This window comes from Aythya marila (genome assembly GCF_965140915.1).
Source record: "Aythya marila genome assembly, chromosome: 28".
Classification (NCBI taxonomy): domain Eukaryota; kingdom Metazoa; phylum Chordata; class Aves; order Anseriformes; family Anatidae; genus Aythya; species Aythya marila.
Window position 1 is genome coordinate 900,862 of NC_139069.1, and position 70,871 is coordinate 971,732.

At 50.1% G+C, this 70,871-nt stretch overlaps 3 protein-coding genes and 1 pseudogene across 4 annotated transcripts; 2 read left to right on the forward strand and 2 right to left on the reverse strand.

The window, feature by feature from the left end:
* The first annotated feature begins 22,992 nt into the window (after positions 1 to 22,992).
* Positions 22,993 to 36,395, forward strand: LOC309888182 (olfactory receptor 14A16-like; annotated as a pseudogene). Its single transcript has 2 exons — positions 22,993 to 23,318; positions 35,759 to 36,395. The product of its transcript is annotated as an olfactory receptor 14A16-like (transcript).
* On the reverse strand, positions 30,605 to 31,564 carry LOC309888134 (olfactory receptor 14C36-like; the record flags this gene model as incomplete). Its single annotated transcript, XM_082780376.1, has 1 exon — positions 30,605 to 31,564. The coding sequence occupies one exon, from the start codon at positions 31,562 to 31,564 to the stop codon at positions 30,605 to 30,607; it is 960 nt and encodes a 319-aa protein (XP_082636502.1).
* Positions 36,396 to 43,435: 7,040 nt separating the features above from the next.
* LOC309888183 (olfactory receptor 14C36-like) lies at positions 43,436 to 44,362 on the forward strand (the record flags this gene model as incomplete). Its single annotated transcript, XM_082780420.1, has 1 exon — positions 43,436 to 44,362. One exon carries the CDS (start codon positions 43,436 to 43,438, stop codon positions 44,360 to 44,362), a length of 927 nt encoding a protein of 308 aa, XP_082636546.1.
* A 7,324-nt stretch (positions 44,363 to 51,686) lies between these two features.
* LOC309888184 (olfactory receptor 14C36-like) lies at positions 51,687 to 55,737 on the reverse strand (the record flags this gene model as incomplete). Its single annotated transcript, XM_082780421.1, has 2 exons — positions 51,687 to 51,821; positions 54,844 to 55,737. 2 exons carry the CDS (start codon positions 55,735 to 55,737, stop codon positions 51,687 to 51,689), a joined length of 1,029 nt encoding a protein of 342 aa, XP_082636547.1.
* Between the last annotated feature and the right edge of the window lie 15,134 nt (positions 55,738 to 70,871).

The following is a 70,871-nucleotide window of genomic DNA, read 5'->3' on the forward strand; positions in this document are numbered from 1 at the left end:
CTGAGCTGGTCCCAGTGTGAGGGCTGTGGTGGCCGTGCCCAGAGCCCTGCAGCAGCCTGCGGTGGGCATTGCCCTGGGGCCAGCCCAGCCTGGGCTGCTGCGTTGGGCTGGGCTGGGCTGGGGAGAGGGCAGGGAGCTGGGGAGAGGTGGGCAGGGGTTGGGCTGGGTTGGGCTGGGCAGTGCCCAGCAGAGGGCAACAGCAGCATCAGGGAGCGGTGGCAGCATGCAGGGGAGGGCTCCCAGCAGGGCTTGGTGCTGCAGAGCCAGGGCTGCGCCAAGGGAGCCCAGAGCTGCAGGGGCAGGGGAGAGGAGGCCGAGGGCCAGGGTGGCTGCTGCAGGGGCAGGGAGCTCAGCATGGCCCTTGCAGCCCCCTGCCCTGGGCCTGCCTCTGCCCATGGGCTTGGCCCCGGCCTTGGCTCTGCTGGCAGGAGGGCTCTTGCCATGCGCTTCCTGGCCTCCCCTCGCCTGCGCACAGCTGCTGCCCACTCCAGCTGCTGCCACAAACGTGTCCTCACAAGCAGCACCACCCCTTGGGCTGCTTCTGCTGGCCTCCCCCACCCAACTGCCTTGACTCCTTGTCTCTGCTGGGCCCCGTCTTCCCCACCCAAATATGTCCCTCGGCTGTCAGTGCCCTCTCCTCTGCCATGGTGGGACATGCTTTCCAGTGGGCCGTCTACCAGACACCGTAATGAATACTATGAGCAGGACTAGAGGGGTCTTGCTTCCAGACAGGGGGAAGCAGGGAGGAAAAGGACAGTCGGGTTTACTGGACTGGGTATATTAGATGGCCTGGCACATCAGTCCCACCAATGTATCAGGCTCTACTGGACACAGGTACACTGGGTGCCCTAATGCCATCAAGCTAGAAAGAGGTAGAACCCACCTATATTTTTCAAGTGACAGGGGAATCCCAGCAGTTAACTGTACTGGAGGCTGAAGTGAGTCTAACTGGGCAGGAATGGCACAAGCACCCTAATGGGACTGGCCCAGAGATATCATCTTGTGTATCCTCAGCATAGACTGCTTCGGGAGAGGGTACTGCAAAGTTCCAAGAGGGCACCACCAGTGGGGTTTTGGGATATCTGCCTTGTGAAAAGAGATGCCCAGTCAATAGCTACTCTGTTGACTGGGCAGCTCTTTTCACATTACTCAGTTTAGTTTTGCGTGGCTGGAAGGGGACAATTTCCCCAAGATCATGGGTACAACTACAGCCACTTGAAGAAATATTTTGTTTAGTTTTCATTCTGAGTTTTCCACAGAAAACCCAAGAGACACCACGGATGTCCAGTTTTCTAGTAAGATTCAGGCTGAATTTCTCAGGTTCCAATGGTCGTTTTGATATTTTATTTTATTTTATTTTATTTTATTTTATTTTATTTTATTTTATTTTATTTTATTTTATTTTATTTTATTTTATTTTATTTTATTTTATTTTATTTTATTTTATTTTATTTTATTTTATTTTTTATTATTATTATTTTATTTTATTTTATTTTATTTTTTTTTCCCAAGGAACCCCTGACTTGTATGAGAAAGGGTTTCACGTGCTGGGTTGGGCTGCAGTTATGGGGACAAAGACCACTGCTGGCAGCAGAGGTGTCAGACCTCCAGATTCTGCTTTTCCTCTTGATAAAAGTCTCCAAAGAAATCCCCCTGGATCAATAGCAATAGGAGAATGATGCTCAAAACTGAAATGCAGCAAAATTCAGCCTTTAAAAACAAAAGACATTTTCACTAGGTGTTTTTTGAAATCTTCCTTAACTACGTTTTGCAGGCTCTGCAATTAGCTGCACAAGGCATGAAGGCTTGAAGAAAACTGTGGAAGAGATGTTAGGAGTTTCTGCATTTTAATAAGTTCCATGGTGTATTTTGGTGCTCAGTCTATGAAGCTCAGGTACTGAGAGGAGAGTGATGTAACCACTTTACTTGCTCAAGTCAGAAGGAAAAGCTGAAGTGACTTGGAGTATTAATGAGCACCACTGAGAGCTGTTACTAACAAAGCCTCCCCAGAGACTTGTTAGGGCAGACAATTGGAGGCCATGGTTACAGACAGGCAAAGCACTGTGCTGAGAGAAGTCTTGGTTGGTTTTAGTGAAGCAAAAGAGCCAAGGCCTGACCCCTGGAACTGGGAAAGGAGATCCTGCACCCCCAAGTCCAGCTCAAGGCTGTTCCTGGGGTCTGTGGGCTGTGGTGGGCAGTGTGATGCCATGAGAACAACACTGGTGTGACACCTCCGTGGTGCTGCACGGGGTTGCAAGGAATCAATGAGGCCTCATCACAATAAATATAACATACATGTATCTCCTCATAAGCTCTAGCCGAGGGGACAGAAATTTCAAGGCTGTTGGGCCTGCCATTTCTACTAGCACGCTCTGCCTTCTCCTCTGCAGGCTTTCCTATGCTGGGCCACAGTCTGACCTATTTCCTTGAAGTCTGCAGACACCCATCTCAGTTCACCAACTTGCTCTCACAGTTTGCTTTCACCCATTTCTCGTCAGCCCTCACCAGCTTTTCTTTGAAAAACAAAGCAAGGGTCTGATCAGAGGGTGACCTCTGGCAAGACAGCACGACCCTTTGAGAGACACATTTCTTCCTTCTTGTGGCCAGTGCCAACCTTCCACTGCACTTTGTTGCATTTTTTTCTCTCCTGCTCTTTCCTACGACCAAAGAAAGCTCCATCATGTTGGAAACCACTCCTGAAGTAGGCATCCCAACCCAGCAGGCTCCTTGCGGCCTCTCAGCCAACCAGACACAAGTCACCTCAGCAGCAGCTTCCAAGCCAGGGGCCTGCTGCTGGCCTTGCAGCTTCTTGGCTACACACAGCCAAGCCTTGTGCCTCCTGCTGCCCAGTCATGGACTCAAGCAGAAGGGACAGGACAACCCATATGGGGGCCTTCACACACAGACACACACACACACACACACACACACACAATTTCTAGGTTGGAAGAGACCTCTAGATCATCGAGTCCAACCTCTGACCTCTTTCTGTCTGGGTCCTCCTGGCTCTGGAGGCAGAGGGGCTCCCCCAGTCAGCATGCCAAGCACGTGCCTTCTGCTGGCCTAGCAGGGCCACTGCCAGATGTCAGCCCAAAAGTGCATCTCCCAGGGAGAACTCAAGGGTTACCTGCCACCTACTTCAAGCAGAAGTGACCTCCCAGTCCCTTTCTGTGACACATTCCTGGTGCTGCCTTATCAACTTTAAGGGACGAACAGATAAATGGGATGCCGTTGTGGGAATCTATTACAGACCACCTGGCCAGGACAACAATGCCAATGAATTATTCTTTGCAGAACTAAGAGATGCCTCGAGATCAACTCCTCTTGTCCTTATGGGAGATTTCAACTTGCCCGACGTCAACTGGGATCACCACACAGCTGACACGAGCAAGTCCAGAAAGTTCATAAAGCACCTAGATGATCTCTTCTTGGTGCAGGCGCTAAGGGAGCCAACTAGGAAAGGTGTTCTCCTTGGTCTGTTGCTGGAGAACAGGGAGGGTGTTGTGGGCGATGTGGCAATTGGTGCCCGTCTTAGTCATAGTGATCATGAAGTGGGTCAGTTTAGAATTTATGGCAACAGAAGGAAAACTGCCACCAGTACTTCAGCCCTGGATATGGGCAAAGCAGACTTCAGGCTGCTCAGGGAACTAGTCAGCAAGGTCCCCTGGGTAGCTGCTTTTGAAGGCATTGCCGTCCATCAGTGTTTCAGGTCAATCTTTAAGCACTGCCTCCTAAAAGCACAAGATCAGGCTATTCCAAAATATCGAATGGCAGGCAGGCAGGGCAGAAGACCGGCCTGGCTGACAAGGGATCTTCTACTGGAGCTTAGACAGAAAAATAACGTGTACAGCTGCTGGAAGGAGGGTCAGGTGACGAGGAAGGAGTACAGGGATGCTGTTCATGTTTGTAGGGAGAAAATTTGTTGGTCCAAAGCCTAACTAGAGTTGAAGCTGGCCACATCTGTGGGAGACAATAAAAGGTGTTTTTTTGGATATGTGAACAGAAAAAGGAGGACCGAAGTAAACATAGGTCCACTACTTGATGGGGAATGTCTCCTCACAGACAATGATATAGCCAAAGCAGAGACGTTTAATGCCTTCTTCACTATCCTGGTTTCAGTTAGGACAGAGTTAATTTTCCTCCTAGTAGCTGGTAGAATGCTGTTTTGGCTTAGGATGAGAAGAGTGCTGATAAAATGCTGATGTTTTAATTGTTGCAGAGCAGTGCTTACACCAAGACAGGGAGAAGGCAAGGCTGACCTGCCACCTCCAGACACAAGTGACCTCACAGTCCCTTTCTGTGACACGTTCCTGCTGCTGCCCTATCAACAACAGAGACAGTCACTGCCGCAGTCACTTTCCTCCTGCTAGGCCATGAGATCCTGAGGTAGAGCTGACCTCTCTCTTGCCCCCTAGGTACCTGTTTTTCTCTTTCTGGCGTAGACACTAAGCAAAGTTTTTGTGAGAGTGTGTGTTGTCCTGCTAGTGGTGTCAGGTCTGTGGTTAAGATATGGACAAGCTGTACAGTTTAGGGTTTTTAGGTCTGCCAATGAGTCTAGGGTTAAATAAAGCATTTTCATGTTAGTGTTAAGGGAAGGCATTAGGGTTAGGAAGAGAAAAAAAAAAAAAAAAAAAAAGTTTCCTTTCAGTGTATTGTAGTAGCATTTAGGTTTAGGCATTAAAATTACTGGCTCATGTAAGGGCTATATGTGACTAGTTTAAGTCAGTGTTACCACAGCATCCACATTACATAAACCCTCTTATGTCTATGAAATCATAAGTTTCTGCTGGCCAAGCTCTTCTTCCCACCCCAAAATATCATATCTCTCTTGTCCAGGCTGCTCTTGACCTCCCCATGTCTTTTTGGGATCAGCTTTCTGATGACATTCACAATCGCAGAGTATCTTTCTCACCTCTGTTGGCTACTCTATTTTTGAGAGTAGTGGCATGGTAGTTAGAAGAGAAAAGGACACAAAGATCCTTAGGAGCATCCTGCACAATGTGCACATCAGCTCTGCACAAAAATGCATTTCCTACAAGTTTTGTTTCCAGAATGGCTTTTGTGGAATCAGGGTTAATTTTTTTCTCTCATGCACGGTTCTGTTTTGGATATGCAGAGAGAGAATAAGGAAAGTTAAGGCACGGATGGAACTGATCTTCTCAAGGCATGCAAGGAATAATAGGAAGGGATTCTAAAGATACATTGCTCAGAAAAGAATGGCCAAGGAGAGTGTACCCTCTCTGATGGATAAGAAGGGTACACTGGTAATGACAGACATGGAGAAGGCTGGGGGACTCAACATCTTTCCCTCAACCTTCTCTGTCAGTCAGGCTTCCCAAGTCTTTCATTTCCCTGAACGTGTAGATGGAGGCTGGGGGTGGAAAGTCCCACCTGGTGGGAGTGAAGAGCAGGTCCAAGACCACCTGATGACACTAAACAGGTACATGTCTATGGGGCCTGATGACTTGCATCCCAGGGTCCTGAGGGAACTGGCTGATGTAGTTGCCAAGCCTCTCTCCGTCATATTTGGTGACTAATCATTCTACAGAAGAGAAGTCTCCAGGGTGACCTCTTTGTGGCCTTTCAGTACTTAAAGGGGACTTCTTAAAAGATGGAGAGTGACTGTTTGCTCAGTTGTATGACAGGACAAAGGGGAATGCTTTTAAAGTAAAAGACTGGAGATTTAGACTAGAGGTTAGGAGGAAATTCTTCACTCAGAGGGAGCTGACGAACTGGAACTGTTTGCTGAGAGACCTTAGAGGTGCACCATCCTTGGAGCTGATCAAGGGCAGGTTAGATGAGGCCCTGGGCAACCTGATCTCATGGGGGGCGTCCCTGCTTATGGCCAGAGGGTTGGAACTAGATGACCTTTAAGGTCCCTTCCAACAGGAGCCATTCTCTGATTCTATGGTCTCACTAGCTATACCTCAAGCATGACTCCCATGCCATCAGCCTTCCTGTGGTCTATCACCTGACCAGAACAGAAGGTGCCTCACCATCATCTTCAATGCCTTGTGCATGCTTCTGGCCTTTACGGTCCCTATCTGTGCCACATTCCTACTGCTGGTCCGTCAGCTCCACAGATAGAAGTGGCCACCCAGACTCATTCACAGCCATGTGCCTCCTGCAGGCCCAGCACATCCTGAGGCACACCTGATCCCATCCCAGCATTCCCAGCTAGCTCCTCCTTGTGGCCTCGGATCTGATCACATACCTGTCACCTCACATGCCTCTTCCAATGCCATGGACTGCTGCAGGACCTCACGATCCCTGCCCTACCCCAAGCATAAAAGCCACACAAGGTAGGGGTAGGAGTGGGGTTGAAGCTGAGACGTGCTGTGTGCATGGTGGAGGGCTATGAGGGTTAGATGATCAGGTTAATGTTTAGGAATTAGAGGTCACATTCCAGGGTTAAAGGAATGGCAAGGGCTTCAAGGAATTGTTTGGTGTTGTGCCTAAGGATCCTGCTCAGGGTTTAGAATAAGGGCAAGTTTTGAGGACTTCAGTTTAGGTCTGATTTGGGGCCTAAGGTTAAAGCTGGCACTTTTCTCTTTAGTTAGGCTTAATCATCCTTCTGCTTGCCCCTCTACTAGAAGATGGGTTTGACATCTGCCTTCTCCAACTCCCGAGGAAAGTCTTTGATCCATCTGTCCTTTCCAAGGTATTTGAGATAGGTCTTATGACAATGTCAACACCTCCACTAGCACCTCTCTCATCCTTCCCACACCACCACTAAGGAACCTGAGGATTGACCAGGGGATGATGAATGTTCGGAAAGAACTTGGTTAAGATCTGTGAGGTGAGCATCTGCATGATTAGGAATTGGAAGATTGGATACATATGCAAATTATGAAAGCAAAACCAAGAGTATCACCGTGGCACTGCAGGACAGCTCCAGCAATGGGGCAAAACCACACAAGGGTTGCTTGACACTGGGGCCACAGAACTGTAGCTGGGAGGAGGAGAAAGAATTCCTGTACATGAGAGAAATTCCCCTGGTTCAGGTACATCTGCCTTCTGGAGTCAGACCTTCCACTTCTCGAGCCTTGAAGAGAACAGGGATGGCATACAGCCCAGGGCTGACTGTAGGGCATGGCCCCCAGCAGGAAGCACTGCAGTCATGCAGGAGGTGCAGCTGACAGTGCTGCCACCTCTGTGAGTAAAGGGCATGCTGTCCCCAGCCAGGAAGATGGCCAGCATCTGGTGCAGGGTGCTGGAGCTGTACAAGGTGTGCAAGGAGGAGAAATCTCCCTCAGGAAGAAGGCCATGGGCATCTGCAGGTGTTTGTTGGGAGGCACCAGCATAGTGATGAGGGTGTTCCACATCCCAGTCACCGTGCTGGTCAAGTAAGAGGAGAAGAAGAGATTTGTATATGGGTAGAGGATCTCCCAGATAGGAAATTGATGAGCTGGTTCATCCACTGGAGAGCCAAGGTGTAAATGTGGAGCTTAGGAGCGTGGTATAGTGATGGACTTGACAGCACTAAGGTAAAGTTGCCTGACCTGGGTGACACGTCCCAGAGTAGTGTCAGGCACAATGCAATTCTTTTTGCCTTCTGCATCTATAGCACAGGAAGTAGGACTCTGCCCTACTCTGTTGACTGGGCAGGTCTTTTCACATTACTCAATTTAGGTTTCCGTGGCTGGAAGGGGCAATTTCCCAAAAGAGGCCACGCTCATGGGTACAGGTAGAGAAACTTGATGATACATTTTCTTTAGTTTTCATCCTGAGTTTGCCACAGAAGACCCAAGAGAACCATGGCTGTCCAGGTGTCTACTGCAATTCAAGCTGAATTTCTCAGATTCCAAAAGTCATTTCAACATTTATTTTATTTTATTTTATTTTATTTTATTTTATTTTATTTTATTTTATTTTATTTTATTTTATTTTATTTTATTTTATTTTATTTTATTTTATTATTTTATTTTATTTTATTTTATTTTATTTTATTTTATTTTATTTTATTTTATTTTATTTTATTTTATTTTATTTTATTTTATTTCATTTTACTCTATTTTACTTTATTTTATTTTATTTCATTTTACTCTATTTTACTTTATTTTATTTTATTTCATTTTACTCTATTTTACTTTATTTTATTTTATTTATTACTTTAATTGTTTCCCAAGGAACCCCTGACTTGTCTTAGAAAGGGTTTCACGTGCTGGGCTGGGCTGCACTTACAGGGACAAAGACCACTGCTGGCAGTGGAGGTGTCAGACCTCCAGACTCTGCTTTTCCTCCTGATGGAGTTCTCCAAAGAAGTCACCCTGGATGAATAGCAATAGGAGAATGATGCTCCAAACTGAAATGAAACAACATTCAGCCTTTGAAACAAGAAAATATTTTTATTCTGTGCTTTGTGAAATCTTTTCCCTTAACTACGTCATGCAAACTCTGCAATTTGCTGCACAAGGCGTGAAAGCTTGAAGAAAACTATGGAGGAGATGTTAGGAGTTTCTGCATTTTAATGAGTTCCATGGTGAATTGTGGTGCTCAGTCTATGAAGCTCAGGTACTGAGAGGAGAATGATGCAACTGCTAGAGAAAGTAAAGTCAGAAGGACAAGTTGAAGTGACTTGGATTATTAATGGGCACCACTGAGAGCTGTTACTAACAAAGCCTCTCCAAGGCCTTTTTAGGGCAGATAATTGGAGGCCATGGTTACAGACAGGCAAAGCACTGTGCTGAGAAAAGTCTTGGTTGGCTTTAGTGAAGCAAAAGAGCCAAGGCCTGACCCCTGGAACTGGGAAAGGAGATCCTGCATCCCCAAGTCCAGCTCAAGGCTCTTGCTGGGGTCTGTGGGCTGTGGTGGGCAGTGTGATGACATGACAAGAACACTGGTATGACATCTTCGAGGAGCTTCACGATGTTGCAAGGAATCTATGGGGCCTCATCAGAATGAATATAACATATCTCCTCCTAAGCTCTAGCCAAGGGGACAGAAACCTCAGGGCTATTGGGCCTCCCATTTTTACCAGCACCCTCTGCCTTCTCCTCTGCAGACTCTATCACATTCTGACTTATTTCCTTGAAGTCTGCAGACACCCATCTCTGTCCTCAACCTTCCTCTCATCCTTTGTTTCACCTATGTCTTGTCAACCCTCATCAGCTGTTCCTTGAAACACAAAGCCAGGGTCTGATCAGAGGGTGACCTCTGGCACCACAGTGCGACACTTTGAGAGACATTTCTTTTTCTATCGTGCTAATGTGTAACTTCCAAGGTATACTCCACAGAAGTTTTTTCTCTCCTGCTCTTTCCTACTACCACAGAAAGCTCCATCAGGGTGGAAACCACTCCTGAAGTAGGCATCCCAACCCAGCAGGCTCCTTGCGGCCTCTCAGCCAAGCAGACACAAGTCACCTCAGCAGCACCTTCCAAGCCAGGGACCTGCTGCTGGCCTTGCAGCTTCTTGGCTAGACACAGCCAAGCCTTGAGCCTGCTGCTGCCCAGTCATGGACTCAAGCAGAAGGGACAGGACAACCCATATGGGGGCCTTCTTTCTGCCTGGGTCCCCCTGGGTCTGGAGGCAGAGGGGATCCCCCAGTCAGCATGCCAAGCAGGTGCCTTCTGCTGGCCTAGCAGGGCCACTGCCAGATGTCAGCCCAAAAGTGCAGCTCCCAGGGAGAAGTCAAGGCTGACCTGCCACCTCCAGACACAAGTGACCTCACAGTCCCTTTGCGTGACACGTTCCTGCTGCTGCCCTATCAAGTGCAGAGATAGAAGTGACCTCACTGTCACTGCCACGGTCACATTCCTCCTGCTGGGCCATCAGATCCTGAGGCAGAGCTGAGTTCTTTAGAGCACTCCCATCCATCTTCTCTTTGTGGTGGCCCACAAGCTGATCAGATCCATGGCCCCTCACATCCATCTTTGTATGCCACGTGACTGCAGAGCAATCTCATGCTTCCTACCCTTCCTTATGGGCCAAGCACCTTATGTGCTAGGGATAAGGGCCAAACACCTTAAGTGCTTAAGAGTAGGGTTAGGAAAAGGGCTGAATGTGAGTAAGTGAATGCAAAGGAATCAGGGCTTTGGGTGTTAGGTATTCATGTATGGGGTTAGGGACTAGGGCTCACCTTTCTGTGACAGGGATTAATCAAATATTTAGTGGGAGGGTTTGATGTTTGGCTTGTGGTGTCAGGTCTGTGGTTAGGGTATGTACAAGTTCTTTGGTTTAGGATTTTGTTTAGGTCTGCAAGAAATCTAGGGCTAAATAGAGTGTGTTAATTGTAGTGTTAAGGGCAGGGATCAGGGTGAAGAAGAGAGTAAGGGTGATGTAATGGGGCTGTGGACTAGTTTTGGCTTCAAGGGACCTGGTGGTCAAATATTAGAGCAGTGGATTCATGTCAGGGTGTGAAGTAGCATTAGCTCTATGGACTAACGTTACAGGTTAAAATAGGGCAAGGGCCTCCCATGACTGCTTTAAGTCTGCTTTATGGTAGGATCAACATTACCTGACCATTCTTACCTCTGCAAAATCATTAGCTTCTGCTGTCCACGCTCTTTTGCCCTCCCACAAATCTCACATCTCTGTTGTCCAGGCTTCTCCTGACTTCCCCATATCAGTCATCTTCTTAGGGGAAGTTTGGAGAACCAGCATGGAGAAGGAGAGAAACGTCTGTAGGAGCACCCTGCACAATGTGCCCAGCAGTTCTGCAACAGCACAGAAGCAGGCCTGAAGGATGAGTTTAGGCAAAAGCTCATACCTCTGACATGACAACACCTATCCAAGACCTCTTCCACTATGGGGCCTAACAGGTACTTAGAAAGAGGGGATCTCACAAACTGTGTGCAGAGCAGGTGCATCTGCTGGCCTGCCATGAAGACCGGCAGATGTGAGCCTAAAGGCACAGATCCCAGCCAGGAGTCAAGGGTTGAGCCGTAGGCTACTTCAGAAAGAAGTCAACTCACAGCCACTTAACAGCCATTAGCTTCCTACTGGGCTGACAGTTTCTGAGGCACCTCTGCCCTCATAATACCAGACCTATAAAACACCCCCTTTTTGGGCCAGGACCTGCCAAGCTAGAAGTGATCTGGTTTTCATCTGTCAAGCCTGCTGGGCTTCCAGCCTCTCTGACACTCAGGAGCCAGTTCCGAGCCAGTCCTTTGAGAAGCTAGGGCAGGAGGGACCTTGCAGGCAATGTTCCAGCCCCATGCCTGTTGGCGGTCTCTCAGCTCCTTGTGCACAGTGAAGATCACGCTCACATCCAGAAGTTATGTGCCTGAAGCCAGCCTACAAGACACTCACGGGAAGCATCCTCCCAGCTCCAGCCCCAGCCGGTAGTGCTGCTCTGCAGAGCGAGGGGGCTGTGGTGCCCAGAGCATGGGGACACTCTGCAGGGCTGTGCTGGGCAGGCTGGGAGGCAGACCCAGCTCATGGGGTCACTGCCATTGCCCCAGGGCTGCAAGGAATCACTCCCCAGGCTCCTTTGGTGGGGCTTTTGTGTGTCGTGGGGCTGCAGAGCTCTCCTCTGCCTGCTCACACCAGATTGAGCACTTGAGCTCTGGTCAGGCCACGTTGGAGGAGATCCCCCCTTAGGAGGGAAGTGCTGCAGTGGAGGCCAGCTGTGCCACTGCCATGCCCACTGCCTGTCCCTGCCTGCAGTCCCAGCACAGCCCCACAGCACCACTGGCACCCAGTGAGAGGAGCAGCCGGGCCTGACCCCACCAGCAGGGCTCAGCAGGACAGGGCGGCAGTGGCAAGAGAGCAGCTCTGCATGCCCCAAACGCTGGTGCTCCCTGGCCGTGCTGCTGGGATGGGACTCTTTTCCTCTGCACCCCTGCACACAGACACTGCCCCTGCAGAGCCAGGCCTGGTCTCAGAGGAAGGCTTCTCTCTGTAGATTTCAGAGACTGATTTTTGAAAGTGTGATTTGTGCTGTTGGACTGTGGTTGTCAAGCATGTTGTGCTTTATCCTGGCAGACAGCTCAGCACCACATAGCTCATCCTCACCCCTGAAATGCTCATGTGTTGAGATAAGGATTGTTTGATTGGAAAGGAAAGGAAGAGATGTTGCTGCTGCTGCTGCTGATAATGATGATAATGTAGTTTATTAAATCATGCGATGACAGTGCAATTGCTCACCACACACTGACCAATACACAGCCCATCCCCAAGCAGGGGTCCCCCTGAACCTGGCCAGCCTGCCTCAGGATCTCCTGTGTAGGTCCTTTGACCTTGCTTTGTTTTATGTCAAAATCAGCGGTGGTGGGACTTCATTCAGTCCACAGAAGTCCACCATGATCTTCCACTCCCCATTAGAATTTTGCACTGTCCATATGGGACTATTAAAGGGTGAGAGAGCCTTGCTGATCACTCCTTGGCTCTCCAGTCAATGAACCAGGTCATGCAGGGGAATCAGGGAGTCTCTGTTAGTGTAATACTGCCTCAGGTGCACTGTTGTGGTAGCGATTGGCACCTGCTGCTCATTGGCCATCAGCACGTCCACAGCAGAAGGGTCCTGTGAGAGAGTGGGCAAGGTAGACAACTGTTTAAAGGTAAGCCTTTGGATCTTTGGAGTACCCTTTCCTGAAGGACTCTATACTAAGGATGCACAGAGCTTCTGGGCCAGTCTCAAGGGGTTGCTTTTGCCACTCTTTCCCATTAGACTCACATCAGCCTCCAATACAGTTAACTACTGGGATTCTCCCATCATTCCAGAAATACAATTGGGTTCTGGCCCTTTTAGCTCGATGGCATTACACTACACTGTGCATTGGTGTCCTTTAAAACCTAACACCTGCTGTGGGTCTGATGTGCCAAGCAAGTAATCCTCAAAGTCCAATACACTCAGTTGCCTCCTTCCTCCCCCCGGTTGGAGGTAGAACCCCTCTAGTCCCGCTCATAGTATTCATTACTCTGCTTGGAGGACTTCCCACTAGAAACAGGAGCAGCAATTTTCTCAGAAGAACCACTTTTTGTGAATGTTTTTCCTTGCGCTTCATGTATCCATGCCTCTAGGATGGAGGTAGATTTTCCATCCCATTTTCTCATGGCTTTGCTGTCGTCACACAGTTAAAACCACAGAGCTGCACGTGATATGTACCCACTATATCACCTTTCTTGAGTAGAGGGACACTTACACCTGAGAGCTGAGGTATTGGTTCTTACAGGTGGGGAGGAAGATGTATTCTCTTGTAGTTCTTGGACCTACTCAGATAGTTTCTCCATTGACGAGACACAGGTTCGTAGGGAAGAAGAGAGACTTTCTTTGTAATGCCATAGCTGGCTAGCCGATTCATCCACCATGGGTTCCTCTTGGTCTTTCCTGGTCATTACTGCCAACGAATTGGCATATGATTATGGTGTGCTCTGTACAAACTTCTGTCACATGGGTCATGTGCAGTTGACTTTATCTGGATCTTTGGACAGCTGTTAGTTTCTAGGTTTCTACAAATCGCCTTCAGCATGGGTAATTCCCTCAGGTACAGGATACCCCTCTGCATGGTAGTCCACTTGCCTGGTTGACATAGAAGATCTTCCTTCAAGGGATACCTTTCTTTCAGGCCTGAGAGGATTAAGTTCCTTGTGCCCTTTTCCAATGGCTTTCTCAATCACCCCTCACCTACAGGAGGATCCCAGCTGCTTGGCTTCCCTGCCCTCTAAATCCAGACTGTTAGCCCCCTTCTCTCAGCACTGGAGCAGCCAGCTGACAATGTGCTCACCGAGATGATGGCTAAAATATTTTCCTATGTCTCGTAGCTTACACTGGGATAGGGATCACATGGTTTCTGATGCTTATATGACCTCTTCTTCTTGGTCACCCTGCTTCCATGATGGACCAACTTAGCAGAAACCTGCCTCTTCTACTTCCTCCTCCTTTCTTGTCTGGGTGCCTGAGTTTCTTTCCTTTCTAAAGAAAAACTGACTTTTACACCCATTGTTTTCTCTTGCATAAAGAGGCAACCGATACTGGCACAGGCTGGTTCTCTGGCCCAGCCATGGGGCCCATTGCAGGTGCTGGAGTGGCTGCAGGGCCCATCACTGGAGTTGTTCTGGCTGCAGGGCCTTCTGGATGAGTTGAAGTGGCTGCAGTGCCTATCGCAGGTTTGGGAGTAGCTATAGGGCCTGTCACGAGTGTCAATTTAACTTTGGGCCCACCTCAGGAGCTGGAGTGCCTGCAGGGCCTGTTGCAGGGTTTGGAGTGGCTTTGGACAGGCCATATGCCTGTCCTGGAGGAGAAGGGAGATATGCAGGAGAAAGAGAGAGGGAAGAAGTGGTGAAAAGCATCCCCCACTGTCCATCCCAGTTCCACCCACCCTGCATAGGTTTACTCCCCAAGGAGAAAAGGCAAAGAGTTTAAAAGAGTGTAATTCTAAATAATTTCTAAGAGATGAAGAGATGGTTCCTGAGATATGGAGGCAGCAATTATTTTATCCTGTCATAAGTCAGCATTATCCAATACAGCAAAACAGTAACCTTAAACCAGCCCCCAGAACTGATAAAGAGCACGCAGTGGATGACAATTAGTAATGTGCTGTACAACACAATTCTGAAAACAAGCACCACAGACCCCAGATCAAAAATATCAATACTGTGATCAGCAACTGGTAAACTGATCTAATGCTTTTAACAATTTACTTTTAAAACGCTGTGGTCAGCTCTGTCATCTCAACCTTTGTGCTCCATGCTAGGCACCAAAAAGCCTTTCTGTGGTTTGACCCAGCAGGCAGCTCAGAACTGTACAGATATTCATCCAATGGACTGCAGGAGAGAAGAGGGAGAAAAAAAAAAAAAAAGTAAAAGTTTATGAGTTGATATAAAAGCAGATTAATAGGACACAAAGGAAATAATGATAACAACAACAATAGCAATAAATTGTTATTATATATTTCATCATCATCATCATCATCATCATCATCATCATCATCATCATCATTATTATTTTTATTATTATTATTATTATTAGTAGTAGTAGTAGTAGTAGTATAGACACAGATATAATTATTATTATGGCCTGGCACATCAGACCCACAAAATGTATCAGGCTCTACTAGACACCAGTGCACAGTGTACCCTAATGCCATCAAGCTAGAAAGAGGTCCACCTGTATATCTGGAGTGACAGGGGGATCCCAAAAGTTAACTGTACTGGAGGCTGAAGTGAGTCTAACTGGGAAGGAATGGCCAAAGCACCCCATTGGGACTGGCCCGGAGGCTACGTGCGTCCTCGACATAGGCTGCTTTAGGAGAGGGAATTTCAAAGTTCCAAGGTGGGGCTTTGGCAGAGCTGTCTTGGAGAAAAAGGACATGAACCAGTTGTCTACCTTGCTTGGCCTTCCACAGAACCCTTCTGTTGGGGGTTTGCTGAGGGGTGAAGAACAGCAGGTGCCAATGGCTACCATGGTGGCGCACCTGAGGCAGCGTCGTGCTAACCGAGACTCCCTGATTGCCATCCATGAGCTGGGTCATCGACTGGAGAGCCAAGGTGTAGATGCAGAGCTTGGGAGCGTAGTTTAGTGATGGACTTGTCAGCACTAAGGTAAAGTTGCCTGACCTGGGTGACACATCCCAGAGTAGTGTCAGGCACAATGCAATTCTTTTTGTCTTCTGCATCTACAGCACAGGAAGTAGGATTTTTCCCTGCTCTATTGACTGGGCAGCTCTTTTCACTTTACTCAGTTTAGGTTTGTGTTGCTGGAGGGGGACAATTTCCCAAAAGAAGCCAAGCTCATGGGTACAGCTACAGCCACAGGAAGATTTTTTTTTTCACTTTTCACCCTGAGTTTTCCACAGAAGACCAAAGAGAGACCATGGATGTCCAGTTGTCTACTAAGATTCATTTAGAATTTCTCAGGATCAAACGGTCATTTCAAATTTATTTTATTTTATTTTATTTTATTTTATTTTATTTTATTTTATTTTATTTTATTTTATTTTATTTTATTTTATTTTATTTTATTTTATTTTATTTTATTTTATTTTATTTTATTTTATTTCAGTGTTTTTCTGTTCCTTGTGCAGGACCTCATGACCAGAACCACCAAATGCCCAATATCAGCTCAGTGAGCGATTTCCTCCTGCTGGCATTCGCAGACACGTGCGAGCTGCAGCTCATGCTCTTCGCGCTCTTCCTGGGCATCTACCTGGCTGCCCTCCTGGGCAACGGCCTCATCCTCAGCGCCGTAGCCTGCCACCACCGCCTCCACACCCCCATGTACTTCTTCCTCCTCAACCTCGCCCTCCTCGACGTGGGCTACATCTCCACCACTCTGCCCAAAGCCATGGCCAATGCCCTCTGGGACACCAGGGCCATCTCCTATCAAGGCTGTGCTGCTCAAGTTCTCTTTTTTGTCTTCTTCTTTGGTTCAGAGTATTCAGTTCTAACTATCATGGCCTATGACCGCTACATTGCCATCTGCAAGCCCCTGCACTATGGGAGCCTCCTGAGCAGCAGAGCTTGTGCCCAGATGGCAGCAGCTGCCTGGGGCAGTGGCTTTCTCAATGCTGTCCTACACACGACCATTACATTTTCCCTTCCCCTCTGCCAACGCAATGCTGTGGACCAGTTCTGTGAAATCCCCCAGATCCTCAAGCTGTCCTGTTCAGATGCCTACCTCAGGGAAGTTGGGGCACTTGTGTTTAGTATTTTTTTGGCCTTTGGTTGTTTTGTCTTCATAGTGGTATCTTATGTGCTGGTATTCAGGGCAGTGCTGAGGATGCCCTCTGAGCAGGACCAGCACAAAGCGTTCTCCACATGCCTCCCGCACCTAGCCGTCATCTCCCTGATGGTCAGCACTGCCATGTTTGCCTACCTGAAGCCTCCCTCCACCTCGTCGCCGTCCCTGGACCTGGTGGTGTCACTTCTGTACTCAATAGTACCTCCGGCAGCGAACCCACTCATCTACAGTATGAGGAAATGGGAACTAAGGGATTCCATCAGGACTCTACTTGAATACACACATCTTCAGCAAATTCACCTATAATACTATGCCTAATATTAGAAATCCCAGTTTTTCTCAGAAATAAAATAATATCGTGTCTTCTGTTAATAAATGTCTGTGTTATTATTTTCTCTAAGTATTTCACTTTTGAATTAAATAATATTATTTTTAACCCCCTCTAGAATCAATTATTTTCCTATTGAAGATGACTCCCTGTGTAGATAAACCCAATAATAATTCCATTAGAAGTTCACTGGCCTCAGCTGCCATCTCTTCCCATCCCCTCTGGAGCTGGGGAAGAAGCCCCAGCATGCAGGAGGGGCTCAGGGCCAAGAGCCCAGCTGCCACATGCAGGAGCAGCCCTGGTGGCCCTCGGGGCTGCCCCTCACTGCCCACTGGGCTCTGCCTGTCTGCTGCCTTTGGGTCAGGGCTGCTGCTTCCCTGGAGCCATGACCATGACCAGCAGCAGGACGTGGCCTTTTCCCTGCTGCTCTCTTTTGGCTTCCTCATTGTTCTCTTGTGCTCTTACATTTGGATAACCTCTTAGATGGTTAACCTCATATACCTTGGTGACAGTCCTGTTCTCTCTGCAGTGGCATCCCTGTGGCTGCAGGCAGCAGCAGGCACTGTGCAACCCTGGGTCACAGCTGCCTCCCTGCTAGCACCACAGTAACAAGAGGGGCTGTTCAGGGCAAACCCAGAAGCCTGGACACCTCTTCCAAATGTGCTATCAGGAACACAGCCAAGGGGTTGCTCCCTTCTCTTCTCTATTCTGGGTGTTCATCATAGAGTGAAGGACACAGGCTGAAAGTGGTTCCTGAGGAACCAGGGGCAGGACCAAGAGCTTCAGTTATGGCAGAACTTGCCTAAGGAGATGACAACTGATCTTAAATTTATCTGCATGGGACTGCACCCCCGGCAGTGGGGCAGATGGCAGATTGCAGCCTGGAGAGGAATCTGGAGCTTCCAGGAGATGTCAGGGGATCTGCAGGGACAATGTGCTCAGTGGGTAGTGATTAGAACCTCATAAAATGTGTGTCCATGCAAAGAAGGGTATGGTAAAGGAAAAGGTGAATCTGAGAAGTCCATGGGCTAAAGGAGGGCTCTGAAAGGCCACAAGAGATGGTGAAGAGCCAGCAGGCAAAGGCCCATAAGACTGCAGAGTATTTGCGGATATACATTTTGAAGTGCTGTGGGCCAGGTCTGGTACAGCACTAGCCTGCCCTTTGTGTCCTCAGAGACACCCCATGTCCCTGCCCAGCACTGCCCTGTGCTGCTGAGCCATCAGGGCAGATGGAAAGGGGCTCAGCAGCAGAGATCCCCATGGACGTAGGTCTGCTGCCCAGCCTGAGCAGCACGGGTACGGAGGAGATCCCCGGGGGTCCCAGGGCACCACAGCCCCTGGCTCTCACAGCAGCACCGCCAGCTTGGGGCCCTGCAGGGAGCACAGGGAGGGAAGCAGCAATGGCTGACCTGGCCAGCACACACTGCCCTGGGCAAGGCTCCCTGGGAGCAGGGATGGCCCTGGGGAAGAGCAGGGCAGCATTGCTGGGCCTGCACTGATGGGGAAAGGGCAAAGGGAAAGCTCTTTGTGCAGGCCCCTGCTCGGGGCAGGCTGCTCTGTGGCTGGGCCAGGCCTCTTGTGCTGGCCTGAGGAGCGGGGCTGGCCCTGTGGGGCACAGGCACCCTGTGCTGGGGATCTGCCAGGCAAGAGAGCAGGGCTCCTGCAGCTTCACGGACCTCCATCTCCTGGCACCACCGACACCTCCTTGCTCCATGCATCCAGCAGATAAATACCTATCATCCACCTGCTTTCTCTTCTTCTAGAGGAACTGGGTTCAGAATAAAAAAAACAAGTAAAACTCACAAATTGTGAGCCACAGAAGGCCCTGATGCTGTGCAAGAAATGCTCAAAAACAGCAGCCACAACTGTGGGTGACCATCACTGGTCACACAACCAAAACACTGTACCACAAGGGGCTGCTTTGCTGAGAGTAACTCTGTCCCAGCCAGAGCCAGTACAGGGCCACTGATGGACAAGAAGACTCCCTCTGAGCTCTGGAAGGAGCCAGGAAGGTGCTAATAAGCACCAGGACAATTGAGGAAGCCCAAAGGCCCTTCTGAAGGGTCACTGAGTGCCACCTGAGAGGCAGTGCTGGGCAGTGAGGAGGGCCAGGAGAAAGAATTGTGAGAAGGCTGTGAGAAACAAGGAAATTCACGGCTTTAGCAGATCCTTAAAGTCCTGCCTGAGTCCCCAAATGGAAAGGAGGGTATGTCTGTGGGTGGAGAAGTAGCCAACTCTTGGGACTGGGACAGGGTTGAAGGGTCCTGCGTGAATCTGGTCTGATGGAGAAGTGTCCACCTTGCATGTGTGCCTCAGCCTGGGAGCAGGGGCCTGCCCACGGTGCAGGATGGCTGGGCTGTGCTCAGCCATGCCCCAGGAGATGACCTTGCTCTCTTCCTCCCCACCACTCCCCACACGGGGCAGGCCCTCAGGAAACACCCCTGAGCCTGGAGATGCACCAACCTGCTGCGGTGAGGTGCCACTACTGCAGGAGGAGAGGGGAGGGTTGGAGAGACACATGGGGCCTGTGGGCAAGGGTGGTGTGGCCTGGGGAAGTGAGTGTCTGGGAAAAGTTACCCTGGAGACAAAGGAGCCATTCTGGAAAGAAAACTTGTAGGCAGGAACCGCATTTTTGTGGCAGTGCAGAGCTGCTGGGCACATTGTGCAGGGTGCTCTGATGGACTTTTGTGTCCTTTACCATCGTATATTAAGTGGTGCTTTTCTCTGAAATAGAGCAGCCAACAGAGGTGTGATGGATACTCTGAGATCATGAAAGCCATCAGAAAGCTGATCCCAATGGGATGTCTGATACGGGGAGGTCAGGAGAAGGCTGGATGGGAGAGATGTGAGATCTGGGGGAGGGAATAGGGGCTTGGACAGCAGAAATGAAGGATTTTGTAGATGTAAATTGGTTCAGGTTATGCTAATGCTGCTGTAACCTTGACCTAAAACAATCACATGCGGCCCTTCCCCACTTTCAATCAGTAACCTTAAGTCACAAATCTAAGTGCTGCTCCACACCCTGACGGGAATCCACTACTCCAATGTCTGAACTCAAAGATTCCCTTGAAGTCAAAACTCAGCCCATAGCCTCTTTCCCTTAACTTTCCTCTATTGCTCACCCTGATCCCTGTCCTTAACGCTAGCATTAAAAGTCTCTCTTTAACCCTGGACTTCTAGGCAGACCTGAACAAAATCGTAAATTGCAAAGCTTGCCAATAATTTAACCACAGGCTTGACACCCCAGGCAGCACACAAAAGTCTTCCACTAAAATTTTGCCTAAACTCTAACTCAGAAAGGTGAGCCTTGTTCCCTAATGCCATACATGAACACCTAACAGCCAAAGCCCCTGTTCCTGTGCATTAACCTCATCACCTTCAGCCCCTGTCCACAACCTTAACTTCAGGTGCTTGGCCCCTTGTTGCAGGAGAAGAACTGTGAGGCTGCTGTGCAGTTGCTTGGCATTCAAAGATGAATGTGAGGGGTCATGGGTCTGATCAGCTTATGGGCCACAAGTAGGAGATGGGTGGGAATCCTATGAACCCTACCTCAGGATCTCCTGTCTCTGCAGGAGGAATGTGACTGTGGCAGTGACTGTGAGGTCACTTCTGTCTCTGCACTTGATAGGGCAGCAGCAGGAACTTGTCATGCAAAGGGACTGTGAGGTCACTTGTGTCTGGAGGTGGCAGGTCAGCCTTGACTTCTCCCTGGGAGCTGCACTTTTGGGCTGACATCTGGCAGTGGCCCTGCTAGGCCAGCAGAAGGCACTGCTTGGCATGCTGACTGGGGGATCCTCTCTGCCTCCAAACCCAGGGGGACGCAGACAGAAAGAAGGCCCCAACATGGGTTGTCCTGTCCCTTCTGCTTGAGTCCATGAGTGGGCAGCAGCAGGCACAAGGCTTGGCTGTGTGTAGCCAAGAAGCTGCAAGGCAAGCAGCAGGCCCCTGGCTTGGAAGTTGCTGCTGAGGTGAGTTGTGTCTGGTTGGCTGAGAGGCCGCAAGGAGCCTGTTGGGATGCCTACTTCAGGAGTGGTTTCCTCCCTGATGGAGTTTACTTTGGTAGTAGGAAAGAGCAGGAAAGAAAAAACTTCCACAAAGTGCACCATGGATGGTTGGCACTGGCTACAAGGAAGAAGAAATATCCAGGGGAACAACTGGTCTTGCTGCTAGAGTCTGAGGCAAAGAAGGCATTAAGTACCTCAGCCTTTACCTTATCTCGAGATCATTAACAGATTTCCCCCATGTCCAATGAAGGATGATGATTCTCCTTATTCCTCTTTTATTTAAAGTATTTCTATAAGCCGTGTTTATTGTCTTTGACAGTAATAGACAGATGGATCTCCAGCTGGGCTTTGGCCTTTCAACTTTGACCTGCACAGCCCCATAACATTCAGGACACAGCTCCAGACAAACTGACAGCATGCATGAGAAGGAAGAACAGAAAAAGTAGAATCTGGCAGCCTTCCACCCACTGTTTTTCTGTGACTCTGTGATACAGTTCCATTCAACTGGTTACTCCTGTATTATCCAAACGTTCATAATGCTCGTAATGCTACTATCTTGTCAGAGATAGCACAGTCATACAAAGGTTGAACCATCTGCCTGCAGGTATGAATGGCTGACAGAAAGGAGCATCAGTGTGGGGGAATGTTGAGAAACTGCAGGATTTTACCTAAAGTAACTTCTTGATGTTTACAAAGAGAAGGACGCAGTTCTACATCAGATGAAGAGTAACCCCATGCATTAGGGCAGACTGGGACCCTGCTGAGTGAGCAGTTCTCAGGAAGGAGGAGGGCTTGGGCACCACGAGGGATGCCATACGAGAGGTGGTGCCTGCTCACCAGGAACCAGGTCAGCTTCCTACAGAGCTGCCTTATGAGGAGCATGGCCACCAAGAAGATCTGAGTTATCAGACTCAGCTCAGATCCCCTGAGACACCACACAAACAGTGAAAACAACTAGCCAGTAAAGAGGTGCAGGTCTGGGAGTCACTAGGACATCCTCATGTGGCGAGGAGCAATGAGAATAGCAAGACTCAAAGTCCCAACAGGACCCAGGTCTTTGTGTCCATGGTTATGGCTGTTGTCACTGTCACTGAGGCCTATGAGGAGACAGCTTATTCTTAATGCACCAGGGCCTCATCGCCTCCTCGCCCCCACCCATGAAGCAAGCAGGGGTCGTACCATTCTCCTGCACTTGGCCATGCACATTCCCATCTCCTACTGCCCCATAAAGAGCCCTGAGCAGTGTGTGAAGAGAAAGGATCTCCATTCCTAGAGGACAATGGTCAAGGCCTGGCCCTTGTGCTTGGTGACACACATCCAATTTTCCTACACATCAGTGTCACCTTCACATTGCCTTTGTCTCCTTGTCCTCACTGCCTCCAGGGTTCTGCTCTAACGAGCTCCAAGGGAGGCTGTGTCAGTGCTGGCCCTCAGGGGGACACTGCAGGAAACTTGCCTCTGCTTGCACTTCTGGAGAGATGTCTTCAATGGTCTCTGAGTGCCTGAGGTTCGTGGGCTCATCAGCAAAGCCCCCAGAGGGGGGATTGCAGTGCCTTGGGCTGGTGCTGTGCTGCTGAGCTGGCCTGGGCTCATGGGACAGAGAGAGCTCGTGGCAAGAGGGCCGTGGTGCAGAGAGACAGCTGTGCCCAGGAGCAGCTCCTCTGCACAGAGCAGCAGCAAAGAGACACAGAGGCACAGACACAGAGAGAAGGAAAGGAGAGAGGGGCTGAAGGCAGTTGGCAGTGGGAGGATGCTGAGAGCTGCCTGCAGGAGAAACCTGCACAGCCCTTGACAAGGTGAGTGTCAGGCTGCAGGGCCATGCAGCTGCAGGTCCTGGAAAGGTCTCCTGCTGGGTCTTTTTTCTGGGGGGGCAGTGAGCAATGCAGTAGGCTTTGAGAGTCTTTGAGGTTCTGCTGCAAAAAGAGGGACTTGGGCTGGGGGTGCTCTTAGGCTTGTAATAGGTTTTAGTTTAAGTAGTCTTTTCTAACTTTGCTCTGCCTTCTCCTCTTCCACAGACAGCCATTTTCTAGGTCAGAGAATGATGAACAGCAGCTCTGTGAGCGAGTTCCTGCTGCTGGCATTCGCAGACACACGCGAGCTGCAGCTCCTGCACTTCGCGCTCTTCCTGGGCATCTACCTGGCTGCCCTCCTGGGCAACGGCCTCATCCTCAGTGCCGTAGCCTGCCACCACCACCTCCACACCCCCATGTACTTCTTCCTCCTCAATCTTGCCCTCCTCGACCTGGGCTGCATCTCCACCACTCTGCCCAAAGCCATGGCCAATGTCCTCTGGTACACCAGGGCCATCTCCTATCAAGGATATGCTGCACAGGTCTTCTTTTTATTCTTCTTGTTTAGCTCAGAGTATTATCTCCTCACCGCCATGTCGTATGACTGCTACATTGCCATCTGTAGGCCCCTGCACTACGGGAGCCTCGTGGGCAGCAGAGCTTTTGCCCAGATGGCAGCAGCTGCCTGGGGCAGTGGCTTTCTCAATGCTGTCCTGCACACGGCCAACACATTTTCCCTGCCCTTCTTCCACGGCAATGCTGTGGACCAGTTCTTCTGTGAAATCTTCCAGATCCTCAAGCTCTCCTGCTCAGTTGCCTACCTCAGGGAAGTTGGGGCACTTGTGTTTAGTCTTTCTTTAGCATTTGGTTGTTTTGTTTACATTGTTTTTTCATATGTTCAGATCTTCAGGGCAGTGGTGAGGATGCCCTCTGAGCAGTGCCAGCACAAAGCTTCCCAACCTGGTACGCCCCTCTGATTATTATCCTCTTTTGATAGTCCAGGCGGGCAGTGACAACATTGAAGAGAGAAGCCTGAAGGTTATCAAACGAGACTTTAGGGGGCTGGGTTGGTTAGTGGATGGAGCAGGAGTACAGGTGGTGTTTTCATCCATCCCTACGGTGGCAGGGAGGGGTACAGAGAGGGCACGGAAAGCCCACCTGTTAAACACGTGGCTCCGGGGCTGGTGCCAACGCAGAAATCTTGGGTTTTTCGATCATGGGGCACTTTACTCAGCACCTGGCCTGATGGCCGCAGACGGGTCCCTATCTTTTAGGGGAAAAAGGATCCTGGGCCAGGAGCTGGTAGGGCTCATTGAGAGGGCTTTAAACTAGGAAGGAAGGGGGATGGGGCTGAAGCAAGGATTGTTGGGGCTGTGCCAGGGGGAACAATGGCAAGGCCGGAGGATAAGGCAATGGCCCAGCTGAAGTGCATCTACACCAATGCACGCAGCATGGGTAACAAACAGGAGGAGCTGGAAGCCATCGTGCGGCAGGCAGGCTACGACTTGGTTGTCATCACGGAGATGTGGTGGGACCAGTCTCATGACTGGAGTGCTGCAATGCCTGGCTATAAGCTCTTTAGAAGGGACAGGCAGAACAGAAGGGGTGGTGGTGTGGCTCTCTATATTAGAGAGTCTTTCGAGGTTATAGAACTCAAGGCTGGGAATGACAAGGTCGAGTCCCTTTGGGTTAGGATCGGCAGGGAAAACAAGGCTAGTGTCCTGGTCGGCATCTGCTATAGACAGCCTGTGAGGAATGTTTTAACAATTCGTGTCCATAAAGAACAATTCTGTTTGAATCCTGTCTGCCTCTGGGCCCTGCACTGGCAATTTAATTCTTGAACCACAGATGCAGTGTGTCCCAGTCTCCCCCTCATTCTAGTCAATTTATCACGTCTTCAGAAAACACTCCTTAAATTTATGAACCTGTTTGCTTTTGTTATTCCGGACTTCTATTTCTAACACTTACAGTCTTTTTTCCTGTCTTCTTCGAGATTAACTTAACACTGCTATAGATGTGTCTGTGAACGGCTGGGGAAGAATGTTTTAATTACTCGTGAAGCGTCAAATAAGAAAGCTGTTTGTGTTTCATGTCTGGGAGTTTCAGAACAACTGATAACAACTAGTGACTGTTATGGGATACTATGCGGATCTTTGGTATCTGGTTAGGGGGGCCGAGAGATTAAGAGGAAGGAAAAAGAAGCTGAAGGACGGCTGGGAGACAAGACCTGCAGAGAATGTTCTGTAAACTTGGCATGGTGCCGAGTGAGTACAAAGGGGAGAGGAAGGCTACGAGCCCTCAGCATGAAAGACCCCTAGAGACCCCCAGAAGAGACCCCCAGAGGAGACTGCGCATGCTCCATTAGGAGGGACTGCACCCCGGAAGCTAATTATAATAACCTGTTTTTTTTAGAAGTAGTAATGAATATGTATTAGTCTAGGAGCATAAAAATCAGCTGCTTGATGTAACTGGTGTGCGTCCTGGTGGAGCGGAGACTCCCGGTGCACCCAGCGCTGTTTGCTTACCTCTATTCCTTTATATTCTTTTAATAAATACTTTTTTTCTTTTTTTTATTTAATCCTAATTTGAATCCTGAGCCATTTATAACACCACCAAACCAGGATGAGGAGACGGATGAGGAGTTCTACAGGCAGCTGACAGAGGTTGCGAAATCTTCAGCGCTTGTACTCATGGGGGACTTCAACTTCCCTGACATATCCTGGAAGCACAACACAGCCCTGAGAAAGCAGTCTAGGAGGTTTCTGGAGAGAGTGGAAGATAGCTTCCTGACGCAGCTGGTTAGTGAACCTACCAGGGGTGGTGCCCCACTAGACCTTCTCTTCACAAACAGAGAAGGACTGGTGGAGGATGTGATTGTCGGGAGCTGTCTTGGGCAGAGTGACCACGAAATGGTGGAGTTCACTATTCTTGGTGAGGCCAGGAAGGGGACCAGTAAAACCGCTGTATTGGACTTTCGGAGGGCTGACTTTGAGCTGCTCAGGACACTAGTTGGTAGAGTCCTAAGAACACTAGTTGGGAGGTGGTTCTGAAGGGCAGAGGGGTCCAGGAAGGCTGGGCGCTCTTCAAGAGGGAAATCTTAATGGCGCAGGAACGGTCTGTCCCCACATGCCCAAAGACGAGCTGGCGGGGAAGAAGACCAGCCTGGCTCTACAGAGAATTGTGGCTTGATCTTAGGAGAAAAAAGAGGGTTTATAATCTTTAGAAAAGTGGGCAGGCCACTAGGGAGGACTATAAGGACGTAGCAAGGCTGTGCAGGGACAAAATAAGGAAGGCCAAAGCCCATCTGGAGCTCAATCTGGCTACTGCCGTTAAAGATAACAAAAAACGTTTCTATAAACACATCAACGCAAAAAGGAGGACTAAGGAGAATCTCCATCCTTTACTGGATGGCGGGGGAAATTTAGTTACAAGAGATGAGGAAAAGGCGGAGGTGCTCAATGCCTTCTTTGCCTCAGTCTTTAGCGGCAATACCGGTTGTTCTCTGGATACTCAGTACCCTGAGCTGGTGGAAGGGGATGGGGAGCAGGATGTGGCCCTCACTATCCATGAAGAACTGGTTGGTGTCCTGCTATGGCACTTGGATGTGCACAAGTCGATGGGGCTGGATGGGATCCACCCAAGGGTACTGAGAGAACTGGCAGAGGAGCTGGCCAAGCCACTGTCCATCATTTATCAGCAGTCCTGGCTATTGGGGGAGGTCCCAGTTGACTGGTGGCTAGCAAACGTGACACCCATCTACAAGAAGGGCCGGAGGGCAGACCTGGGAAACTACAGGCCTGTCAGTTTGACCTCAGTACCAGGGAAGCTCATGGAGCAGATCCTCCTGAGAGTCATCACGCAGCACTTGCAGGGCAAGCAGGCGATCAGGCCCAGTCAGCATGGGTTTATGAAAGGCAGGTCCTGCTTGACGAACCTGATCTCCTTCTATGACAAAGTGACGCGCTGGGTGGACGAGGGAAAGGCTGTGGATGTGGTCTACCTTGACTTCAGTAAGGCTTTTGACACCGTTTCCCACAGCATTCTCCTCAAGAAACTGGCTGCTCTTGGCTTGGACTGGCGCACGCTTCGTTGGGTTAGAAACTGGCTGGATAGCCGGGCCCAAAGAGTCGTGGTAAATGGAGTCAAATCCAGTTGGAGGCCAGTCACTAGTGGCATCCCCCAGGGCTCGGTGCTGGGGCCAGTCCTCTTTAATATCTTCATTGATGATCTGGACGAGGGCATTGAGTGCACCCTCAGTAAGTTTGCAGATGACACCAAGCTAGGTGCGTGTGTCGATCTGCTCGAGGGTAGGAAAGCTCTGCAGGAGGATCTGGATAGGCTGCACCGATGGGCTGAGGTCAACTGCATGAAGATCAACAAGGCCAAGTGCGGGGTCCTGCACCTGGGGCACAATAACCCCAAGCAGAGCTACAGGCTGGGAGATGAGTGGTTGGAGAGGTGCCAGGCAGAGAAGGACCTGGGAGTGATGGTGGATAGTCGGCTGAATATGAGGCAGCAGTGTGCTCAGGTGGCCAAGAAGGCCAACAGCATCCTGGCTTGTATCAGGAACAGTGTGGCCAGCAGGGCTAGGGAGGTGATCGTCCCCCTGTACTCAGCTCTGGTGAGGCCGCACCTCGAGTACTGTGTTCAGTTTTGGGCCCCTCGCTACAAGAAGGACATCGAGGTGATTGAGCAGGTGCAGAGAAGGGCGATGAAGCTGGTGAGGGGCCTGGAGAACAAGTCCTACGAGGAGCGGCTGAGGGAGCTGGGCTTGTTCAGCCTGGAGAAGAGGAGGCTCAGGGGCAACCTTATCGCTCTCTATAGGTACCTCAAGGGAGGCTGTAGCGAGGTGGGGGTTGGCCTGTTCTCCCACGTGCCTGGTGACAGGACGAGGGGGAATGGGCTTAAGTTGAGCCAGGGGAGTTTTAGGTTAGATGTTAGGAAGAACTTCTTCACTGAAAGGGTTGTGAGGCACTGGAACAGGCTGCCCAGGGAAGTGGTGGAGTCACCATCCCTGGAAGTCTTCAAAAGATGTTTAGATGTAGAGCTTAGGGAAATGGTTTAGTGGTGACTGTTAGCGCTAGGTCAGAGGTTGGACTCGATGATCTTGAGGTTTCTTCCAACCTAGAAAATTCTGTGATTCTGTGATCATTCTCCTGGTTATATTGGTCTAAGGTTTCTTTTTTGAAGCCCTGCATAGGTAGGAAGAACAGGAGTTTTCCTATTTCAAAACAAACAACAGGAAATCATGCTGGAATTTAAAAATAAAAAAATAAAAAATGTTCAAGTTCCTTATTTTGTTGCCTCCAGTGATGTTTACTTTACCAAAAGGATGACTGTACATGATGTATTTTTCAGTGATTTAAGTAATTTTGTTAATATTAATCCATATTGTGTTAATATTAATCCTAATCATACTAATGATAAACAATGAGGGTCTTACTAACGAAACCATTGGACAAACTGCTGAGAGATGGGCGACCTTGAACTCACTGAAACTCCAAGCAGCAACTGGGTCACTGAGAGTGGTCTGAATGATTAAACGGTAAGAGGAGGGCAAACCAGGAGAATGATGGGAAGTGCATAGATCCAGACAGGCATCTGGAAAGGGGACATTCAGCAGGGTCTATGTAATCAAGATGAGTTTTGTGCCTGGAAGATGAGGGAGGGAGCACACCATGATAGAAAAGCGATACCAATGCAACTACAGGTGAACACCAGTATTTCTTCTCCTGGGATGAATATGCATCCTGAAAAATCACATTTCTTCATGATAGAAATTACACTTCACATGAGACATTTTACAGAAAGGATTGAGTCTTTTGAGCTGATGAGTTGTTGCTTTATTATTCAAGTACTGAAAAAAAACCTGGGTATTCTGGCAGAGCTTTGCCGTCTGTCCATAAGCAACCAGGGAAAACCTCCAGTGGCCCCGTTGTGTTTCAGGCACTTGCCTGGACTGGCAGATGTCAGAAAAGACCTGCAGGAGGCCGGAGCCCTTTGGGAAAATCAGGTGGAGCCAGGTGGAGTTCCCAGGGCACCTCCACTGCCAGCAGTGGTCTTTGTCCCTGTAACTGCAGCCCAGTCCAGCACAGGAACACCCCTTCAAAGACAAACCTCTTCTTCAGTGGGGTCCTGGGATTGACCTAGATCTGAAATGGCCACTGGAAACCTGAGATACTCTCCCTTACTTAAACTAGACACTTGAACATCTGTTGATGACCTTCCTGAGTCATCTTTAGCAAACTCAGGCTGAAAAACTCAAGTATAGCATGCTTCAAATGGCTGAGGCAGAACCCATCAGCTTGCCCCACTTTGCAAATGGCCCCCGTCCAACTAAGGATTTGAAAGCAAAAAGTGTGGAATGACCCTGCAGGTCAATGTGCAGAGTAAGGGAAAGTCACCCATCTTGTGCTGGAGTAGCAGAAGGCAAAGAGCATTGCACTGTGCCTCAGAATAATCAAGGAGACCTAATCCAGTTCATCCATGAGGAAAAGCAGAGAGAAGGACGTTGAGTTTGGCCTAACATGAAGAAGGATGTGCATCACTGGTGAAGGAACCAGCATTTATGCCATCACCCATGTGAATTACACAAGCACCAGCACACCTAATGGTAACCTGTCCACCCCGGCTTGGTATTCCCACAGGGCAGTGGAAAGGGAGCCGACAGCCAAGGGACATATCTGAGTGTGGAAGGTGGGGCCCAGCAAAGACAAGGAGCCAAACCCGGGGCCAGGCGGGTGGCAGAGCCCCATGCCCCATGTACGGCCTGGCTGGGGGTCCCTGCTGCTGCAGCCAGCGCACGCAGCATGGCAAGAGGAGGGCTCCCTGCACATCACAGGGCACAGCCTGGCCCCGCGGGGGCTCTTCCTGACATCTCTGCAGCTCCTGGCAGGCTGCGGTGAGGTGCCCCTCAGCCTTCCCTCCTGTGCTCCCAGGGCACATGGCTGCCTCCTGCCCAGCTCACTGCCCACCATGAATGTCCAACACAGCTGCTTCCCAAGCTGGGCCTTGCCCAGGGTCAGTCTCCTGCAGGGGCAGAAAATGGCCCTTGTCCTGGTGGCTTTTTATGAACTTCCTGTTCTCATCCTTGATCTCTTTTTACTGAATACAGAGGCCTCGGTGACCATTTTGGTTCTAATACCAAGAAAACATGTCTAGTTCATCTCTGTCTGCTGCTATGAGCTGTCTGTGAGACATGGATATGCTATCAGATCTTTTCCTCTGACAGTCTCAGCAATGTCCAGTGATTGGACAAGACATGGGAACTGCACACAGGAAAACACTTTTACTGTGAGTAATATCAAGAACTGGATCATGTTTCCAATACCAAGCATTCGATCAGGTTTCCCCCAAAGTGGGGGAGTCCTCCTCAACTGGAGATACCCCAAACCCAACTGGAAACGGGCCTGGGCTGCCTGGTGTAGGTGTCCATGCGTGGCTAGTGGGGGTGGCTAGATGGGCTTTGGAGGTCCCCTCCAAAGGCTGCAGGGAGGGAGTGCCTGCCAGGGCAGAAAGGGCAGCCCCAAAGGAGGACACCAGGGCTTTCCACCACGTTGCAGCAGGTATCTTCATCCCACAACCACTACTGTACCTGAGAAGATTGTATGAGAAATGAGATCCACAGAAACTGCCTACCTGCTGGTTCCTTTATTTAGTTAGTTACAAAGAGCTTAGCAGAACCTCTACATGAGGTCTTTGGGTAAGAAGAAAATATAGAAGGAGATAGAGGAAGAAAAATATCTTAAATTTATAAAATGAAATGATAAAATTATTTAAAATATTGGTATGATATTGAAAAGGATGAGCATTTTTTTGAAATATATGAACAAAGGTGTTTCTGCCTTTTCCAGGTATACTTCAGGGAATCAGATGCAGAAGACCGGTTCCTTTTTGAAATACTGAATATTGCAATAACCTCCTCAGTGCCTCCTTGAGCTCTTTATTCCTCATGCTGTAGATGAGGGGGTTCAATGCTGGAGGCAGCACTGAGTAGAGAAATGACACCACCATGTCCAGGGATGGGAAAGAGATGTAGGGGGGTTTCAGGTAGGCAATCATGGCAGTACTGAAATACAGGAAGACCACGGCCAGGTGAGGGAGGCACATGGAAAAGGCTTTGTGCCGGCCCTGCACAGAGGGCATCCTCAGCACTGCCCTGAAGATCTGCACATAGGACAACACAATGAAAAATAAACAACCAACACCTAAACAGGCACTAACCAGGAGAATCCTGACTTCCGTGAGGTAGGCATCTGAGCAGGAGAGCTTGAGGATCTGGGGGATTTCACAGAAGAACTGGTCCACAGCATTACTGTGGCAGAGGGGCAGGGAAAATGTGTTGGCTGTGTGCAGGACACTGTACAGGAAGCCACTGCCCCAGGCAGCTGCTGCCATCTGGGCACAAGCTCTGCTGCCCACGAGGCTCCCGTAGTGCAGGGGCTTGCAGATGGCAACGTAGCGGTCGTAGGCCATGACGGTGAGAAGAAAAAACTCTGCACCAAAAAAGAAGACTAAAAGAAGTACTTGGGCAACACATCCTTGATAGGAGATGTCCCTGGTGTCCCAGAGGGCATTGGCCATGGCTTTGGGTAGAGTGGTGGAGATGCAGCCCAAGTCGAGGAGGGCGAGGTTGAGGAGGAAGAAGTACATGGGGGTGTGGAGGCGGTGGTGGCAGGCTACGGCGCTGAGGATGAGGCCGTTGCCCAGGAGGGCAGCCAGGTAGATGCCCAGGAAGAGCGCGAAGTGCAGGAGCTGCAGCTCACGCGTGTCTGCGAATGCCAGCAGGAGGAACTCAGAGATGGAGCTGACGTTGGACATCTTTTATTTCTGGTCATGAGGTCCTGTACAAGGAAGACAAAGGCAGTGATAGTGTACCACAGACATAACTGACGAAAACCCTTTCCATATTCTCATTTAAAATCACCAAAGGGTTTTCCATTTCCAGGCAGATATTTTGAAGCTCTCTTTCATTGATTCTGCCTGAGAGTGCCTCTGGGAGCAGGGTACTCCTCTGTGGCAATGGAAGAATCAGTTCTGTACTACTGCCAGAGGGAGTAACATGGTAGCAACATGGTAGGAACATGGTAGGAACATGGGGTAGTCTCAGATTAACTTGACTGCTGATATCAAAGAGATTTCCCCAGTTTTGCTCCTTGTTCACCCAACTGCAGAGATGAGGTGTGGAGATTTAGATATGTAATTATTTGTTTTGTGTTTTTGTTTCTAGCTGCCACACCGCATGAGAACAGTTTCTAAGGCATAAATCCTGGGCATTCTGCTGCACTCCAAGTAAATCCTTGTGGATCCTCAGGGGCAAAGACACTGTGCCTTCAGTGCAGAGTGTGCCTCAGAGACGACAGCCAGTCTCTCCATCAGTGTTGGTCTCAGCTGGCCCATGAGAGCTGCAGGAAAGTTGTACTCAGTTGTTCATCTGAAAAGAACCTGAACACTGCTGAAAGCAGAGGAATGCATGCTCAAAGTGCCCATCTCCACAGCCCTCACCTTGTCCCCGTACTCGCCTTTCCCCAAACACCCCGAGGGCACACCACTGATTCTGAAATCCCCATCCCCAGCCAGCCTGCAAACAAGACCAGCAGCAGCATGGCCAGCTGGAGAAGCCAGGAGGAATGCCAGCGTGCTGCTGCCAGGGGAGGCAAGGCCAGGGAGGGACAGAGGGACACTCAGCAGACCCTCCTGTGCTGCAGCTCTGCCTGCAGAGGAGGCAGCTCCTCCTCATTGCAAATGATCTGTGCTCACCTCAAGCCAGCAGAGACCTCCCAAAGACAGGGCACTGGTCACTGGAGGATTTGCAGCTCCAAAAGATGAGCTAGGATAAAACCTGAGAGGACCACAATGATGATGTTGGTGTAGTCTGTGGGCTGAGGTGTAGGAAGGGACTTTATGAAGTTCATTGATGAAATATTGATCCCTCACTGCAGTGCTCTAGCAGTCTCAGTCTGCAGTACAAACCTGACCACCTATTACCATGAAACCAGCCTCCACTTTACCGCAGGTATCTGCAAGCACAGGCTACAGTAAAAGTCTTGTCTTTCAGGTAGCCCCTGCCTTGGTCTTCCTTTTGAAAAATCCAATCATATATACCATTCTTTAAAACATCTTCTACTCCTACCTGGAGAAACAGAGAGACCCACCCTGCCAGATGCTATCAGGCATCGGATGTGCCAGCTGTAGAAGACCCCTCTGGCAACCCCACCTGCAGTGCCCTGCTGCCAGAGCCTCACGGTGCCAAGAGCCTGCAGATGTGTCCTGCCATACGCTGCCCTCTGTTGTTGCGCTCCTCAGTGCCTCCAAGCCCTCTCTCCTTCTCTCCTCTCTGTGTGCCAGCTGCGGTCAGAGCCCCCAGCCCTGCTGCGCTGTGCAGAGGAGCTGCTCCTGGGCACAGCTGTCTGTCTGCAGCGCTTGCCAGGAGCTGCCCTTGTGCCCAGGACCCCGGCCCAGCTCAGCAGCACAGCACCCAACCATGGCATCGCTTGCTCTGTGTCCTTGGGCTCCCTCGAGGTGTCCCCAAGGCATCAGGGCTGACAGCTCCCGAAGGCAGCAGGGTCTCTGCTGGGGTGTGGTGGTTAAAGCAGACTGAAGTCATCACTGTCTGCTCCTAGATGAATTTCGGAGAGACTGATTTTATGCTCTTAAAGTTTGATTGTCAAACATGAGAACAAATATTTCCCTCCCTTAACTCCTATTGTGTTCCCACTGCATGGCAGGACACCTCAGCCATGACTGACAGGGATCATTTCACCCCTCTGAATATGTCCTAACAAGAGAGGGGGGAACTGAATGCTCTAAAAGGTTTCCCAAGAAGGGAATTGGACACTAAGACACCATTTGTTGAGTTTTCCCAGTAACACACATGGAAGATCCTCTACCCATACACAAATCTCTTCTTCCTCTCTCACATGACCAGCATGGAGACTGGGATGTGGAACACCCTCAACACTGTGCTTGTGTATGACACAAACACCTGCAGATGCCGTGCTTCCTTCTGGGGACCATGCCCTACGGTCAGCCCTGGGCTGTTTGCCATCCCTGTTCTCTGCAAGGCTCGAGAAGTGGAAGGTCTGACTCCAGAAGGCAGCTGTACATGAACAAGGGGATTTCTGTCATGTACAGGAATTATTTCTTCTCCTCCCAGACATTCTTCTGTGGCCCCAGTGTCATAGATATCTTCTGTGGTTTTGCCCCACTGCTGGTGCTGTTCTGCAGTGCCAAGGTGATACTCACAGTCTTTGATTTCATAATCTACATTTTGGATCCAATCTTCCTCTTCCCTCTCATGCAGTTTTCAGGTGTGTGTGTGTCCTGTATTGACAGGCCAAGGCCTTATCCACCTGCTCTTCTGTCCTCACGAGTGTCACTGTTTTCTATGATACTGCCATCACTGTCTGTGAGAAGCCCAAATACAGCCCTTCTCAGAGAACTTAATGAAGCCTTTTCCTAAACCACCATCCTCCCAGTCAGTCCTCAGGTTGCCTAGAGATGGTACGGGAAGGGTGAGAGAGGTTCAAGTGGATCTGCAGATGTCATCATAAGACCTATCTCAAAGACCTTGGAAAGGACAGATGGATCAAAGACATTCCTCAGAACTTGGAAATGACAGATGTCAAACTCATCTGCTAATAGGAGGGCAAGCAGAAGGATGATAAAACATAACCAAGGAATAAAAAGCCAGCCTTAGCCTTAGCCCCCACACCAGACCTAAACTGAAGTCCTCAAAGCTTGCCCTTATCCTAAATCTTGAGCAGGATCCTTAAGCCGAACACCAATCCCTCCCTCGATGAATTGCCATTCCCTTGACCCTGGAGGGTGACCTCTAATCCCTAAACATTAACCTGACTATCTAACCCCCAAAGCCCTCCACCATGCACACAGCACATCTCAGCTTCAGCCCCACTACTATCCCTAACTTCAGCTGCTTGTCCCCTTGGGGCAGGGCAGGGACTGTGAGGCCCTGCAGCAGTCCCATGGCATTGGAAGAGGCATGTGAGGTGACAGGTATGTGATCAGATCAGAGGCCACAAGGAGGAGCTGGCTGGGAATGCTGGGATGAGGTCAGGTGTGCCTCAGGATGTGCTGGGCCTGCAGGAGGCATATGGCTGTGAGGGAGGCTGGGAGGTCACTTCTGTCTGTGCAGCTGATGGACCAGCAGCAGGAACGTGGCACAGAAAGGGACTGTAAAGGCCAGAAAAATGCACATGGCATTGAAGATGATGGTGAGGCACCTTCTGTTGTGGTCAGGTGATAGACAACAGGAAGGCTGATGGGATGGGAGTCATGCTTGAGGTACAGTTTCGGAGACCATAGAATGAGAGAAAGGCTCCTGTTGGAAGGGACCTTAAAGGTCACCTAATTCAAACCCCCGGCCATTAGCTGGGATGCCCCCATGAGATCAGGTTGTCCAGGGCCTCATCTAACCTGCTCTTGATCAGCTCCAGGGATGGGGCACCTCTAAGGTCTCTCAGCAACCTCTTCCAGTGCCTCACCTCCCTCTGAGTGAAGAGTTTCCTCCTAACTTCTAATTTAAATCTCCCCTCATTTAGCTTAGAACCATTCTCCCTTGTGCTGCCATTATCTGATTGAGCAAAGAGTCACTCTCCATTTTTTTTATAAGCACCTTTTAAGTACTGAAATGCTGCAAAGACGTCACCCCAGAGCCTTCTTTTCTCCAGGCTGAACAGCCCCAGCTCGCTCAGCCTTTCTTCATAGGAGACATGCTCCAGCCTCTTGATCATTTTTGTGGCCCTCCTCTAAACCTGTTCTACCAGATGCACATGCTTCTCGTGCTGGGGACACGAGTCCTGGATGCAGGACTCATCCTCAGCGCCGTAGCCTGCCACCACCGCCTCCACACCCCCATGTACTTCTTCCTCCTCAACCTCGCCCTCCTCGACTTGGGCTGCATCTCCACCACTCTGCCCAAAGCCATGGCCAATGCCCTCTGGGACAACAGGACCATCTCCTATCAAGGGTGTGCTGCTCAAGTACTTTTTTCAGTGTTTTTCTTTTTGATGCAGAGTTTTCCCTTCTCACCGTCATGGCCTACGACCGCTAAGTTGCCATCTGCAAGCCCCTGCACTACGGGAGCCTCGTGGGCAGCAGAGCTTGTGCCCAGATGGCAGCAGCTGCCTGGGGCAGTAGCTTTCTTATTGCTGTCCTGCACACAGCCAACACATTTTCCCTGCCCTTTTGCCAAGGCAATGCTTTGGACCAGTTCTTCTGTGAAATGCCCCAGATCCTCAAGCTCTCCTGCTCAGATTCCTATCTCAGAGAAGTTTGGGCAATTCTATTTAGCATTTTGTTAACATTTGGTTGTTTTGTTTTCATTGTGCTGTCCTATGTGCAGATCTTCAGGGCAGTGCTGAGGATGCCCTCTGAGCAGGGCCGGCACAAAGCCTTTTCCATGTGCCTCCCTCACCTGGCCGTTGTCTCCCTGATGGTCAGCACTTCTATCTTTGCCTACCTGAAGCCCCCCTCAATTTCCTCCCCATCCCTGGACCTGGTGGTCACAGTTCTGTACACCGTGGTTCCTCCAGTAGCGAACCCCCTCATCTACAGCTTGAGGAACCAGGAACTAAGGGATTCCATCAGGACTCTACTTGAATACACACATCGTCAGCAAATTCACCTATAATACTATGCCTAATATTAGAAATCCCAGCTATTCTCAGAAAGAAAATAATATGATGTCTTCTATTATTAAATGTCGGTTTTATTATTTTCTATCATTATTTCACATTTGATTAAATATTATTCCTAGCCCCCTACAAGTCAATTATTTTTCTGTAGAAGATGGCTTTCTGTGTAGATAAACCTTATAATAAAGCCATCAGAAATTCATTGTTCTGAGCTGCCACCTCTTCCCATCTCCTCTGGAGCTGGGGGAGCAGCCCCAGCATGCAGGAGGGGCTCAGGGCCAAGAGCCCAGCTTACACATGCAGGAGCAGCCCTGGTGGCCCTTGGGGCTGCCCCTCACTGCCCGCTGGGCTCTGCCTGTCTGCTGCCTTTGGGTCAGGGCTGCTGCTTCCCTGGAGCCATGACCATGACCAGCAGCAGGACGTGGCCTTGTCACTGCTGCTCTCTTTTGGCTTCCTCACTGTTCTCTTGTGCTCTTATGTTTGGATAAGCCCTTAGATCTCATGCACCATGGTGACAGTCCTGTTGTCTGTGCAGTGGCATCCCTGTGGTAGCAAGCAGCAGCAGGCACTGTGCAGGCCTGGGTCACAGCTGGCCTCCCTACTAGCACCACAGTAACAAATGGGGCTGCTCACGGCAAACCCAGAAGCCTGGACACCTCTTCCAAATGTGCTATCAGGAATGGAGCCAAGGGGTTGCTCCCTACTCTTCTCTATTCTGGGGGTTTGTCATGGAGTGAAGGACAGAGGCTGAAAGTCCCAGGGTGGTCCCTGAGGAACCAAGGGCAGCACTAAGAGCTTCCATTATGACAGAACTTGCCTAAGGAGATGACAACTGATCTTAAATTTATCTGCACAGGACTGCACCCCCGGCAGTGGGGCAGATGGCAGATTGCAGCCTGTAGAGGAATCTGGAGCTTCCAGGAGATGTCAGGGGATCTGCAGGGACAATGTGCTCAGTGGGTAATGATTATAACCTCATAAAATGTGTGACCATCCAAAGAAGGGTCTGGTAAAGGAAAAGGGGAATCTGAGGATTCGATGGGCTAAAGGAGGGCTCTGCAATGCCACAAGAGGTGGTGAAGAGTCAGCAGGCAAAGGCCCATAAGACTGCAGAGTAATTGAGGATATGCTTTTTGAAGTGCTGTGGGCAAGGTCTGGTGCAGCACTCACCTGTCCTTTGTGTCCTTAGAGACACCCCATGGCCCTGCCCAGCACTGCCCTGTGCTGCTGAGCCATCAGGGCAGATGGAAAGGGGTTCAGCAGCAGAGATCCCCATGGACATAGGTCTCCTGCCCAGCCTGAGCAGCACAGGAAAAGAGGAGACCCCCGGGGGTCCCAGGGCACCACAGCCCCTGGCTCTCACAGCAGCACCGCCAGCTTGGGGCCCTGCAGGGATCACGGAGAAGGAAGCAGCAGTGGCCAGCCAGGCTAGCACAGACACACTGCCCTGGGCAAGGCTCCCTGGGAGCAGGCATGGCCCTGGGGAAGAGCAGGGCAGCATTGCTGGGCCTGCACTGATGGGGAAAGGGCAAAGGGAAAGCTCTTTGTGCAGGCCCCTGCTCGGGGCAGGCTGCTCTGTGGCTGGGCCAGGCCTCTTGTGCTGGCCTGGGGAGCGGGGCTGGCCCTGCGGGGCACAGGCACTGTGTGCTGGGGATCTGCCAGGCAGGAGAGCAGGGCTCCTGCAGCTTCACGGACCTCCATCTCCTGGCACCATGGACACCTCCTTGCTCCATGCATCCAGCAGATAAACACCTATCGGCCACCTGCTTTCTCTTCTTCTAGAGGAACTGGGTTCAGAATAGAAAAACCAAGTAAAACTCACAAATTGTGAGCCACAGAAGGCCCTGATGCTGTGCAAGAAATGCTCAAAAACAGCAACCACAACTGTGGGTGACCATCACTGGTCACACAACCAAAACACAGTACCACAAGGGGCTGCTTTGCAGAGAGTAACTCCGTCCCACCAACAGCCAGTACAGGGCCCCTGATGGACAAGAAGACTCTCTCTAAGCTCGGGAAGGAGCCAGGAAGGTGCTAATAAGCACCAGGACAATTGAGGAAGCCCAAAGGCCCTTCTGAAGGGTCACTGAGTGGCACCTGAGAGGCAGTGCTGGGCAGTGGGGAGGGCCAGGAGAAAGACTTGTGAGAAGGCTCTGAGAAAAAAGGAAATCCATGGCTTTTGCAGATCCTTAAAGTCCTGCCTGAGTCCCCAAATGGAAAGCAGGGTATGTCTGTGGGTGGAGGAGTAGCCAAATCTTGGGACTGGGACAGGGCTGAAAGGTCTGTGCGTGAAGCTGGGCTGATGGAGAAGTGTCCACCTTGCATGTGTGCCTCAGCCTGGGAGCAGGGGCCTGCCCGTGGTGCGGGATGGCTGGGCTGTGATCAGCCATGCCCCAGGAGATGACCTTGCTCTCTTCCTCCCCACCACTCCCCACACGGGGCAGGCCCTCAGGAAACACCCCTGAGCCTGGAGATGCACCAACCTGCTGCGCTGAGGTGCCACTACTGCAGGGGCAGAGGGGAGGCTTGGAGAGACACGTGGGGCCTGCGGGCAAGAGTAGTGTGGCCTGGGGAAGTGAGTGCCTGGGAAAAGTTACCCTGGAGCCATAGGAGCCATTCTGGAAAGAAAACTTGTAGGCAGGAACCACACTTTTGTGGCAGTGCAGAGCTGCTGGGCACACTGTGCAGGGTGCTCTAATGGACTTTTGTGTCCTTTCCATCGTGTCTTAAGTGCCACTTTTCTCAGGAATAGAGCAGCCAACAGAGGTGTGATGGATACTCTGAGATCATGAAAGCCACCAGAAAGCTGATCCCAATGAGATGTCTGATATGGGGAGGTCAGGAGAAGGCTGGACAGGAGAGATGTAAGATTTGGAGGAGGGAATAAGGGCTTGGCCATTAGAAATTAAGGATTTTGTAGAGGTAAGATGGTTCAGGTTAAGCTCTTGCTGCTGTAACCATGACTTAAAACAGTCATATGAGACCCTTCCCCACTTTCAATCAGTAACCTTAAGTCACAAATCTGAATGATACTCCACACCCTGACAGGAATCCACTACTCCAATGTCTGAACTCAAAGATTCCCTTGAAGTCAAAACTCAGCCCATAGCCTCTTTCTCTTAACTTTCCTCTATTGCTCACCCTGATCCCTGACCTTAACACTAACGTTAAAAGGCTCTCTTTAACCCTGGACTTCTAGGCAGACCTGAACAAAATCGTAAATCACAACACTTGCCAATAATTTAACCACAGGCTTGACACCCCAGGCAGCACACAAAAGTCTTCCACTAAAATTTTACCTAAACTCTAACTCAGAAAGGTGAGCCTTGTTCCCTAATGCCATACATGAACACCTAATACCCAAAGCCCCTGTTCCTGTGCGTTAACCTCATCACCTTCAGCCCCTCTCCTGAACGCTAACTTCAGGTGCTTAGCCCCTTGGTGCAGGAGAAGAACTGTGAGGCTGCTGTGCAGTTGCTTGGCATTCAAAGATGAATGTGAGGGGCCATGGGTCTGATCAGCTTGTGGGCCATAAGGAGATGGGTGGGAATGCTCTGAGCCCTACCTCAGGATTGCCTGCCACCGCAGGAGGAACGTGACAGTGGCAGGGACTGTGAGGCCACTTCTGTCTCTGCACGTGATGGGGCAGCAGCAGGAACATCTCACAGAAAGGGACTGGGAGGTCACTTGTGTCTGGAGGTGGCAGGTCACCCTTGACTTCTCCCTGGGAGCTGCACTTTTGGGCTGACATCTGGCAGTGGCCCTGCTAGGCCAGCAGAAGGCACCTGCTTGGCATGCTGACTGGGGGATCCCCTCTTCCTACCCACCCAAGAGGACCCAGGCAGAAAGAAAGCGCCCAGATGGGTTGTCCTGTCCCTTCTGCTTGAGTCCATGAGTGGGCAGCAGCAGGCACAAGGCTTGGCTGTGTCTAGCCAAGAAGCTGCAAGGCCAGCAGCAGGCCCCTGACTTGGAAGGTGCTGCTGAGGTGACTTGTGTCTGCTTGGCTGAGAGGCCGCAAGGAGGTCAAGAGTTGGACTTGATGATCCTTAAGGGTCCCTTCCAACTCAGGATATTCTATGATTCTATGATTCTATGAAGGAGCCTGCTGGGTTGGGATGCCTACTTCAGGTGTGGTTTCCTACCTGATCGAGTTTACTTTGGTAGTAGGAAAGAACAGGAGAGAAAAAAATGCCACAAAGTGCACCATGGATTATTGGCACTGGCTACAAGGAAGAAGAAATATCCAGGGGAAGATCTGGTCCTGCTGCTAGAGTCTGAGGCAAAGAAGGCATTAAGTACCTCAGCCTTTACCTTATCTCGAGATCGTTACCAGATTTCCCCCATGTCCAATGAAGGATGATGATTCTCCTTAATCCTCTTTTATTTAAAGTATTTCTATAAGCAGTCTTTATTCTCTTTTGACAGTAATAGACAGATGGAGCTCCAGGTGGGCTTTGGCCCTTTGAACTTTGACCTGCACAGCCCCATAACATTCAGGACCCAGCTCCAGACAAACTGACAGCATGCATGAGAAGGAAGCACAGAAGAGGTAGAACCTGGCAGCCTTCCACCCACTGTTTTTCTGTGACTCTGTGCTGCAATTCCATTCAGCTGGTTACTCCTGTATTATCCAAACTTTCCTGCAGCTCATAATGCTACTATCTTGTCAGAGATAGCACAGTCATACAAAGGTTGAACCATCTGCCTGCAGGTATGAATGGCTGACAGAAAGGAGCATCAGTGTGGGGGAATGTTGAGAAACTGCAGGATTTTACCTAAAGTAACTTCTTGATGTTTACAAAGAGAAGGACGCAGTTCTACATCAGAGGAAGAGTAACCCCATGCATTAGGGCAGACTGGGACCCTGCTGAGTGAGCAGTTCTCAGGAAGGAGGAGGGCTTGGGCACCACGAGGGATGCCATACGAGAGGTGGTGCCTGCTCACCAGGAACCAGGTCAGCTTCCTACAGAGCTGCCTTATGAGGAGCATGGCCACCAAGAAGATCTGAGTTATCAGACTCAGCTCAGATCCCCTGAGACACCGCACAAACAAGTGCCAACAACTAGCCAGTAAAGAGGTGCAGGTCTGGGAGTCACTAGGACATCCTCATGTGGCGAGGAGCAATGAGAATGGCAAGGCTCAAAGTCCCAACAGGACCCAGGTCTTTGTGTCCATGGTTATGGCTGTTGTCACTGTCACTGAGGCCTATGAGGAGACAGCTTATTCTTAATGCACCAGGGCCTCATCGCCTCCTCGCCCCCACCCATGAACCAGGCAGGGGTCGTACAATTCTCCTGCACTTGGCAATGCACATCCCCATCTCCTACTGCCCCACAAAGAGCCCTGAGCAACCTGTAAAGGAAAGAATCTCCCTTCCTGTGTGCCATGTGACAAGGCCTGGCCCTTGTGCTTGCTGACACACATCCAGGTTTCCTACACCTCAGTGTCACCTTCACATTGCCTTTGTCTCCTTGTCCTCACTGCCTCCAGTGTCCTGCTCTAACGGGCTCCAAGGGAGGCTGTGTGAGTGCTGGCCCTCAGGGGGACACTGCAGGAAACTTGCCTGGGACTTGGACTTCTGGAGAGATGTCTTCAGTTGTCTCTGAGTGCCTGAGGTTTGTGGGCTCATCAGCAAAGCCCCCAGAGGGGTGATTGCAGTGCCTTGGGCTGGTGCTGTGCTGCTGAGCTGGGCCAGGCTCGTGGGACAGAGACCTCATGGCAGGAGGGCCCTGGTGCAGAGAGACAGCTGTGCCCAGGAGCAGCTCCTCTGCACAGCGCAGCAGGGCTGGGGGCTCTGACCGCAGCTGGCACGCAGAGAGGAGAGAAGGAGAGAGGGCTTGGAGGCAGCTGGCAGTGGGAGGATGCTGAGAGCTGCCTGCAGGAGAAACCTGCACAGCCCTTGACAAGGTAAGTGCCTGGCTGCAGGGCCATGCAGCTGCAGGTCCTGGAAGGGTCTCCTCCTGCTGGGACTTGTTTCTGGGAGGGCAGTGGGCAATGCAGGAGGCTTTGAGAGTCCTGCTGGGTTGCAGTGCAAGGTGAGGAAGTCTGTCAGAAGCCCCTTGGAGTGCCCTAAGGCAGGTGCCCCCGGTCAGCCCAGAACACCCTGCCCTGGCTGGCCATGCCGGGCTCGCAATCAGCTGCCCCGTAACTCCTGCAGCCATGGAGGTGCCCCTTGGCAGGGCCCTGTTGGTGGCAGGGTGCTGCAGGGCAGCGCTGAACACAGCCGCGTGGGATGGGGTCTGTGAGCACGGGCAGGGGGAAAGAAGAGGTGGGCGCAGAGCAGCAGCTCCCGGCAGGGACAGCTGCAGGCAGCACAGAGGGGCAGGCGGCCAGAAGGAGCTGTTGCCAGAAACGCCGTGGCAGGGGGGATTTGGGAACCTCGTGGCCATGCCCTGCAGTGCAGACGCCTTCCCCTGGAGCAGCCCCTCCCTGGCCTCCTCTTCCCCTGCAGCCCATGGGCTGTGGGGCAGGCGGGGGTAGAAGAGAAGGTAGAGCTCAAAGAGATGCTCCCAAGTTCTGTCTGTGTGAGAACTTCACCTCAGGTGAGGTTTCTGTCCAGCTGCACTTGGACTGGGGCTTCTCTGCTCTCAGTTGTCTCCAGTTTCTTCTCAAGGAAACTCCAGAGCTGGGTGGTTCTGTGGCTCAAAGACAGGAAATACAGGGTAGATTAGAACACGACTTGTGGGCAGTGGCCTGTGTAACTCTGCATTCAGATGAGTTGTTTGAAATAACACTGAAAAGCTCATTGATCTGACCAGTGAACTGAACTTGAGCTTCCCCCATGTTCCTGTTTCCTTCCTGCTGTAAAGCAGAGAGGACTCCTCTGCAGCCTACAGCAGCCCCTGCTCCCAGTGCCACTCTCAGCCAGCACCAGCCACAGCTCAAGCAGGAGAGATGCCAAAAGATTTTTGTGCAAAGAGAGAGGCTCAGGTTACGGGGTGCTTTAAGAGACACAATAGGTTTTCCTCAGAGAACTCTGTTTTAACATTCTTCTGCATTTTGCTCTTTACCAGGAAAGCATGTGTATGGACAGCAAATGCCCAACATCAGCTCCGTGAGTGAGTTCCTCCTGCTGGCATTCGCAGACACACGCGAGCTGCAGCTCCTGCACTTCGCGCTCTTCCTGGGCATCTACCTGGCTGCCCTCCTGGGCAACGGCCTCATCCTCAGCGCCGTAGCCTGCCACCACCGCCTCCACACCCCCATGTACTTCTTCCTCCTCAACCTCGCCCTCCTCGATGTGGGATCCATCTCCACCACTCTGCCCAAAGCCATGGCCAATGCCCTCTGGGACACCAGGGCAATCTCCTATCAAGGCTGTGCTGCACAGGTCTTCTTTTTATTCTTCTTTTTTAGTTCAGAGTACTATCTCCTCACCGTCATGGCCTACGACCGCTACATTGCCATCTGCAAGCCCCTGCACTACGGGAGCCTCGTGGGCAGCAGAGCTTGTGCCCAGATGGCAGCAGCTGCCTGGGGCAGTGGCTTTCTCAATGCTGTCCTGCACACGGCCACTACATTTTCAGTGCCCCTCTGCCGAGGCAATGCTGTGGACCAGTTCTTCTGTGAAATCGCACAGATCCTCAAGCTCTCCTGCTCAGATGCCTACCTCAGGGAATTTGGCATTCTTGTGTTTAGTGTTTTTTTAGTCCTTGGTTGTTTTGTCTTCATTGTCGTGTCCTATGTGCGGATCTTCAGGGCAGTGCTGAGGATATCCTCCTCTCAGGGACGACACAAAGCCTTTTCCACGTGCCTCCCTCACATGGCCGTGATCTCCCTGTTTGTCAGCACAGCCACAGTTGCCTACCTGAAGCCTCCTTCTATCTCCTCCCCATCCCTGGACCTGGTGATGGCAGTTCTGTACTCGGTGGTGCCACCAGCAATGAACCCTCTCATCTATAGCGTTAGGAACCAGGAGCTCAGGAATGCTTTGATTAAAACTGTTTCTATACATGCTTTTTAAGCATCAGAGATGTGCTGTGCTCATTATTATTATTGTCATAATCAATAATGTAAAATAAAAATATTAATTGGAATGAGAAGTTATTTGGGAAACTGAGGGAACAATTTTTATTGTTTAATTTTTTTTATTTAACATCTTTAATTTTTTTAAATATTATTTTTATTTGAATAATGGATTTTTTAACCATCATCATGCTAATTTATTTACCTTATCCCAGTCATCTCATGTACCTGTAGACCTAGGTTTCCTCCGTGAATAAAGACAATAAGGAAAGCATCCGAAATACATTCAGAATGTCACTGGTCAGAGGTCCCGTGTCCTCATGGGAGCAGCCCCAGCACGCAGGAGGGGCTCAGGACCAAGAGCCCAGTTGCGACATACAGGAGCAGCCCCAGTGTCCCTTGGGGCTGCCCCTCACTGCCCGTTGGGCTCTGCCTCTCTGCTGCCTTTGGGTTGGTGCTGCTGCTTCCCTGGAGCCATGGCCATGGCCAGCAGCAGGACGTGGCCTTTTCCCTGCTGCTCTCTTGGCTTCCAGTTTGTTCTCTTGTGCTCTTATGTTTGGGTTAGCCCTGAGATCTTGTCTACCTTAGTGACAGTCCTGTTGTCTCTGCAGTGGCATCCCTGTCCCTGCAGGCAGCAGCAGGCACTGTGCAGCCCTGGGTCACTGCTGGCTCCCCTGACAGCACCACAAAAATACAATGGGCTACTCATGGCAAACCCAGATACCTGGAAGCCTCTTCCATTGCTGCTGCCAATGGGTCTCGCAGGAAAAGCTTAATGGACCCGTAGCATAATGCACCAGCATCACCATAGTTGGCCCCAGCCCAGGAGACACTAGAGAGGCCCAGAGCCACCTTTGTGCCAGCAGCTGCGGTGCCTTGCAAGGGGCTGGGGCTGTGGTGGCCATGCCCAGAGCCCTGCAGCAGCCTGCGGTAGGCACTGCCCTGGGTCCAGCACAGCCTGGGCTGCTGTGAGAGGGCAGGGAGCTGGGGAGAGGTGGGCAGGGGCTGGGCTGGACTGGGCAGTGCCCGGCAGAGGGCAACAGCAGCGTCAGGGAGCGGTGGCAGCATGCAGGGGAGGGCTCCCAGCAGGGATTGGTGCTGCAGAGCCAGGGCTGCGCCAAGGGAGCCCAGAGCTGCAGGGGCAGGGGAGAGGAGGCCGAGGGCCAGGGCGGCTGCTGCAGGGGCAGGGAGCTCAGTATGGCCCTTGCAGCCCCCTGCCCTGGGCCTGCCTCTGCCCTTGGGCTCGGTCCTGGCCTTGGTTCTGCTGGCAGGAGCGCTCTTGGCATGTGCTTCCTGGCCTCCCCTCGCCTGCGCACAGCTGCTGCCCACTCCAGCTGCTGCCACAAACGTGTCCTCACAAGCAGCACCACCCCTTGGGCTGCTTCTGCTGGCCTCCCCCACCCACTGCCTTGACTCCTTGTCTCTGCTGGGCCCCAATTCCTTCCCCGAAATTCCTTCACTCACTGTCAGCACCCTCTCCCCTGCCATGGTGGGATGTGTTTCCAGTGGGCTGTTTACCAGACACAGTAATACATACGACAAGCAGGTGTAGAGGAGTCCTACTTCCAGACAGGGGCAGGCAGGAAGAAAAGCGACAATCAGGTTTACTGGACTGGGTATAGTTAATGGCCTGGCACATCACACCCACAAATGTATCAGGCTCTACTGGACACGGGTGCACAGAGTACCCTAATGCCATCAAGCTAGAAAGAGGTAGAACCCACCTGTATTTATGGAGTGACAGGGGCAGCCCAAGAGAAAACTGTACTGGAGGTTGAAGTGAGTCTAACTGGGAAGAAATGGCAAAAGCACCCCATTGGGACTGGCCTATGTGCATCCTCGGCTTAGACTGCATCAGGAGAGGGAACTTCAAAATTTCAAGAGGGCACCACTGGTGGGGCTTTGGCAGAGCTGCCTTGGAGACGAAGGACATGAAACAGTTGTCTACCTTGCTTGGCCTGCCACAGAATCCTTCTGTTGTGGGTTTCCTGAGGGGTGAAGAACAGCAGGTGCCAATGGCTACCATGGTGGAGCACCTGAGGCAGCGTCGCGCTAACCGAGACTCCCTGATTGCCATCCATGAGCTGGGTCATTGACTGGAGAGCCAAGGTGTAGATGTAGAGCTTGGGAGCGTGGTTTAGTGATGGACTTGTCAGCACTAAGGTAAAGTTGCCTGACCTGGGTGACACGTCCCAGAGTAGTGTCAGGCACAACGCAATTCTTTTTGCCTTCTGCATCTATAGCACAGGAAGTAGGACTTTGCCCTACTCTATTGACTAGGCAGCTCTTTTCACTCTACTCAATTTAGGTTTCCCTGTCTGGAAAGGGACAATTTCTCAAAAGAGGCCAAGCTCATGGGTACAGCTACAGCAACTTGAAGATATATTTTCTTTAGTTTTCATCCTGAGTTTTCCACGGAAGACCCAAGAGATACCATGGATGTCTAGGTGTCTACTGAGATTCAAGCTGAATTTCTCAGATTCCAAATGTCATTTCAATTTTAATTTAATTTTATTTAATTTAATTTAATTTAATTTAATTTTAGATATTATTTTTTTTCTCAAAGAACCCTAATTGCCTTAGAAAGGGTTTCATGTGCTGGGCTGGGCTACAGTTTCAGTAACAAAGACTACTGCTGACAGTGGAGGTTTCAGACCTCCAGACTGTGATTTTTCTTCTGGTGAAGGTCTCCAAAGAAGTCACCCTTGGTGAGTAGCAATAGGAGTATGATTCTCAAAACTGAAATGCAGCAAAATTCACCCTTTAAAAACAGAAGATATTTTTATTAGCTGCTTTTTGAAATCTTCTACCTTAAGTACGCCATGCAAGCTCTGCAATTAGCTGTAAAAGGCTTGAAGTCTTGAGGAGAACTACTGAAGAGATGTTAGGAGTTTCTTCATTTTAATGAGTTCCATGGTATGTTTTGGTGCTGAGCCTGTGACGCTCAGGTACTGAGAGGAGAGTGATGTAACTGCTTGAGCAAGTAAAGTCAGAAGGAAAAGTTGAAGTGACTTGGAGTATTAATGGGCCCCACTGAGAGCTGTTACTAACAAAGCCTCCCCGGGGCCTTGTTAGGACAGATAATTGGAGGCCTTGATTAGAGACAGGCAAAGCCACTGTGATGAGAAAAGTCTTGGTTGGTTTTAGTGAAGCAGAAGAGCCAAGGCCTGACCCCTGGAACCGGGAGAGGAGATCCTGCACCCCAAAGTCTGGCTCAGGGCTTTTCTTGGGGATCTGTGGGATGGGCTGGGCAGTGTGATGTCGTGAGAAGAACAGTGGTATGACACCTCTGAGCTGCTGCACAGGGTTGCAAGGAATCAATGAGGCCTCATTGCAATGAATGAAATATATTTCCTCATAAACTCTAGCCAAGAGGACAGAAATTTCAGGGCTGTTGGGCCTCTCATTTCTACCAGCACCCTCTGCCTTCCCCTCTACAGGCTTTCCTATCATGTGCCACAGTCTGACCTTTTCCCGTGAAGTCTGGAGACATCCATCTCTGTCTACCACCTTGCTTTCATCCCTTGCTTTCCCCCATGTCTCGTCAGCCCTCACCAGATGTTCCTTGAAACACAAAGCCAGGGTCTGATCAGAGGGTGACCTCTGGCACCACAGCACGACCCTCTGAGGGACATTTCTTCCTCCTTGTAGACAATGTTTAACTTCCAAGGTGCACTGTGTGGAAGTTTTTTCTCCTGCTCTTCCTACTACCAAAGAAAGCTCCATCAGGGTGGAAACCAGCAGGCTCCTTGCGGCCTCTCAGCCAACCAGACACAAGTCACCTCAGCAGCCTCTTCCGAGCCAGGGGCTTGCTGCTGGCCTTGCAGCTTCTTGGCTAGACACAGCCAAGCCTTGAGTCTCCTGCTGCCCAATCATGGACTCAAGCAAAAGGGACAGGACAACCCATCTGGGGGCCTTCTTTCTGCCTGGGTACTCCTGGGTCTGGAGGCAGAGGGGATTGTGGAGGAATGGTTATGTGAAATAGGACATGTTGATGTTGGGCAGTTAGGAGGCAATGGGCTAGTGAAGTACCGTACTTAACTCACATGAGTCTGGCACATATGCAGCTGGCTGAGAGCCAATCAGGCTCAAGGACACAATGCCCTTGGGCGATTGGGAAGGCCCCTAAGGCGGGGCGGTAGCTAAAAGAAGGAGGAACAAACTGAAAAGAGCGGGAAATGTTAGCCAATCCTGAGCTTAGTTTTGGAATATGTATGAGTTGTTTATGTTCGAACTAGATAAAAGGCGACTGAGCTATCCATTAAAGTTGAAATTCACTGCTCACTCATATTGAGCGTCTGTGTCTTCCTTCCATCGACAACAAATGGCGCCCAAACAGGGACCGATCTGAACGGGAACAGGGACTCCGCTAGAGTTGAACCTGCCAGCCACGGTTGGACAGAATACGGGAACCGGTCCTGCAACGCAGCTCAGGAGTTGAAAAGGATTAAAAATTGCTGAATCCCCGCACCCGCAGCTCGGAAAGGGAGTCCTCGCACCCGGGATGAGCCTATAGAGGGTCCCGCCGGAAAGCGCCGCTGAGGTCTTTGCAAAGGCTGCAACGGTACCGACGTATATAAAGGTATGGAGAGACAAGTGGCATATAATTTGCTCAAATGCTTTTTAGAAAAGCGGAGCACACAGCTTATAGACTGCAAAAAGGATTTACCAGGATTATTAGCATATGGAGTGGCGCAGGGTTGTTTTATCAATCCTGATACAGTTTTTGAACAAACAGAGTGGCGTAAATTTGGAGACAAATTGTTTGATGAAGTTATTAATGAAAATAAGGCTGCTAAAAAATTATTGAAGCCTTGGAGAACAGTCACTAACGCCTTAGTTACACATCAGGCTGAGCAGAGAGTCGCTACTGCCGCTACAGAGCGACTGGGAGAGCCCGGAAGTGCTGGAGCTGGGGATTGCCCACTGCCGCCTTCAGTGAGAATGGTAACGCTGCCTCAGGGGGCTACGGGGCAATGGGAGCCTCCCCCCCCTCAGTCACCGCCACGAGACAGCAGGTTTCCCGCGCGCGGGAAGCCGCCCCTGGTGGTGCAATGACAGGGCGGGGCTGCGCATGCGCAGCAGAGTGCAGCGCTGCGCTTGGAGTTCCGCGGAATCGAACGGCAGCCGACCCTCACCGTGTGGCGAGTTGGCACAGAGCAGAGGGACGGACATCAGGGCCCTGCAGCCTGTCTGACGTAACCATGGAAGCAGCGGCGGCTGTGCTGCTTCTCTCTGGCATTCTTTTTATAAGAGGTTTACCTTGCAATGCAAAAGGAATACTAACTGGAGTGTTAATAATTGTATGTGTTATTCTTAAATGTCCAGGTATTTTGTGTTGAAAGTATTTGTGTAAAGGTAAGGTTTTAAAACAAAGTGTTGCAAGTCACTTCAGGAGGAACACAATGAGAGACAATACTTGTTTGTTTGGTTATGATTCTAAGTTATATTGGCTGCACGTATTGTTTGCTTATCATTCTAAATTATATTCTTGTGGTATAATTGAGGTTGTGGTATGATTGAGAGTGAGATGTGCAAGAGGCCTCTGAGTGTACAATTGTGCTCTGAGTGTGCAAGTGTGCTCTGGGTGTGAGTGTGCTGTGTACTGTGTTAGTGAGAGCGCATTTATTGCCATAGTACAGGCTGAAATCATAGGAAATTAGTACTGGTCAAGCAAAATCATGTTTCACAAGTATGGAGTCATTGTGTGAAGTAGCCACTTGGAGAAACTTAAGGAAACAGGTACCCAGTGGATCACTGCAAAGTGGACTGAAGCAGCTTTAGAATCTGCACACGCCGAAGACAACCATGAAGAGGTTCCTGATAATTATTCTGACAACGACGTGGGTTGTGACACCTCGACAACTAAGAACAGCCTTCGATCACCATCAAGTGATTAGGTTTAAGTGTGTTACTATTAAGTTGTGTTACTTACTATTAATTGTGTTACCATTAAGTGCTTACAGTAATTGTAGTGTTATTAGGGTTAAGTTGTATAGTTGTGTTATGTTATGTATCCTTTTAGAACATGCTTGTTTGGGGTCCCAATAGGGGATCCAAAGGAACTGAGTGAAATGTTAGCACCATATTCTGCCAGTATTACTCTGCTTAATGGATCTTTTTCTGACTGTAGGAACTGCACATGCTTTGACTAGCATTAATAAGCTTGCTTGTTGGGCTGTTAAACAATCAAATGTAACAACTGAGATTATTACTGAAATGGCACAAGATATGGATAGTCTTAGGCATGCTGTGTTACAAAATAGGGCCACTATTGATTTCTTGTTATTAGCTCAAGGACATGGGTGTGAAGATGTAGAAGGAATGTGTTGCTTTAATCTCTCTGATCATGGGCAATCAATTCACAATCAATTGAAATGGTTAAGGGATCATACACAAAAAAATTACGATACAAAATAATTGGTTTGATGATTGGCTTAAATCTGTCTTTGGAAATGTAGGGGGATGGGTTTTTTACTTAATCAAAGAGGGACTTCGCCTTTTGCTTATAATTGTATTGATTATAATTGCTGCACGGGTAGTCTTTAGCTGCTTATCTAGGAAACTAGAACAACTCACAGAGAAGGTGTTTGTAGCCCAAAATAAAAACGGGGGAATTGTGGAGGAATGGTTAAGCGAAGTAGGCCATGTGAACATTGCACAGCTAGGAGGCCGCAAGTTAACAAAGTATCGAACACAGCTTAAATAAGCCTGAGAAAATACGTGAATGCGGCCTGGGAAGGAATGTAAGTTCTGGGAGGTTTTAGGGAGGTTTCAGGTACAAGAACATGATATCTGTTGGTATGCTGGGAAAGTACTAACTGTGTTACTTTGGTGGGAAACTAGCTGATAGAATAGAGAAATGCACTAACCAATCATGAGCTTAACTTTTGCAATATGTATGAGCTAATTATATTGAATTAGATAAAAGACGACTGAGCTATCCAATAAATCGAAGTTCACTGATCACTCATATTGAGCGTCTGTGTCTTCCTTCCGTCGACAACAAATGTCCTCGCAACAGCCCCTGCTCAGAGGGCATCCTCAGCACCACCCTGAGGATCTGAATATAAGAAATAACAATGAAAATAGAACAACCAAATAATACAGAAGTACTTATTCCAAGTACACCAAATTCCCTGAGGTAGGCATCTGAACAGGAGAGCTTGAGGATGTGGGATGTTCATTTTGCTTGTGTATTTAAACCAATTAAAGTGCCTTTTTGTCTTATGTCCTTCCTCTGAGGTCTTTTCTGTGGCGGCAGAGGCAGTGCCCATGTGCAGGGGTGCAGAGGAAAAGAGTCACGGCCCAGTAGTCCAGCCCTAGAGCACCAGGACTTGGGGCATGCAGAGCTGTTCTCCTGCCACTGCCACCCTCTCCTGCTGAGCCGTGCTGGCGGTGTAAGCCCTGGCTGCTGCTGGAGCTTGGTCCAGTGCTGCTGTGTGGCCATGCTGGGACTGCAGGCCAAAGAGCAAGAGCTGAATGCAGCTCTGTGATGTGCTTCCTTGAGCCTCCAGGGTCCCTGTGCCCATTCCTCATGCTGTGGGGCATCTCAGAGGAGGGCGATGCACTGCAATGCTGAGGTGCCTCCCAGCCTCTGCAGTGGCTGCAGGAGCCAGAGGGATCTGCAAGTGCTGCAGTGCACTGCCTGTGTGTGTGTGCAAGGAAGAGACTCTTGTCTCTGAACAGCCCAGTGTGGATGAGCAGTGCACGAGGCCAGTTCAGATATTGGCACCTCACAGAGCCCTGACATTTCTCTGTGCAGAACTCAGTAATTAACCAGTAATTAACAGTAATTAACCCCAGCGTTCCCATGAGATTTCTGTCACCCTCCTTGCACAGGTTCATTGCAAATGCCTCTCTCTGACTTAACACATTACCCTGCTTGTTGGTCTGGTGGTGACTGCAAATTGCTGTCTGTTGGTGACAGCCTTCAGTAAGGGCAGATCATGCCTGACAAACCCGGTGGCCTTCTACGATGGGCTTACAGCATTGACGGAGAGGGGAAGAGCAACTCACACCATGAACCTTGACTTGTGCAAATCATGTGACACTGTGCCACGCAATATCCTTGTCTCTCAATTGGAGAGACATGGATGTGATGGATGGATCACCTGGTGGGTGAGGAATTGGCTGGATGGTCACCCTCAAGGAGTTGGAGTCTACAGCTCAATGTCCAAATGGAAATCAGTAAAGAGTGCTGTTCCTCAGGGGTCAGTATTGGGACCAGCACTGTTTAACACTTTGTCAGTGATGTGGACAGTGTGACTGAGTGTAATCTCAGCGAGTGTGCTGATGACACCAAGCTGGGTGGTGCAGTCGACACACAGGAGGGAAGGGATGATATGCAGATGGACCCAGACAGGCTTGAGAGATTTTCCTGTGCGAACCTCATGAGGTTCACAAAGGCCAAGTGCAAGGTTCTGCAGCAGGACTGGGGCATTCCCAAGCACAAATACTGTGGAGAATGGGTAGAGAGCAGCTCTAAGGAGAAGGACGTGGGGTGCTGGTGGATGAGAAGCTCAACCTGTGCCAGCAATGTCAGTTCACAGCCCAGAAAGAAAACTGTATTATGGGCTGCATCAAAGAAGTTTGGCCCAAAGCTTGAGAGAGGTGATTCTCTTCCTCAGCTCTGCTCTTGGGAGACCGCTCCTGGATTACTGCATTCAGCTCTGGGGCCCCAAACTCAAGAAGGACATGGAAGTATTAGAAGGAGTCTAGAAGAGGCTGGAAATATGATAGAGAGGCTGTGGCAATTTTTCCATGAAGACTGGCTGAGAAAGCTGGTTCTCTTCAGCCTGGAGAGACCCTATAGCAGCCTTCCAGTACCTAAAGGGGGGCCTTTAGGTAATGTTTTAAAATCAAGAGAGGGTACTTTAAAATTAATTATAAGGAAGACACTCTTTCCTTTGGGGGTAGTGGTCAATGGAACAGGTTGCCCAGAGAAGTTGTGTCAACCCATCCCTAACCCCTTCGTGGCCAGAAGTCTCCCGTGCCAAACCACGATGGACACCCCCCCTGCAAAGTTGCTGTTTAACCTCATCTTTCCTGCATGGGGCCTCCTCTGCACCACAAAGCCCAGTCCCAGGTCCCACTTTGCCACAAGCACTCTGCAAGGTCGCTACAGGGCCTAACTCTATCGTGTCCTGCCCTGGCTCTGCCATCCCGCTGGGCAGGGGAGAGGGTGACAACAGCAAAGGGTGTGGAATATGGGGCCTGGCAGAGACAAAGAGTCAAGGGAGAGGACAGGGCGAGGCAGCAAAGGCAACACAAGCCGTGGAGTTGTTGAGGGGCCACATTTGTGCCAGGAGCCTGGGTGGGCAGCAGCTGACAGGAGGAGAGGGTGATACTGTAAAAGCCACTCAAAGTAACTCTCTAAGACTCAAATAGAAGTTTTAGAAAGCAGGCATTCTATTATTGAGATGCTGAATGCACAGGAGATCACTGACCTGGTGTGCTTACAGAACTGTAAGCCCTCCCTCTCTGGGATGGGGGAGAGAAACGGGAAAGTGAAGCCTGTGAGTTGAGATAAAGACAGTTTATTAAGGCAAGAAAATAATAATAACAATTACAATAATAACAATAATGATGATAATAGTACTACTACTAATAATGTGTACAAACAAGTGATGCACAACGCAATTGCTCACCACCCGCTGACCAAAGACCAGCCTAACCCCGAGCAGTCCAGCCCTCCTCCCCATGGTTAGCCACCCCTATATATTGTTTAGCATGACGTCAGATGGTATGGAATATCCCTTTGGCCAGTTTGGGTCAGTTGTCCTGGGTCTGTCCCCTCCCAGCTCTTACTGCACCTCCAGCCTGCCCGTTGGCAGGACAGAGTGAGAAGCTGAGACGTCCTTGGCTTGGAGTAAGCACTGCTCTGCAACAATTAAGCATCAGCGTCTTACCAGCACTCTTCTCATCCTAAGCCAAACCATAGCATTCTACAAGGTACTAGGAAGAAAATTACCTCTGTCCTAACTGAAACCAGGACATATATCCACCCTTTATACCACATAATTTATGTTATGCTAACATTACACTCCCTACCAGACCACGTTCTGCTGCTGGCCATGGCCATGGCTCCAGGGAAGCAGCAGCCCCGACCCAAAGGCAGCAGAGAGGCAGAGCCCAATGGGCAGTGAGGGGCAGCCCCGAGGGCCACCGGGGCTGCTCCTGCATGTGGTAGCTTGAGCCCCTCCAGAGGAGATCAGAAGAGAGGGATGCTGACACCAATGAATTTCTGATGGCTTCATTATTGTTTTTATTTGCACTGGAGGACTAGTACTACAGGTAGATTAGATGATTTGGTCAAAGTAAAGAAATTAATTAACAGGCAGGATGCTAAGAATAATATTAGTGAAATAATGATAAAAATGAAATGACACGAATAACAATAATTTGAAATAATTATGATTATATATTATAACTATATTATTGATGCTTAAGAAGCATGTATAGGAGCAGTCTCCTCACTCCATACTTTAGGTCCTTGTTTCTCAAGCTGTAGATGAGGGGGTTCAGTGCTGGAGGTACCACTGAGTAGAGAAATGCCAGCACCAGGTCCAGGGATGGGGAGAAGACAGAGGGGGGCTTCAGGTAAGCAAACATGCCAGTGCTAACCATCAGGGAGACCACAGCCAGGTGAGGGAGGCACGTGGAAAAGGCTTTGTTCTTGCTCTGCTCAGAGGGCATCCTCAGCACTGCCCTGAAGATCTGTACATAGGACACCACAATGAAAACGAAACAACCAAAGCCTAAAAAAACACTAAACACAAGAGACAAAACTTCCCTGAGGTAGGCATCTGAGCAGGAGAGCTTGAGGATCTGGGGGATTTCACAGAAGAACTGGTCCACAACATTGCCGTGGCAGAGGGGCAGGGAAAATGTGTTGGCCGTGTGCAGGACAGCATCAAGAAAGCCACTGCCCCAGGCAGCTGCTGCCATCTGGGCACAAGCTCTGCTGCCCACGAGGCTCCCGTAGTGCAGGGGCTTGCAGATGGCAACATAGCGGTCATAGGCCATGATGGTGAGAAGGGAATACTCTGCTCCAACCAGGAAAACTAAAAGGAAGACCTGTGCAGCACAGCCTTGATAGGAGATGGCCCTGGTGTCCCAGAGGGCATTGGCCATGGCTTTGGGCAGAGTGGTGGAGATGCAGCCCACGTCGAGGAGGGCAAGGTTGAGGAGGAAGAAGTACATGGGGGTGTGGAGGCGGTGGTGGCAGGCTACGGCGCTGAGGATGAGGCCGTTGCCCAGGAGGGCAGCCAGGTAGATGCCCAGGAAGAGCGCGAAGTGCAGGAGCTGCAGCTTGCGCGTGTCTGCGAATGGTAGCAGGAGGAACTCGTTCACAGAGCTGATGTTGGGCATTTTCTGACATTCTCTGTTGGAGAGAAAAAGGTAGAACAAAGTTAGAACTGATTTGGATGAGGAAAACCTATTACAAGTCTTACAGAACCCCCAAACAGAGCCTCTCTCTTTGCAGCAGAACCTTTCTGCAGCTCTCCTGCTTGAGTTGTGGCTGGTGCTGGCTGAGTGGCATCGGGAGCAGGGGCTGCTGTGGGCTGCAGAGGAGTCCTACCTGCAGCAGGAGGGAATCAGGAACATGGGGGAAACTCAAGTTCAATCTACTTGTCAGGTCAATGAGTTTGCGGCATTTTCTTGTAAACAACGCATCTGAATGCAGAGCAGAGCTGCATTTAGAGCAGTGTTTTACTTGCTTTAATGTTATTCGGTTGGCCCTGTAATGCTTAGGTGAATTATTGGATAGTTGAACTCTGTGACTTTTCATGTGTGCTCCTGGTGAAATCTTGCGGATGCCAGGAGGCAAAAGGACTGTCCCTTGGTGAAGACTGAGCAGAGCAGATCTGCCCAGCAGTGAGCTTGGGCATAAGAAGAAACTGGAGACAGCTGAGAGCAGAGAAGCCCGACTCAAAATGCAGATGGACAGAATGCTCACCTTAACTTCAGATGTGTGATCAGGATCTCAGCTCTTCCCTCCTAGATAGGAGTGCAGAAGCCTCAAACCAGCTGCCCACAGACAGCCATCCAGCAGCACGGACATGGCCTTAGCAAGGAGGTGTCTTCTCCTTGGGGCACCTGGATAACACAAGGATGCCACAAGAGAGCTGCATCCTACTGGAGAGCAGCCTGCAGCCCAGGAGGATGCCCCACAGACAGAGTTGGATATCTGAAAGCTGGAGTGTGCCAATATCCCAGCTGCACCCCTGTAGGGTCTGGAGGACGCTTGACCACACCTGTCTTATCTGATCAGGGATAGCAAGGTAATGACACTCCTAGGGGCTTCTGCCAGACTTCCTCACCTCGCACTGCAACCCAGCAGGACTCTCAAAGTATACTGCATTGCTCACTGCCCTCCCAGAAACAACACCCAGCAAGAGGAGACCCTTCCAGGACCTGCTGCATGGCCCTGCAGCCAGACCCTTACCTTGTCAAGGGCTGTGCAGGTTTCTCCTGCAGGCAGCTCTCAGCATCCTCCCACTGCCAACTGCCTCCAAGCCCTCTTTCCTTCTCTTCTCTTCTCTCCTCTCCTCTGCCAGAACCAGCTGTGGTCAGAGCTTCCAGCTCTGCTGCGCTGTGCAGAGGAGCTGCTCCTGGGCACAGCTGTCTCTCTGCTTCATGAGACTTTCTGAAATGTGTTTTATCTGTCCCACAAGACAGATCCAGCTCAATAACAGAGGCCCAGCCCAAGGCATTGGAATCACCCCTCTGGGGGCTTTGCTGATCAGCCCACAAGGAGTCAATTAGGCTCTGGTGCTTTAATGATTAGCTGTCTCCTCAAAAACTTCAGTGGCAGAGACAATAGCCATAGCCATGGACCCAAATATCTCATAACGCAGCTCTGTAGGAAGCTTCCCTGGTTCCTTGTGAGAAGGCACCACTGTTTGTATGGCATCAGCATTGTGGAAACCACTCCTGAAGTAGGCATCCCAACCCAGCAGGCTCCTTGTGGCCTCTCAGCCAACCAGACACAAGTCACCTCAGCAGCAGCTTCCAAGCCAGGGGCCTGCTGCTGGCCTTGCAGCTTCTTGGCTACACACAGCCAAGCCTTGAGCTTCCTGCTGTGCAGTCATGGACTCAAGCAGAAGGGACAGGACAACCCATCTGGGGGCCTTCTTTCTGCCTGGGTCCTCCTGGCTCTGGAGGCAGAGGGGATCCCCCAGTCAGCATGCCAAGCAGGTGCCTTGTGCTGGCCTAGCAGGGCCACTGCCAGATGTCAGCCCAAAAGTCCACATCCCAGGGAGAAGTCAAGGGTGACCTGACACCTCCAGACACAAGTGACCTCACAGTCCCTTTCTGTGACACGTTCCTGCTGCTGCCCTATCAAGTGCAGAGACAGAAGTGACCTCACAGTCACTGCCATTGTCACATTCCTGCTGCTGGTGCCGTGAGATCCTGAGGCAGAGCTGAGCTTTCTCTAGCACCCTCGGTATCTCTTTTTACTTTCTGGCTTAGAGATTAAGCAAAGTTTTAGTGGAATTGTTTGTTGTTATCCTTGTGCTGTCAGGTCTGTGCTTAAGGTATGGACAAGCTCTGTGGTTTATGGGTGTTTTACATCTTCCAAGGAGTTTAGGGTTAAATACAGCATTTTAACGTTAGTGTTAAGTGAAGGCATTACAGTTATCATGAGAGAAAATAGATTCCTTTCAGAGTGTTGTAGTAGCATTTAGGTTTAGGGATTAAAATCACTGCTTCCAGTAAGGTAAGGGACATACATTACTGTTTTAAGTCAGTTTTCCTGCACTACTGGCATTGCATGAATGCTCTTACCTCTATGAAATCATTAATTTCTGCTGTCATGCTGCTCTTACCACCCCAAAATCTCACATCTCTCTTGTCCAGGCTGCTCCTGACCTCCCCATATCTTACTGGGATCAGCATTCTGATGACATTTAACATCTCAGTGTATCTGTCTCACCTCTGTTGGCTCCTACATTCCTGAGAAGGAAGTCGCATTCTACACAGGAGGGAAAAGGGCACAAAGATCTTTAGGCGCATCCTGCGCAATGTGCCCATCAGCTCTGCACCTCCACAAAATCATGCTTCTGACCTACAAGTTTTGTTTCCCAAATGGCTTCTTGGATCCAGGGCTACTTTTCTCAGGCTCTCTCATAAGTTGCAGGTTCAGATGTGGAAGGATATGATAAGGAAAGCTAAGGCACAGATGGAACTGAGCTTAGCAGGGGATGAAAACAATAACAGGACGAGATTCTGTAGATACATCGCTCAGAAAAGAAAGGCCAAGGAGAGTGTACCCTCTTCTGATGGATGAGAAGGGTGAACTGGTAATGACAGACATGGAGAAGGCAGAGGGACTCAACAACATCTTTGCCTCAGTCTTCCCTGACAGTCAGGCTTCCCAAGTCTTTAATTCCCTGAACTCATAGATGGAGGCTGGGGGGCAAAGTCTCACCCACTCTAAGTGAACAGGAGTTTTGAGACCAACAGAAGAAACTCAACAAGTACAAGTCTATGGGGACTGATGACATTCATCCCAGGGTCCTGAGGGAACTGGTTGATATAGTTTCCAAGCCTCTCTCCATCATATTTGAAGAGTCCTGGCAGTCAGGTGAAGTGTCTGGTGACCTGAAAAGGAAAACATCACTCCCATTTTTAAAAAGGGTAGAAATGAGAACCCATGGATCTACAGAATGGTGAGCCTCACCTCTGTGCCTGAAAGGGATCATGGAGAAGATCCTCCTGGAATCGATGTCAAGGCACATGCAAGACAAAGAGGTGATCTCAGACAGCCAGCATGGCTTCGCCAAAGAGTAAATCATGCCTGACCAATGTGATGGCTTTCTACAATGGAGTGATCACATCAGACAACAACAGAAGACCGACCTATGTCATCTACTTGGACTTCTGTAAGACCATTGCCATGGTCCCACATGACATCCTAGTCTCCAAATTGGAGAGATACGTTTTTGATGGGTGAACCATTCAGTGGATAAGGAGTTGGCTTGAAGGTCACACCCAGAGAGTGGTGGTCAATGGTTCTATGTCCCAGTGGAGGTTGGTGACAAGTGTTTTACCTCAGGGGTCTGTCCTGGGACTGGTGCTGTTTAATATCTTTATCTATGACAGACAGTGAGATCGACAGTGAGACAATGAGACAGTACATTCTGTGCTTGTAGCCCAGAAGGCCAACTGCATCCTGGGCTCCATAAGCAGAGGAGTGGCCAGCAGGTGGAGGGAGGTCACTTCTACTTCTACTCCTTGTACTCTGCCCTTGTGAGGCCCCACTTGGTGTCCTGCATCCAGGACTGGGGCCGCCAGCATGAGAAGGGTGTGGGTCTGTTAGAACAAGTCCAGAGGAGGCCCACAAAGATGATCAAGGGGCTGGAGCACCTCTCCTATTAAAAAAGGCTGAGAGAGCTGAGGCTGTTCAGCCTGGAGAAAAGAAGGCTCTGGTGGTGACCTCTTTGTGGCCTTTCAGTACTTAAAGGGGGCTTATAAAAAAGATGGAGAGTGACTCTTTGCTCAATCAGATAATGACGGGGCAAGGGGGAATGTTTTTAAGCTAAATGAGGGGAGATTTAGATTAGAAGTTAGGAGGAAATTCTTCACTCAGAGGGAGGTGAGACAATGGAAACTGTTGCCCAGAGAAGCTGTGGATGCCCCATTCCTGGAGCTGATCAAGAGCAGGGTAGATGAGGCCCTGGGCAACCTGATCTCATGGGGGGCATCCCTGCTTATGGGCAGGTGGTGTGTACCAGATGACCTTTAAGGTCCCTTCCAACAGGAGCCATTCTCTAATTCTATGGTCTCACAAACTATACCTCAAGCATGACTCCCATACCATCAGCCTTCCTGTGGTCTCTCACCTGACCAGAACAGAAGGTGCCTCACCATCATCTTCAATGCCCTGAGCATGCTTCTGGCCTTTACGGTTCCTATCTGTGCTGTTTCCTGCTGCTGGTCCGTCACCTCCAGAGACAGAAGTGACCTCCCAGCCTCCTTCACAGCCATGTGCCTCCTGCAGGCCCAGCACATCCTGAGGCACACCTGATCCCATTCCAGCATTCCCAGCCAGCTCCTCCTTGTGGCCTCTGATCTGATCACATACCTGTCACCTCACATGCCTCTTCCAATGCCATGGGACTGCTGCAGGACCTCACAGTCCCTGCCCTGCCCCAAGGGGACAAACAGCTGAAGTTAGGGATAGGAGTGAGGTTGAAGCTGAGATGCGTTGTGTGCATGGTGGAGAGTTTTGGGAATTAGGTGTTCAGATTAACATATAGGGATTAGAGGTCACCTTCTAGGGTTAAGGGAATGGTAGGGCTTTAAGGGAAGGATCGGTGTTCTTCTCAAGATGCCTGCTCAATTTATAGGGGAAGATCAAGCTTTGGAGATTGGAGATTTGTTTAGTTCTTGACTGGGGGCTAGGGTGAAGGCTGGCGTTATAATCCTTGGTTAGGCTTAATCATCCTTTTGCTCAGCCTTCTAGTAGAAGATGGGTTTGACATCTCCCTTTTCTAAGTCCTAAGGAATGATTTTAATCAATTTGTATTTTCCAAGGTCTTTGAGATAGGTCTTATGATGATGTCAGCAGCTGTACCAGCACCTCTCTCCTTCTTCCAAAACCAACTCTAAGCAACCTGAGGACTGGCCAGGGGGATGATGAAATTTTGGGAAAGGGCTTGGTTAAAATCTCTGAGGAGAGCCTTTATGAGCTTCACATGGTCAATGATGGCAGTGTCGTAGATAATCATAGCAACATGGGATCATGGTTTGGGTTGGAAGGGACCTAAAGATCATCTTATTCCAACCCCCCTGCAGTGGGCAGGGACACTTTGCACTAGACCGGGTTGCTCAAAACACATTTCAACCTGTCCTTGAACACTTCCAGGGATGGGACATTCACAGCTTTTCCAGGCAACCTGTTCCAGTGCCTCACCATCCTCAAAGGAAAGAATTTCTTCCATGTATCTAATTTAAACCTACCATCTTCTATTTTAAAGTCATTACTCCTTGTCCTATCACTACACTCCCAGACAAAGACTGTCTCCCCAGCTTTCCTGTAGGTCCTCTCTAAGTACTGGTAGGTTGCTCTAAGGTTTCCCTGGTGCCTTGTCTTCTCCAGGCAGAACAGTTCTCTCAGTGTGCCTTCATAGAAGACTTGCTCTAGCCCCTTGATCTGGACTTGTTCAAATAATTCCATGTACTCGAACTGCCGCGTTAAACCACAGCAGTCTTTTTGGCACCCAGTGTGGGGCACAAAGGGTTGAGAGAAGGACAGATCTTACTACAGAGTACTAAAGATAAATTGTTATAAGCATTAGACCAGTTTAATAGTTGCTGATCACAAGGTCGACATTTTGGATCTCAGGTCTGTTGGGCTTGTTTTCAGAAATGTGTTGTATAGCACATTACTTGTTGCATATGTTCCCATTGTGCTCTTTATCATTTCTGTGGCTGGTTTAAAGTTATTTTGCTATGTTGTGTAGCACTGGCTTGTGAGTTTATAAAATTACTGGTCAGGTGACAAATCTGTTCTTTGTACTGAGCATTGCCATCACCTCCATACCTCAGGAACCATCACTCAGAAACTATTAAGAATAATGCTCTTCACCTTTTTGCCTTAGGAAGCCAATCTAGGGGAGGAAAAGGGATGTACACTTCTCCACTTCTACACTTCCCCCTTCTCCTCCAGGCTAATTACACTACCTCTACAAAGCTTAGAATATCCATGGGATGGTCCTACTGTGATGTCTCCTGAATATGTTTCAACTGTTGTTTAAGGATAAGCAACTCTTGAAGAATGCCCTCCAGAGACCTGCCCCAAGGCCGGAGAGTTAGGAGTGGCAGGGAGCATGGGAGGATCTGGGCAGGAACCTAGAGCAGTGGGCACCTCCAGTGCTTTGGAACTTCCCCCCTGAGCACGTGCAGAATCCTTAAAAATTGCAGAAGTGCTTGAAAAGGAGGGGTTATCACCTTGGCAATTCCAAAGGGAATTCCAAAGGGAGCCTCAGTCAGTGTCACTCCAAGCCCTGTGATGGGCCCTGAAGCTACTCCAACACCTCTGACATGTCCTGCAGCCACTCCAGCCCCAGTGACAGACCCCAGGTCTAGTCTGGGGCCTAGACCAGACGCCCAAGGTCTGCTCTTGCTAGGCCAGAGCACCAACCTGTGCCAGGTTCCACTGCTTCTACATGCAGGAGAAAACAGTGGGTGTGAAAATCAGGCTCCTGAGAATGGAAAAGAACTACTGCCCAGAAAAGAAAGGAGGGAGAAGAATGTTGATCTATGAAACCTTGACATAAACTTCCCCATGAGACGGTACTTCCAAGATCCAAAAGGGTACAGGTGGGGTTTTAAAGGATGTTAAAGAGCTGTCTACCTTGCCCAGTCCCTGGGAGGACCTTTCCATTTGTGGACTTGTTGAAGGTGAAAGAAGAGCAGGTGCAGATGGTTACCAGAATGTTCTACCAGTTGGGGACAGGCTGGAGATCAGTCAGTAATGAACAATTGCACTGTGCATAGTTTGTTTTGTACATAATAATAATAGCACTAAAAATAATTACTATTATAATTCTTTCTCTACCATTTCAGTCCTTTCAACTGCCCTGACCTCAACCAATAAGCATGTGGGGGGGTTGGTGTGAGCTAACTGCTGTGTGGTGCTGAGCTGCCCGCCAGGTTAAAGCACATCATGTTTGATAACCACAGTCCAACAGCACAAACCACACTTCTAAAAATCTTGTGTTCAGAGAGGAGCAGTAGATGATCAGTTCAGTCTGCCTCAATGAGCACACCCCAGCAGAGACCCTGCTGCCTTCGGGAGCTGTCAGCCCTGAGGGACACCTCGAGGGAGCCCAAGGGCACAGAGCAAGCGATGCCATGGTTTGGTGCTGTGCTGCTGAGCTGGGCCGGGCTCCTGGGCCCAAGGGGAGCTCCTGGCAAGCGCTGCAGAGAGACAGCTGTGCCCAGGAGCAGCTCCTCTGCACAGCGCAGCAGGGCTGGGGGCTCTGACAGCAGCTGGCACACAGAGAGGAGAGAAGGAGAGAGGGCTTGGAGGCACTGAGGAGCACAACAACAGAGGGCAGCGTGTGGCAGGACACATCTGCAGGCTCTTGGCACCGTGAGGTTCTGGCAGCAGGGCCATGCAGGTGGGGTTGCCAGAGGGGTCTTGTACAGCTGGCACATCTGATGGATGATAGCATCTGTCAGGGTCGTTGTCTCTATTTCTACAAAAATGAGTAGAAAATGCTGTATAGAATAACATTTATGATTGCATATTTCAAGAGGAAGACCAAGAGAGGGGGTACCTGAAAGGGAAGAATTTTTCTGTAGCCTGTGCTTGCAGATTCCTGCAGTGGAGGGGAGACATGGTTTCATGGTAATGGATTGACATTATTGTAGTGGAGACTGAGACTCCAAGAGAATTTCAGTGAGAGTGCTGGTTGTCTGCAATGAAGTTTATAAAGTTCCTTTCCACACCTCAGCCCAGAAACTGCATCAACATCATTTTGTGTTCCTCTCAGGTTTTATCCTAGATGATCTTTAAGAGCTGCAAGCTCCCCGATTCCTAGTGCTGGGAGACATCCCTGTCTTTGGGAGGTCTCTGCCGGCTTGAGGTGAGCACAGATCATTTGCAATGAGCAGGAGCTGCCTCGTCTGCAGGCAGAGCTGCAGCACAGGAGGGTCTGCTGAGTGTCCGTCTGTCCCTCCCTGGCCTTGCCTCCCCTGGCAGCAGCACGCTGGCATTCCTCCTGGCTTCTCCACCTGGCCGTGCTGCTGCTGGTCTTGTTCCCAGGCTGGCTGGGGATGGGGGTTTCACATGCCTGTGGGGTGAGCCCTCGGTGTGCTTGGGAGAAGGGGAGTACGGGGACAGGGTGAGGGGTCTGGAGATGTGCACTTTGAGCCTGGATTCCTCTGCTCTCAGCAGTGTCTTTGTTCTTTTCAATCAAACATGTGAGTACAACTTTCCTGCAGCTCTCACAGGGCAGCTGAGACCGTATTTCATGGACAGACTGGCTGTCCTCCCTGAAGAACACTGTGCACTAAAGTGACAGTCTCTTTTTCTCTGATAATGATCTACAAGGATTCCCTTTGAGTCCAGCAGAAATAACCAGGGTTTGTGACTTGGAAACACTCCTCAGGAGTGGTGGGACAGCTGAAACAAAAAACTCAAAAAACAAAAATTTAAAATAAAATTAAAAAAAAGCCTCCACAACTCTGCTTTGCAGTTTGGTGAACTGGGAGCAACACCGGGGAAAACCTCTTTGAGATCAGGATGGAAGAGAAACTGACATTTCCCCATGTTCCTCTTCACCTCTTGCTGTAGGACAGGACTGATTCCTGCACTGCCCACAGTAGAGCCCCCTGTTCCAACAGACACCGTCAGGCAGAATGAATCAGGATGCATGAAAGGGATCTGCCAAATGTCTGCCAAAAAGTGCACAATAAAAGTGATGATTTTAAATGAGAAATTGAATTCATTTTCCTCTGATGCATTTCTTGTATTTTATTATTCTCATCCTCTTCTTTGTTCAGGACCACATCCGGAAAAAAGCAGATGCCCAACGTCAGCTCCATCACTGAATTCCTCCTGCTGGCAGTCTCAGACACGCGTGAGCTGCAGCTCCTGCACTTCGCGCTCTTCCTGGGCATCTACCTGGCTGCCCTCCTGGGCAACGGCCTCATCCTCAGCGCCGTAGCCTGCCACCACCGCCTCCACACCCCCATGTACTTCTTCCTGCTCAACCTCGCCCTCCTGGACCTGGGCTGCATCTCCACCACTCTGCCCAAAGCCATGGCCAATGCCCTCTGGGACAACAGGGCCATCTCCTATCAAGGATGTGCAGCCCAAGTTCTCTTTTCTGTTTTCTTCTTTGGCTCAGAGTTTTCCCTTCTCACCGTCATGGCCTATGACCGCTACGTTGCCATCTGCAAGCCCCTGCACTACGGGAGCCTCGTGGGCAGCAGAGCTTGTGCCCAGATGGCAGCAGCTGCCTGGGGCAGTGGCTTTCTTGATGCTGTCCTGCACACGGCCAATACATTTTCCCTGCCCCTCTGCCAAGGCAAAGTTGTGGACCAGTTCTTCTGTGAAAGAAGTGACCACTTCCCTGGGGAGCTTGTTCCAGTGTGCAACCACCCTCTCTGTGAAGAACCCCCTCCTGACGTCCAGCCTAAATTTCCCCTGCCTCAGCTTAACCCCGTTCCCGCGGGTCCTGTCACTAGCGTTAATGGAGAAAAGGTCTCCTGCCTCTTGACAACCCCTTACGAGGAAGTTGTAGACTGTGATGAGGTCTCCCCTCAGCCTCCTGAGGGTAGCCTCCTGACACAGCCAAACCTTGTGCCTGCTGCTGTGCAGTCATGGACTCAAGCAGAAGGGACAGGACAACCCATGTTGGGGCCTTCTTTCTGCCTGGGTCCCCCTGGGTCTGGAGGCAGAGGGGATCCCCCAGTCAGCATGCCAAGCAGGTGCCTTCTGCTGGCCTAGCTGGGCCACTGCCAAATGTCAGCCCAAAAATGCAGATCCCAGGGAGAAGCCAAGGGTGACTTCCAGACACAAGTGACCTCACAGTCCCTTTCCTGACACTTTCCTGCTGCTGCCCTATCAAGTGCAGAGACAGAAGTGACCTCACAGTCACATTCCTCCTGCTGGGTCAGGACATCCTGACGTAGGGCTGACCTCTCTCTAGTCCTTTAGGGACTAGGGCTCACCATTCTGGGTTAGAGGATAAACACAGGTTAAACGGGAATCTTTGGTGTTCTTCTGTGGCTATCAGGTCTGTCATAAGGTTATGGGCAAACCCTGTGGTTTAGAGTATTTTAAGGCCTGCCAACAACTTCTCTAGGGCTAAATAGTGCATTTTAATGCTAGTGTTTAGGGAAGGAATTAGGGTAAGCAGGAGAGTAAAGGTAAGGAAAAGGGTCTATAGGCTGCGTTTTTCTTCAGTGGATACTTTAAGTTCAGGCATTAGAGTAGTGGATTCCTCTCAGAGTGTTGGAGGAGCATTTAGGTTTAAAGATTAGAATTACTGGTTCAAATAATGTAAGGGCAATACATGACTGTTTTAAATCAGTTTTACTGTAACACCTACATTAAATGACCCCTCTTACCTTTAGGGAATCATTAATTTCTGCTGGCCATGCTCCTCTTTCCACCCCAAAATCTCACATCTCTCTTGTCCAGGCTGCTCCCGACCTCCCCATATCTTGTTGGGATCAGCTTTCTGATGACATTTACCATCTCAGTGTATCTATCTCACCTCTGTTGGCTCCTCCATTCCTCAGAAGGTAGTGGCCTTGTAATGAGGAGGGAAAAGGACACAAAGGTCTTTAGGCGCATCCTGCTCAATGTGCCCATCAGCTCTGTACCTATGCAAAATCATACTTCCTACCTACAAGATTTGTTTCCCAAATGGCTTCTGTGGATCCAGGGTTACTTTTCCCAGGCCCTCTCACATGTTTCAGTTTTGGATGTGCAGGGATGGGATAAGGAAAGCCAAGTCTCACATGGAACTCAGCTTGGCAAGGGACACAAAGAATAACAGGAAGAGATTCTTTAGATACATTGCTCAGAAAAGAAAGGCCAAGGACAGTGTACCCCCTGTGATGAATGAGAAGGGTGAACTGGTAATGACAGACATGCAGAAGCCTGAGGGACTCAACAACATCTTTGCCTCAGTCTTCTCTGCCAGTCAGGCTTCGCAAGTCTTTCATTTCCCTTAAACCATAGATGGAGGCTGGAGGTGCAAAGTCCCACCCACTCTAAGTGAAAAGCAGGTTTGAGACCACCTGATGGAACTCAACAAGTACAAGTCTATGGGGCATGATGACTTGCATCCCAGGGTCCTGAGGGAACTGGCTGATGTAGTTGTCAAGCCTCTCTCCATCATATTGGAAGAGTCCTGGCAGTCGGCTGAAGTCCCTGGTGACCTGAAAAAGGAAAACATCACTCCCATTTTTAAAAAAGGGTAGAAAGGAGGACCCAGGGAACCACCGAATGCTGAGTCTCACCTCTGTGCCTGGCAAGATCATGGAAAAGAAGTGATCTCAGACACCCAGCATGGCTTCACCAAAGGCCAAATCTTGCCTGACCAATCTGGTGGCTTTCTAAAATGGAGTGACCGCATTAGACAACAAGCAAAGACCAACCAATGTCATCTACTTGGACTTCAGTAAGACCATTTACAGTATCCCGCATGACATCCTGATCTCCAAATTGGAGAGATACGCATTTGATGGCTGCACCACTGAGTGGATAAGGAGTTGGCCTGAAGGTCACACCCAGAGAGTGGTGGTCAATGGCTCTATATCAGAGTGGATGCTGGTGATGAGTAGCGTCTGTCACGAGTCTGTCTTGGGACTGGTACAGTTTAATATCTTTATCAATGACATACTGTGATCGAGTGCACCCTCAGCAAGTGTGCAGATGACACCAAGCTGAGTGCTGTAGTTGATGCAACAGAGGAAGGGGTGCCAACCAAAGAGTGCTGGACAAGATTGAAATTTGGGTCCCTGTGAATCTAAGGAGGTTCAACAAGTCCAAGTGCAAGATTCTGCACTGGGCTTGGGAAATCCCAGACATGAGGATAGGCTGGGAGAAGAACTCATTGAGAGGATCCCTGCTGGGAGGTACTTGGGGGTTCTGCTGGACAAAAAGCTCGACATGAGCCAGCAGTGTGTGCTTGTAGCCCAGGAGGCCAACTGCATTCTGGGCTGCATCAAGAGAGGAGTGGGCAGCACGTGGAGGCAGGTGATTGTCCCCCTCTGCTCTGCCCTTGTGAGGCCTCACTTGGAGTCCTGTGTCCAGGTCTGGAGACCCCAACACGAGAAGGATGTGGATCTTTTAAAACTGGTCCAGAAGAGAGCCACAAAAATGACCAAGGGGCTGGAACACCTCTCCTATGAAAAAAAGGCTGAGAGAGCTGGGACTGTTCAGCCTGGAGAAAAGAAGGCTCCAGGGTGACCTCTTTGTGGCCTTTCAGTACTTGAAGCAGCTTATAAAAAAGATGGAGAGCGACTCTTTGCTCAATCAGATGAGAGAAGAAGGGGGAATGGTTCTAAGCTAAATGAGAAGAGATTTAGATTAGAGGTTAGGAATAAATTCTTCACTTGGAGATGAGGCACTGGAACAGATTGCTGAGAGACCTTTTGTTGAGGGATTTTTGAAACAGCAAAGATCCCATGGCTTGATGCAGCTGAGCAAACCAAGCTACCAGGACGACTATGAGAAGTTCCCATGACAGTGTTCCCACATTGCCCAGTTGAGGAATTTAGAAAAATGTTGTTCCCAGCAGCTTGCTTCAAGAACAGCATCTACATGACTGCTAATCACAAGGGGGTTATTTTCTTGCAGGTTGGGTTGTTTTCGTGCAGTTCTTTGTCTGAGTGCTTTTGACCAATAATCTTGTGTGAGACACTATCCGCCCCTGTTAAGAATGCTATAAAAGTCAGGCTAGTCAGGTAATAAAGAGAGAGAGCATGATCTGACCATTCTAGTGTCTGTTGTGTTTTCAACCGTTTTTCCTGCAACACATGGCACCTGCACAGGCTGAGACACGCAGAGAGACCTGAGAGACACTGAGAGAATCTGAGAGACCTGAGAGACTCCGAGCACAGAGATTGCGGTGAGATGCTGAGATTGATTGGTACAGATCGTGGTGAGACACGGAGATTGCTTGATACAGAGATCGCAGTGAGATGCAGAGATTGATACAGGTCATGGTGAGATGCAGGGATTGATTGATACAGATCGTGGTGAGACGTGGAGATTCACCAAATCACAGAATCACAGAATTGTCTAGGTTGGAAGAGACCTCAAGATCATTGAGTCCAACCTCTGACCTACCACTAACAAGTCCTCCACTAAACCATATCACTAAGCACTACATCTAAACATCTTTTAAAGATCTCCAGGGATGGTGACTCCACCACTTCCCTGGGCAGCCTGTTCCAATTCCTAATAACCCTTTCAGTAAAGAAGTTCTTCCTAATATCCAACCTAAACCTCCCCTGGCACAACTTTAGCCCATTCCCCCTCGTCCTGTCACCAGGCACGTGGGAGAATAGACCAAACCCCACCTCACTACAGCCTCCTTTAATATACTTAGGAAGAGCAATAAGGTCACCCCTGAGCCTTCTCTTCTCCAGGCTGAACAAGCCCAGCTCCCTCAGCTGCTCCTCATAGGACTCCAGATCCCTCACCAGCTTTGTGTTTTCTCTGGACTTGCTGGAGCACCCCGATGTCCTTCTTGTAGTGAGGGGCCCAAAACTGAACACAGTACTCAAGGTGCGGCCTCACCAGAGCCGAGGACAGGGGGACAATCACTTCCCTAGCTCTGCTGGCCACACTGCTTCTTATGCAAGCCAGGATGCCGTTGGCCTTCTTGGCCACCTGAGCACGCTGCTGCCTCATATTCAGCCGACTATCAACCATCACTCCCAGGTCCTTCTCTGCCAGGCAGCTCTCCAACCACTTCTCTCCCAGCCTGTAGCTCTGCTTGGGGTTATTGTGCCCCAGGTGCAGGACCCTGCACTTGGCCTTGTTGAACTTCATAGTTGGCCTCAGCCCATTGGTGCAGCCAGATCCTCCTGCAGAGCCTTCCTACCCTCAAGCAGATCGACACACGCACCTAGCTTGGTGTCATCTGCAAACTTACTGAGGGTGCACTCGATGCCCTCGTCCAGATCATCGATGAAGATATTAAAGAGGACCGGCCCCAGCACCGAGCCCTGGGGAACGCCACTAGTGACTGGCCTCCAACTGGACTTGGCTCCATTCACCACGACTCTTTGGGCCCGGCTATCCAGCCAGTTTCTAACCCAACGATGCGTACGCCAGTCCAAGCCACAAGCAGCCAGTTTCTCAAGGAGAATGCTGTGGGAAACGGTGTCAAAAGCCTTGCTGAAGTCAAGGTAGACCACATCCACAGCATTTCCCTCGTCCACCCAGCGCGTCACTTTGTCATAGAAGGACATCAGGTTCGTCAAGCAGGACCTGCCTTTCATAAACCCATGCTGACTGGGCCTGATCACCTGCTTGCCCTGCAAGTGCTGCCTGATGACAGTCACGATAATCTGCTCCATGAGCTTCCCTGGCACTGGAGTCAAACTAACAGGCAGATACTTTCCCAGGTCAATGATACATGCTTGAAACAGTCCCCACACTGGGCTGACCCAGGAAGAGCCCTAAACCCACTGGAGGGACAGGATCTCCCTTCCCAGAGGCTGGGGTCAGGGCCCGACTGTTGGACTTCATGGGACACATCAAGGTTTCCTCAGCATCAGGGCCACCTTTCCTGGGCCTTGGTCTCCCCGTCATCACTGCCTACACTTTTCTGCTCTAACAAGTCCATGGGGAGGCCTAGACAGTAATGTCCCTCAGTGGGACCATTAGCACTGTGAGAGGCTTTGGAGTTTGCATCAGACTTGGACTACTGGAGAAGCTGCTTCAGCCACCCAGACCAAGCTGCTCTACCAGGCACAGCATTGCTGGGGGCACTGCCTGCAGCTGGCATGGGGAGAGG